A 72,089-nucleotide genomic window follows, 5' to 3' on the forward strand; every position below is an offset into this window, starting at 1 on the left:
GTATTGCTTCTGTGTCCACGAAGGCCGACAGCTGTGGAATCCTGGCCAACAATGATATGTCTTTAAACATTTCTTTATTTGTTCGTTTGTAAATTCAGTGTTTTATGCCTACATTATGTCTAAGTGCTCCTATTCCCTCTGAGTATAAAGGAATTTACAAAGAAATAAAATAAAACTTTAAGTAAATGCATCTTATAAAATAATAAGAAGAAATAGATAACAATAATAATAATAATAAGAAGAAGAAGAATGATGATAATAATGAAGATTAGCATTACGTAATTAACCCTTAAACTGGCTGACATAAGTTGTTTTCGAAACATGTATTTCCCTGCCTTCGCTTTCAAAATTCTGTGCAAAAGAATGTTTTGTCTGGTATGTTTTTGGTTTTTTTTGGGGGGGGTTGTTGTTGTTTTTTAACCCCCCGAACACACTATTGGAAAAACTGAAAAGCAAGATTTTCGGATCTGATAACACTGATACAGAAAGACACTTTTTTTTTTTTTCATTTGTAGTTGTTGATAACGGTGAATGTGCCGAAAATATTTTTCACCACAAAATTCTGGATATAAAACCAAAAAAAAAACAAAAAATGTATAGATAAAATAAAACAGACAAAAAATGAATGACAAATTATTTCGCTTGTCATCCACTAAAAAAACACACACAAAACAAAAACAACGACAAAAAAAACACACACACAAAAAAAAGAAAAAGAAAAAAAAAGCACATGTGGTTCTTCTGTCATATCAACCAACCAAAGTCACCACAGCAGAGTGTCTGTTTTTCACTTGGGTCGCACTGTCGGAGGGGGAAGCAGCTTTAATTCACATCCGTGTCCATGCAGTGTGCTGGTTTATATAAAAACCTCGTAGTAGCGCCATTGATTGATTATCGATCGACGTCCGTCCACTTTGTCCTTCACAGACGCTGGTAAACATGGCGGTAAATGTACCCGGGGTGTGTGTGGTGGGGGAGGGGGCCGGGGGGGGGGGGGGGGAGGCAGGGGGGAGAAGGGGGAAGCGCTGGGGCAAGGGGAGATGATCTGAATGAATGTTGATGAATGACATGGATAACGCCTATCCTCGTTTCGAAGGCCAAGCTCTTATAGGCGCTTCACAAACGCAGAGTCATTTTGTACATCAGGATGCCTGCCTGGGCAGAGCCGTGTGATCCTGAGCTGCCATTGGGCACTCATCATTTCGGTTTCCTGTGTCGTTCAATCAGGTTTCAGTCATACACACACATATACATATTCATATAGACATGTAACATTTTACGTGCATGACTATTTTTGTTTATTTACCCCCCCCCCTCACCCCCCCCTCCCCCGCCATGCAGGCAGGCAGCATGCTCCTTTTTGGGTATGTTCTTGTTTCCATAACCCACCGAACGCTGACATGGATGTTTAAGGTGCGTGTTTGATCCTGCGCGTGCGTATACACACGAAGGGAGTTCAGGCAATAGCAGGTCTGCACATAGTTGTGTTGATCAGGGAGATCGGAAAAAAATATCCACCCCTTTAGTCACCAGGCACCGTTACTGAGATTCGAACCCGGGGCCCTCAAATTGAAGGTCCAACGCTTTAACCACTCAGCTATTGCGTCCATTGGGGGTGTGGATGGAGGGGTTGAGTGGGACAAACAGACACATACAAGAAAAAAAGAACAGCACACACCAGAGCAATTAACATATTTTTAAAAATTGGAAAAAAAAAAAAGAAAAAAAAAGAACGAATACAACACGCACAAAACATAAAGTGACGCAAAGAAATTGTCCATGAAAATGAAATAATTCAGACATAGCACTGTACATGGTTGTGGGTTTGTGTGCGTGCGCGTGTGTGTGTCGGGCGCACGCGTGTGTGCGTGCGTGCGTGCGTGTGTGTGTGTGTGTGCGTGTGTGTGTGTCCTTCGGACAATGGACCAGATGGACTGTCACACGGACACACGGACACACACGGACACACACACACACACACACACACACACACACACACACACACACCTATTGGCAGCCAGGTAAAGCAGTTATCAACAACTAACGTGTCGACTGGCTGTTGCGAAATGCACTCGACCCTACCCCCCCCACCACCACGCCCACTCCGCCTCCCCACCCCCGCCTCTTACATGACCCTATCAATGACCCCTCCCCCCCTCTCCACCACCTCCCCTCACCCCAACCCCCACGCTCTCTGTTACGGAAGCTTCATCAACTGCCAGGTAAACAGATGAAGGAACCGGCAATGAACCAGTCCAACACAAGCGTAATTAAATGACTGAGGCTCAGAAAGAGGGTGGGAGAGTAGGCACGTGTTTGCTCAATCAGTCATGGTAGTATAGGCACTGGGCCGGGCCTTGCATGTCACGACAACAAGAATGTCTGCTCGGTGGCGGTGGAATGGATGATCGTCATCAAGTCCTCAAATTACAAATTTGGACAATCAAAAAGATTCAAGTATTAAAAGATTCACAATGAAATATTCTCTGCAGTTATAGTGAACAGTTATTTCGACGAATGGCCCTGGTTTCACTCTGTAATCTCTCTCTCTCTCTCTCCCTCCCCCCATTACATTACTCCTTAGGTGCTGTTCACTTTCCAGTGTGTTATGATTGTTGCTACTATGTTAGTATTAGTATTATCATTAATATTTTCATTGTTGTTGTTGTTGTCAGTGGTAGTTGCGGTAATAGTAGTTTGGTTTTTTTTGTGTGTTTTTGTTGTTGTTGTTTTTCTTGTTTAGGTTAGTTTTGTCTTGCACTTCAACCTTCTTTTCATTGTCAAATAATGTGTGTATTTTCGCCATTGCGTTTGTGTATTGCTTGTTACATATGAACGAGCACGATATAAGCTCATGCTTGTTGTTGCTCAAGTCTTCTTAATTGAACGCTGTATTGTACCTTGTTTCTTGATATTAAACATGTTTAAACCAAATTACGGTCCCACTACTTCTGACAGTGACAGGACGGGTGCAATAGCCGAGTTGTCAAAGCGTCGGACTTTCAATCTGAGGGTCCCGTGTTTGAATCTCGGTAACGGCGCCTGGTGGGTAAAGGGTGGAGTTTTTTTTTTCCAACCTCCCACGGCAGGTCAACATAATTATGTGCAGACCTGCTTGTGCCTGAACTCCCTTCGTGTGTATACGCAAGAAGAAAATCAAATACGCACGTTAAAGATCCTGTTATCCATGTCAGCGTTTGGTGGGTTACGGAAACAAGAACATACCCAGCATGCACACCCCCGAAAACGGAGTATGGCTGCCTACGTGGCGGGGGTAAAAACGGTCATACACGTAAAAGCCCACTCATGTATATATACGAGTGAACGTGGGAGTTGCAGCCCACTAACGAAGAAGAAGACAGTAACACGACTCCACCACCGCGGTGGACCGGTGGCCCAGTCAGTGGTGATACGCTCGGTGTGTCCACGGGTTCCAGTCCCCATAAACGGACCGGGATTTTGCTCCCCCCCCCCCCCCCCCCCCCCCCCCCCCAACACCCCAAACTCCGCGCTATCCCCACGCGGGAACTTTTTTCACTGGATCTTTTTTCTTTTCTCTTTCTTTCTTTCTTTTTTTTCCCCCACTGGACCTTGATTTAGTTGTCTGGTTTCTAGATATTCGGATGAGACCATAAATCGAGGTCCCCCCGCGCCGCGCTAAGCACACGTGAAAGAACCCACGGCAACAAAGGGCATGTGGAAAAAAAAAATCGTCTGGATATTAGAAAAAGAAATAATATGATTATCTGCAGACTGAAAAAAAGGACGGAGAAATAGATGAATAATGGTGGGGTAGTGATGCCGTACTGTGTGTCGACGTGCTCTTCCTGGGCAGAGCACCGAGTCCAAATTTCACACAAAAAGTAGTAGAGTGGAATACAATGCGACGGGCGCGATAGCCGAATGGTTAAAGCGTGGGACTTTCAATCTGAGGGTCCTGGGTTCGAATCACGGTGACGGCGCCTGGTGGGGAAAGGGTGGAGATTTCTACGATCTCCCAGGTCAACATATGTGCAGACCTGCTAGTGCTTGAACCCCCTTCGTGTGTATACGCAAGCAGAAGATCAAATACGCTCGTTAAAGATCTTGTAATCCATGTCAGCGTTCGGTCGGTTATATTATTAAGGAAAAAAGAACATACCCAGCATTCACACCCCCGAAAGCGGAGTATGGCTGCCTACATGGCGGGTTAATAATGGTCAAACACGTAAAAGCCCACTCGCGTATGTACGAGTGAACGTGGGAGTTGCAGCCCAAGAACGCAGAAGAAGAATACAATGCAATACAATGCAATACAATTCAAAGTGTTTCTCTCACAAGTGACCGCGAACGTTGATGTTTTTTTTACTTTTTTCATTCGTTACCAGTTGTTTCGCTTGTTAGTTTAGCGACTTCTCTTTTATGAAGTTAATTAAAGTAACTTTCTGTTACTGTACTTCAAACATTCATTTAAATGGCTCAGTGGATTCTTCTTCTTCTTCCTCGTTCGCCTCCCGTTAGATGAGCAGCCCGGTGTCCTCGATGAAGGCTGCCGTCCGTTGCAGCTCCTCCAGGGTGCCGTACAGCTTGGCTTCCACTGCTGTCGGTGTTGGCCAGTACTTCCTCCTGGATGCTGCATGCGTCGTACAGTCTTGAAGGATGTGGTCGGTTGTCATTGGTCCCTCACCACAAGGGCACTCTCCACTCTGTCCAATGCCAAATTTTGTGTGCATGCGGTGGAGCAGGCGGTTGTGTCCAGTCCTCAGGCGGAAGATCTTGACCTGTTCCCGTCGTTCCAGCAAATGGTATCTGTCTTCTGGGTTATATTTGGGGTGCTGGAGGCGCCACTTTATTCCTTGCTGTGCCTTGATGATTGTCTTGATTTCATCGTATGACACCAGTTTGTTGGCCTGCTCCTTCTGTGCACCGTCTTTTGCCAGAATGTCCGCTTTTTCGTTGCCTCTGATGCCACAGTGTAGCTCAGTGGATAAAACGTCTGCCATGAAAGGTGACTCAGTCCTGAAGTGGCGACCACACTGGAGGCGCGGGTTCGAACCTGCTGAGGACCAGGGGGGAAAAAAAGGCGGGAATACAAAGGCATCAAGGAGTCATGACCTGGGTGCGGCCCGGCCCCCTTAGAGTGTAAGGAGTTGCTGTTATCACACTGTCCCTTTCTATATGTGTGTGTGTTGTGTGTACTTGTTTTGAAATGTGGAGTGTAGCTGTGTGTTGAGATGCACAACACCGCATTCCAGTTTTTAACCCAATGTTTAGTGTATGTAGTGTGGTGTAATGTGAGTTTGTTGTCTTGAAATGTTGCACACTGCATAGCACGGCATTAAAGAAATGTACCTTGTAATTTTATTCCTTCACTGTAACACATGGCACAAGTTTGGAGTATCTGCCATGGAGTATTGACATCAGTAATCTCAGTAAGTTTATCTATTATGTTGCTTTGTTACAAATTTTGCTTTCAGTGTTTGTCTTCCGGGACAGCATTCATTCAGGAAAATGGTTTTGTTCAATTTTCTTGTCCTCACCCAGTGTCCTTAGAGTTAGGTATGCGTGTGAATGGCTGGTGTGTAAGCACTTTGATTTGTCTCTGCACAAGATTCAGCACCATGAAATACTTTATTATCATCATGATTATTATTACTATCATTATTATTTCAGGATTATCATCCACTTACAAAGGAAGATGACACAAGTTGGGTGCAGCAGTCAAATGTCTGAAGTCTGAAGGTACTAGGTTCAATCATATTATCAACACCTGATGGAATAAGGGTGGAGATTTTTCTGCTCTCCAAATTCAACATTTGTGCAGACCTGCTTGCGCCTAGACCCCCCTCATGTGTACATACAAATGCACAAGAACAAATGCGAACGTTAAAGATCCCATGATCCATGTTGTTCGGTAATGCAAACATAAGCATGCACACCTCCAAGAACAATATTTGGCTGCCAAAGTAGCAGAAGCAAAAAGGTCATATCCATAAAGTTCATTCATAGATATAAGTGAGGATGTGAGTTGCAGGCTTTGAATGCATATAGTGGAATACAGTATGTTTTCTTTTTCTTTTTTTTTCACTTCCTCATTCTTGTCTCTTACCGAAATTCAATAAGATATACAACATAAAATCTAACACACACACACACACAAATGCTGATGAATAAAACACATCAACACACTTTCAGTTGTTGTTTTTTTGTTAATTCTTTTTTTTTTTTTTTACATCCATGCACAAATGCCCAGTTCTGAGCCAAAGCATTTCTACATGCAAAAAGAAATTTCTGCAAGACATCAGTTTCACCCATTCACAATCTTTCGGTGCTATTCAACATTTAATGATAAACCCTAACATAATGATGAGACATTTCTCCACAGTCAACATTCAGTTTCTCTTTCCCAAATTTGGTCTCAATGCAGTTCAAAGTATGTCAATGTTTGTAAGCTTCTATTGATCGATTTACATACCACATGCCACACCACATACGGCATCATTCTGAAAACTTGAATTTTGTAACAAACAGAATGAACTTGAAAAACACTACCAAAGGCCTCCAGAGCAGAATCGATAGATGAAGACAATTCTCTTCCAAAATAGCCTCTCATTCATCACCCCCTACACACACACACACACACACACACACATGCTCACTCACATACACAGACATCAAAGGAATGGACAAACTGATAAAGGAGAAACAGTAACTTTGAATCATGAGGGCAGCTGTCTTTAAAACAAACCAACCATGATCCAGCTACAGGCTTTCAGTTTCATGACCTATCTCTGTTTCAACACCCTGTCTTTCTGCTTCATCCATCACCTGTCCACAGACTTCATAAAAGTTAAGCACCACTTCAATATATATATATACCTACACCACTGATGAAAAGAGACTGGGCCGTATCCCAGTTTTGATGTCCAATTTTCATCACTTTTGTTTGGTTAGTTGTTTTTTGGGTTGTTTTTTTTTAATGCATTCAGCTCTTTGTTGAATGGTACTGGTCTAGGGTTTTATTAACCACTTGAATGCCCCAGGACGGACAAACCCTTTGGATGTGGGAAAAAGTGCCCCACAACAGAAATTCACATCCACGTCATTGTAGGAATTTTCCAATCGCTAAATCATTAAATTCTTGTGAAATTGTCAAAACTGGATAATGTTTCTCTTCGTTTCAGAAAAGTTTAAGTTATATAATATGTACTTTCTTTTAGAAGTTTGCATGCTATATAATTTTCCCCCCATCATTACCCTCTGTGACCAAAACATCCTTTGGCAAATAGTTGTCGCTGAGCGTAAAATAGGCAATGCACTGAAAGGATCAAAATCCAGACTTTCCCAACCCTGAAGGGCGAAACTGTTTTTTTTTTCTGTGACTTTTTCCAGCACTGTAATTGGTTCTCACATTTTCCCATTGTTTACCAGACCCTGAATGGGCAAAACATTTTGCTTATTCCATGACATTTTCCAGCCTGTAAATGATTCTCACGTTCCCCCCCCCCCCCAAAACTTTTCTAGACGTCCATGACTGTGCAAACCTTGCAGTCCATGAAGTAGTTCTGCTTGTAGCTATCAGGCTGAAGTAAAGGTCCACAGTGGGCTGGTGCTTTGTGTGTGTGTGTGTGTGTGTGTGTGCGTGCGCGCTTGGCTGTTTGTTTTTGAGAAAGGAGAAAATGCGCAAAAAAAATTGCAGGCAATAACAATGGTGCTCAATTCCATTTTCCAGTCTTACATCGTTACATCATGGGTTTGTTCCAGAACAATACATTTTTTATTAACACAATCCAAACTTAGAGAAAACTCCAGACTCAGTGATAGTCACCGTTTTCCTCTCCAATGTCTCAACATGGCAGTCATTTTTGTTTTGTTTCTGACTTTTCATAAATCAGTGGGTTTTAAAAGATTGAGTCCATATTTATAGTACTATGTACTGCAATGTCCCATGCACAAAAGCACATTCAAGTCAATAACACAACTAGCATCTGCACCCACTCTCTTTCACACATTCACAGACATACTTTTATCCTTATGCAGTAAATCTCTCCCCTTCCCTCCCTTGTATTCACACTATTCAGGCTTGTCTCAACATTGCACACACACACACACACACACACACGTATATACAGACACCAATTCACACACACATACACATTCACACACAGAGTTACAGAGACATATTTCTGCCTTCAATGCTGATGTTAACCGCTCGCCGTCCTTTGATGTACTTTTTCTTTTCCTTGAAGTTGCGCACATGCTGCTCATAACGTGTGACCTTCTTCTTGCTGCTGGGCTGCAAGCACACACAACATCCATGGTAAGCCCATACAACATCCATGGTAAGCACATACTGCTTGTGTTCCAGCTCTAATAATATATTTAAAACAGCAACAACAACAAAAAACCCACAACACACACACACACACACACACACAAAACACATAGATGAAGACGAAATACAACCGTCAAGCTGAAGATTTAACTGATGTGTTCAGTTCATGGGCGCCTCACATAAAAATTGGCATCTGTATTGTATTGCATTGTACTGCTGTTTGTATTGCAGTACAAAATTTGACAAAAAACAAGAACGCCAGAGAATCGACAGACAGACAGACAGAAAATACGAAAAAACTTAGCCGAATGGAGAGCACAGGAACAGGAGTCATAATGGCTGCCAGAAAAAGAGGGCGCTAGCCAGCGGGACAAAGGGGAGGTTACCTACTTCCGGGAGGTTATCGGCTGTAGTTTCGTTTTCTCCGCATAGGCGGATAGTAGTTTGCACAGGACAGGAATGTCAGACCCCTGCCGGAGTCTGCACTAGTTGGGTCACGGTTAAGTATGTGTAATTAAACTGTATTTTGTATTGTATTCTATTCTATTGTAATGTAATGTGTTGCATTGTATTGCACTGCACTGCGCTGCATTGCATTGCATTAGTTTTTGTCATGACCAGATTCCTCTGAGTGAAATTCAAGCTGATCTTCCTTGGGAAAACATGTCACTCATCTGAATGCAGTCTTGTTCCAGTAGTGGTACTGCTGTATTTTCTCTCCCCCTGACTCCTCTCATTGGCAACACTGATGGGTATTTCTAATGTATATGCATCCAACTTGCTCCAACACTGATGGGTCATTTCTAACGTATATGCATCCAACTTGCTCCAACATTGACGAGTCATTTCAAATGTGTAATCAGTATGCATCCAATTTGATGCAACATTGATGAGTCATTTCAAATGTGAAATCAGTATGCATCCAACTTGATGCAACACTGATGGGTCATTTCAAATGTGTATGCATCAATGATCGATGACTGACGCTAAACCGAAACCCTGCAAACACACACGCGCACGCGCACGCACGCATGCACACACACAACCCCCCACCCCCATCCCACCCCCCCACCCCCCAACTCTCTCCCTCCCTCTCTTACCTTGGTGGGTGGAGCTTCAATGCTGCTGGTGGGACGGACGACGTAGTCCCGGTTGGAAGGCATGGGGACTCTGGCTCTGTACACCCAGCCTGGGTCACCGGGCCTCAGTGCTCTGTGGACACGATGACCACAGCTGTTCTCACCCCTTTTCATTCCTTTCCTTTCTTTTTTCTTTTGGTCTTTCCTACCCTCATTTTTACCTTTGAAATTATCTTTCATTTCTACCACAGAATCTCTATCAGATCAGTCATACCTTCTTTATTATCATCATTATTATCATCATTGTTGTTGTTATCATTTTTCTCCTTTCTGCTTCTTCATTCTTGGGCTGGAACTCCCACGTTCACTTGTATATCACATGAGTGGGCTTTCACGTGTATGACTGTCTTTACCCCGCCATGTAAACAGCCATATTCAGTTTTTTGGGGGGTGCATGCTGGGTATGTTCTTGTTTCCATAACCCACCAAACTCCGACATGGATTACAGGATCTTTAACGTGCATAACTGATCTTCTGCTTGCATATACACACGAAGAGGGTTCAGGTACTAGCAGGTCTGCACATATGTTGACCTGGGAGATCAGAAAAATCTCCACCCTTTACACACTAGGTGCCGTTACCGAGATTCGAACCAGGGACCCTCAGATTAAATATCCAACGCTTTAACTACTCAGCTATTGCGCCCGTCTTATCATCATTATTATGATTATCACTATTATCATCACTATTATTATTATAATGTTTCTATTATTATGATTATTATTGTTGTTGTTGCGATTATAATCATCATCATCATTCTTCATCATTATTAAGCCTGTGTCCATAACAGACAGGTGATATAACCAGCACAAGACGCTCTCCAGCAACAATCAAATTCTAGCCCAGGAAGTCACAACAGCAGTTGCCTCCTCTGCTGTACTGATGGTCATTGTCGGACACGACTGTCTATCATACATGCTTTACACGCATCAGGAGTAGGAAGGCAGGCGGGCAGGAGAGAAGAAAACTGGATGATAGGGGGCAGAAGAACACAAAACACAAGTACTGGTAACCCCACCTCCCACCCCCTCTACCCCAACCACACCATTCCCCCCCCCCCCCCCCCCCTCTCAGACCCCTGGCCTTTTCTGCTCTGTTACTGTTGTTCAGCAGGAATCACATGCCAGCCACGAAGGCTTTGCCACTTGTTTCCTATCTTTATGCTAATTCTGGTGCCAACAGACAATGAATCTACACAGAAAATGATTGTGTTAAAGTTTACCATGGCCACAAACACACACTCACATACACATACAACAAAAAGACAGGGTTATCACTCTCACGCTGAGAATGAACACACAAAATACACCATAAAGAATTGGGCAGTTACTAAAAGATGAAACTTTTGGTAAATGCACCTTCATCCTTTTGATGTTGTAAAGGGTGAACAAAGGATCAAGAAAAGAGTTTTTCTCAGTATGGCACTTACAATCAAACAGCAACAAAACATGACATTTTGTGCTGATGACATTCAGCAGACGTTGGTTATGTTTTGAAATACATGATACAATTTTAACAATAGTAGTAAGTACATTTATACAGCGCTTTACAGACACAAAAGCACATACGCACACTCACACACACACTCCACAGAAATAGCGTACAGAAACTTACTTCTGCTCTCCTTCCATGGCGTTGTCAATGTTTTGACGAGGAGTCTGACTCCCTTCAACACTGTGAACAAAGCACAGACAACAATACAGCCATCATATGTGGAACACAGTATATGTGCATGTGTCTGTGTGAAAAAAGCATGTCTGTGGGTACAAAAGTGTGTGCATGCGTGTCTGTTGTACGCAAAGCATGTCTGCCTGCACAGGTATATATGCATGCATGTCTGTGTGTTAGCAAGTGATAGTGCCTGTATCTGTGTATGTACAAGTGCGTGTGCATTTATGTCTGTGTATGCACAAGCATATGTGCATTTATGTCCATGTATGCACAAGCATGTATGCGTTCATACTCTATGTATGCACAAGCATGTATGCGTTCATATCTGTATGCACAAGCATGATTTCACTCATGTCTGTGTGTGTGCTAGAATGTTTGTATGCATGTCTGTAGGTGAAAAAGCGTGTCTGCATACATGCCTATGTTAACGCAAACATGTGTTCATAGGTCTCTGTATTTGTAGAATAGCTTGCACATGCACGCACGTGTATGTATGTGTGTGTGCGCATATGAAGAAGCATGTGAATGTGCATGTGTGTCAGCCTGTCTGAGTGTGTGTGTGTGTATGTGTGTGTGTGTGTGTGCGCCAAAGCAGCAGCAGCAGCATCAAAGGAAGCGCAGGCCCCAGCAATGTCCCCTCACCTCACTCGGCGTCTCTTGGGCTCCTGCTCCAGGTCACGCTGCTGCCGCTCCTCTCGGGACATGTTCTTGAAGTCTGACGTCAGGCTGAAGATTGGGCGAGACCACTCATCTGCACACACACACATATGATAATGATGATATGGATACTTCTATAGCACCTATTCTTGGTCGGAGACCAAGCTCTAAGCGCTTTACAAACACAGGGTCATTTGCACAACAGGCTGCCATCATTCACTTCCTGTGTCATTCGATCAGGTATCAGGTTTCAGTCATGCACACATACACACTCTGACAGACATATACCATTTTAATCATATGACCGTTTTGTTTCTTTACCCTGCCATGCACGATGCAGGCAGCCATACTCTGTTTTCGGGGATGTGCATGCTGGGTATGTTCTTGTTTCCATAAACAACCAAATGCTGACATGGATTGCACAGAATCTTTAGCATGCGTATTGGATCTTCTGCGTGCATATACATACAAAGGGGGTTCAGGCACTAGCAAGTCTGCTTATATGCTGACCTGAGAGATTTGAAAAATCTCCACCCTTTTAGTTTACCCACCAAGCGCCGTCACAGAGATTCAAACGTATGACACTACAACTAACAATACATGTTCTTGAAGTCTGAGATCAGGCTCGGGATTGGACGAGACCACTCGTCTGCACACACACACACACACACACACACACACACACACAGCACCATAACTAACATCTTCTTAAAGACTAACAGAGGGGAAGTTAGGTCAGTTTCCTGCAACACCCTTCCAGCAGGACTTCCTTAGAATCAGTGTGTGGCTGAGAGAGGAAAGCTTAGAGGGGTTCATGTAACACAATTATGGCAACGTCAGTGTATATTCTTCTTCTTGTTTTTTCCTTTTCTTTTTTTTTACATGGAAGGAAGGTTGCAGGTTTCTGGAATTCTACACCTCTCACCTCATTTGGTTTACACACAGGAGCTAAAAAATATATAAAAAAAAAAAAAAGGAGAGAGAGCAAGACCAAGAACTGGACGTACTGATCAGTTTCCCGGCTCTCTCCCGGTTCTCTCTCAGCTCCCGGGGGTGTTTGTACAGGTACATGACCGCCTTCCCAATGCCGCTGCTCTTCAGGCTCTCACTGCTGATCACTGGGAACTGAAACAACACCAACAATACAGACAGTTAGTTCACTGGAAAGGAAAAAAAATCTTCACAGGTAAGGACAAGTATGAGTTTACTGCTTTAACTAAGGTTCAAGGTTCCATAGCCTTTTACCACCATACGGGTAGTGAATTCATATCAAATGTGCCTAGGGATCTGTATAGGAAGGTGGGGCCCAGTTCTCTCCTCCTGCTGTTTGAACCTTCCCCAGCCAATGTCAGGTACCCATTCACACCCATGGACAATACACTGGTAAGGATAACATTCAGTTCATGAGTAAGAACAGTTAACTAACTGACAAATACATCACTTAGCTCATTAGAACGGACAACAGTTCACAAGTAAGGGTTACACTTAAATCTAATGTAAGGGTAACACTTGGATTACAAAGGACAAAAGTGTTTTCACTGGTATTAAGACAACAGTGAGTTCACTTGTACAGTATGCCATCACTAACATAGATTAAAGGATCTTTGATATACGCATTTAATCTTCTGCATGAAAGAAGGGGGTTCAGCCACTAGCTGGTCTGCACATATGCTGAACTGGGAAATCAGAAAAACCTCAACCCACCAGGCTCTGTGACCAGGTTCCAAACCAAGGATCCTGAGAATGAAAGTGCAATGTTCCAACCACCCAGCCACTGCCCCATCAGATGATTTAGTAAGTTTTACAACTGCAGCTTCCACAGTTTGCAGCAATTTGAACACCCTAGACCTTTACAACTGTAAAAGGAAATTTTCTATCTAAAATTACGTTTAAATAACATACTTACCGTGACCCAACTAGTGCAGACTCTGGCAGGGGTCTGACATTCCTGTCCTGTGCAAACTACTATCCGCCTATGCGGAGAAAAAGAGAGCAACTACGGCCGATAACCTCCTGAAAGTAGGTAACCTCCCCTTTGTCCCGCTAGCTAGCGCCCTCTTTTTCCGGCAGCCATCTCAACACCTGTTCCTGTGCTCCGCATACGGCTAAGTTTTTTCGTATTTCTTTCTGTCTGTCGACTCCTTGGCGTCCTTGTTGTTTATCTAATTATGCCTTCCAACAGGTCGCATGATTATGTAGCTCGATGTTAAATATCTCCTTTAAAGTAGTGTTTAACATCTTTATATTTGAGTCTCTCTGAAATACACATACAGACACAAACACATCACACCTGTGAACACAAGTGAGTGCCATAACAAGCACACCCACACCTACACTCACCTGCGTGAGAACGCGGAGAAGTGCTTCCCTGATCATCAGGTGTGGAAGACTCTTGTCCGGCAGGGGTGCCAACCAGTCCTGTCCATGGATACAAAAACCCACTGTATCATCTCACAACAATACCGCCGTTAATCTCTGCAGGGTCAAAGACAAGAAAAAGGACCAATATCAGCGGGAGGCTGTGCTCTTTGTAAAGTAAAGAAACACTTGTCCAAGGGTGTCACATCATTACGCTGAAGCATTCACACTTTCTTCAGAACAGAATATTCTTGCTAATTTAGCAAACAATCCTTAATTTCAATATTTCTTGGTGACTCATAAACCCACTTCTAAGCAACACTGGCAGTAAAAAAAAACAATAAAAAATTCACATGGTGTAATTTTCATGTCATCAATTAAGTAAGTAGTTTGCTCAGGCAGACAGGAAGAAATCAAGTATGAAGGTCCTCCTTGGAGGATTTTTCAGTGATAACTACCAATGGCATAAAGACTTTTCTAAGAACTTTGATTTCAAAATAAGCTCTTGTTGTGCCTTCTCCAGGAATACTGCAACATCATGACATGTAAGACCCATGTAAAGCCTTCGCCATTCTAACTTGTGCATGAATAACTTCTGAACCAACTGATGGATGTCATATTGCCATTGTTGCTTTACTCTGTGTAAATGTGTTATTTGTGCAAAAGTCTTTCTTTGTTGTTGTCTATTTCAATGTGTTATTTGTCTTCAAGACTTTATAGCTGTGTGAATGTGTTATTTGTTCAAAAGGTTTTAAATGTTTTATGTGTGTACAAGGTTTTATACCTGTGTTAATGCATTATTTCTACACAAGGTTTTATAAATTTGTGAATGAGTTATTTGTGCCCATGTTTTTCTACCTGTGTGAATGTGTCGTTTTTCTTAAAGGTTTTATGTCAGTGCGAATGTGTTGTTTGTGTACAAGGCTTTGCACTGGTGTGAATACATTGTAAATGAATGTTTCCTTTGTGCGCGTGAATGAGTTATCTGTGTGAAGCATTTTGTTTTACTTCTGAGCAGCTGTTTCCTTTCAGTGTGACACTTACCGTCAGCGCTGACAGGATGCCTGATTCCAGGAAGATCAGATGCAGGTCAGATCTGAAAACCACACAACAGTCACTGTCTTATCCATGGTTCTTGTTCCAACAGATATTCTCTTCCCCAGCAAGGTACATGTATAAGGCTGCCATTATGGAGTAATACTGACCTGTCCCTCTAGCCCCTCATTTCTGGCTCCCCCCCCTTACTGAATCTCCATTCCACTCACTGTCTGCCTGTCCCTGCCTTCCTGGGTGTGAACTATAGCACAACATGCCAACTGCTGGCTCCTCTCTTTCGGTCCATCTCTGTCCATCGCTTCATCATATCCGCAAGCTTTTCAGTACATTTTCTGTATATGACCATTTATTCTTTCAACTTTTGACATTTTGGCAGCCTTACTCCATTTTCAGGGTATATGTCAGTTCGTTCAAAATTTCCCTAACTCTGACAAGAGCTTACAGGATCTTTAACAAGCATATTAACTGCTATCCGATAAACATTTATGTCCAAAATTTGCGAGCTCCTTTAATTGTTTTCTGCAGGCAAACCAGTATCATTTAGACCCAGCAAACTCATTCTTTCTTTTAAAAAAAGAAGAAAAAGACAAGTGTCTCACTTTTTCAGCTGGGACTGGACAAAAGGGAGCAACTTCAGTTTGCGAGTCGCTGGCTGGCGTTTCTGGTTCAGCACTCGGTCCTCCTGACCAAACAAACAGCACATCATTGGCTGACAAATGCAAACCAATCAGATTATTGATTGATAGGGGCAAACCAATCAGATCATTGTTTGATATATACAACCCCATCAGATTACTGATTGTGTGTACAAACCAATCTGATCATGGCTGACAAGTACAAACCAATCAATGACTGACATGTTCAAACCAATCAATCAATGGGTGACACATACAAACCAATCAGATCACTGGTTCATACAAAGTAATCAGATCATTGGTTGAAATGTACAAACTAATCAATTCATTGCTGTGTACAAAAAACAACAATAATGAGATCAATGGCTGACATTACAAGCCAGCCAGATCATTTCCTGACAAACCAAACAGGAATCAATCAATCAATTATACCAAGTAAAAGCAACTGGAAAACCTCCTCAGCCAATTCTCACCTCTGCAGCTTCCTTCATCTTGGTGATCATGTCCGCAATGAGATCATCATTGTCGTTGATCATGTCCATATCTTTTCTCTTGCGCCGATGGCGGCGAGACTCTTCCTTTTTGCGTTCCATCATCAAGTCAAAGTCGGACACAAATTCTTTGCTGAAATTCACAGGAAAGACCGCATTTACCCCAAGCTTAAAATGCTATAAAGTGTATCTTAATGTTCCATAACTGAAAATTTACTGAGCAATGTATATCGCACACATACACAGTGTCTCCAAGAACCAGAAGTATTCTGCTATGTCTTTGTGCCTTCTGTCCCTTTCTTCCAACACTCTACCACAAAAATACATTTGCATAAGGATGTAAATAATCATAATAAAAGAAATTAGAGCAATTTGTTAGTCTTAAAAATGATACAGACTTCTCTGACACAAAAACAAATTTTAGTAATCATGCACTGAAACATGTACTTAAAAAATGTGTTACAAATTTATACTTAGTCTACAGTCATATTGGTACTTCAATACAGCATTAATAATCAAATTGCCTAGTTTTTTTAAATTCCTCATTACTTTTTTCAAAGCACAGAAATACATTTTTCCTTTGACTGTCAAATAATAAATTATTCATCAAGTAAATTACATTCATCTTCTACTTCTTTACAGAGTGTATTCTCAAGAGGTATGTTTTGGTATCTCACTTTTTTGTTACCAGAACTCATGCAGAATTTTATTGGAAGTTGTATATTCAAGCACAGGCATGTTTGTGCACACTGGTGTGTGAGAATGTGGTGTGCATGTGTCTAGTGTGTGGTGTGTTTATGTGTCTGTGTACATATCTGCTTCAGCATTTGGTGCATGTATGCCTGCACATATCCCTCCTAAGCAGCCCCCCCCCACCCCCTCCACCCCCCAATGCCTACTTTTATGTCCCCGCCTCCCACTTCACCCACTCACTTTCCTTCGCCGTCTCTGCGCACGGCGTCTTCATTCTCATCCTCAGACAACTCCGGCAACACTTGTGCCCCCTCCCCCTCCTGACTTGGCAACCCCTCCGCCAGATCTGCATCGTCGTCATCCTCATCCGACTTGATGGCCGCTGTGAGTGACAGATGGTCATACTGATAAATCAGCGTTATCCCATGTATCTGTTTACCCCCTCAGAGATCAAAGTGACACATGGCAAACTGAACAGTGTAATCTGAGGGTGAAAAGGGTAATATCACACAGCAAAACATCCTTTCACACAACAAAACAAGTGCAGGACCACCAAGCTTGCAGCTAAAATCACTCTTGCGAACAGTGCAGTGAACGTAGCTAGTGCCTTTTCTTGATGGGACAAAGCAGCTGTATTTTTCATGGTAGACAGAGCGATGTTTCTGGAGAAGATATCTCTTTTTGCCTCATGAGTTTTGGTCTTTCGATTTCTTGTTCAGGACCAAATTCTGATTAATTCATGCGACCTGCTCGACGAAAGCCCGTCAAAGTCAGTAATGGGTTATCATTCTTCCCTCATTGCCCAAAACCACAGATGCAGCTCTTTCGAAAAGCATATAATTTTGGCATCGCTTTCAAGCTAAATTCAATGCAGGAAAGTGTAATTACAGAATGAGGCCTTCAAAAGGGTAATTTATTATGCCCAAAGCATAAGGTAAATAGATCTGTTATCACGGAATGGAGTAACTGACTTTTGTAATACTTATAAGTTTTCAGTTGCTTCCTATCTCACACTCTATGTTACTACGTCCATGTTTGTTTGTTTTTAATTGAACACTGGACTTTTCTTTTTTTATCAAATAATAAAATCAAAAAGTTTGCAGCTGGTCCAGGGGCCACTTAACTGAAAGTACACTGAATGCATAGCTTAATATCAAAACAAAGTAAAAGGATTTTTTATTTCCCTAAAATTACGTTTAGTATGTGTAGTAAAATAAAGAAGAAGAAAAAAACATTAAAGAACAAATAACATCTAAACAACCAACAGGGAATTCTGTATAATACAGAAATAATCCCACCCATGCATTATGAGGACAACACAATAATGGCAGAGAGAGAGGGAAGGAAAAAAATGACAGACAGAAAGAAGAAAGGAAAGAAACCAATTTTCATATAATGATAATAATAATAATAATAATAATAATAATACAGAAAGAAGGAAAGAAACCAATTTTCATCTCTTGATTTTGATAATAATAGCAGTAATAACAATACTTTTTAGAAAATTATTATATACATTTTTTTTTAAAAAAAACAATAACAATATTTTGAAAGAAAACAAAAAGACGATCCTGTCATTTGTGAATAAAACCATGCATGACAAACTCACACATATGAAACATACTTGTCACACAGCACACACACACAGACTGTAAAAAAAGTATGTAGCAAATGCACATAAAATGTGTACAGTCACAGCCACATACATACTCAAACTTAACACACATATCCACACACACATATACACACAAAAACCCCCCTTACCCCCTGCTCCCCGCCCCCCTCCACACACACACACAAATACCAGCCTCTATTCCTGTTTCACCATCTCACACACATGTGTACAATATAACTTTTTGTGTGATAAGGCATCAAACTGACAGATCAAAACACGCTGCACAGAGAGAACGAGATAACAGTCAAAAAGAAAAAGCTTCTTACAAGACTTCTTTTTCTCCTTCTTTGAGCGCACATCATCAGCCGTGAAACCCTGCAAAACACATCATGTAAATCAGATGAAATAACAACTGATTATTGCTGATGTAGTCTAGCACCTATATCACGATCTAACCATAATAATAACAATAACAATCAAAACATTGTAAATTTATATAGCACTTTCCCTGCAGCTCTAAGCACATTTAACAATACATCAGTTATGAATAAGACACAGGCATATAATAATAAAAATGTTTACATACAAACTCCCTAAAAGACTCACAAACGTTTCCGACTTCACCCCCATAATAAAAATGTTAAAATACAAACTCGCTAAAAATACTATTTTAAAAACACTGTAACATCTCTCACAACTCACACACATTACAAGCCTCACCCCCAGCCCCTCCATACAAACATATTAACAACACACACGCACAGTCTGGGGAGAGAATGATCTATAGTTTTAAATACTGTTTGATCAAGTATGTTTTAAGATTAGACTTGAAAGATTTAATAGTGGAGCAGTGTCTGATGTCATGTGGTAGAGACTTCCAAAACCAAGATCCATAGTGTGTAATGTTCGGAAATCATGGTATTTCCGTTCGTAATACAGGACTTCAAACATGCATATGTCAGACAAAGAGCACAGGCCATGGTGGGATGGACTGTAATCTTTACTCGGTCAGAAAGGCATGATGGCACAGAACTATTCAATGAACTGATACATATACAAGCTACTTTAAACTTAATTCTTTCAGATATTGAAGCCCAGTGTAACTTATACTGAAGAGAAGTACATGGTTGTCTGCGAGAGGCTTTCCAGATCAGACGAGCAGCTAAATTTTGAACTTTCTGTGGAAGTTCTATGACAGAAGAAGGCAAACCCAGGAACTGCATTAACGTAATCTGGTAAGAACACATAGAGTGACTCAGTGTTTTTGTTACATCATCAGCGTATCCAGTAATAAAAATAATGAAAGATGATACCTTCACTGTGCCTTGAAGCTGTATTTCACATGACAGAATGCACAAAAGACATCTGAAATCCATAAGCTAGCAGTACCCATACCATATCTGCCAGCATGATATGGCTAAAAAGAGATGCATGAGATTTCTGTTGGTTATTTCATAACACCTTTCATAACTGTTCCATCCTAATCATTCCATGATCATTCATCTGGTGGTAGCATTTCGTATCCAGATACAATCCTATCATGATTAATCAAATCCTACCAATGCAAAAAGCATCAATGCAAAACATTACTTTTTAATCCACCACCCCCCTCCACCTCCCTCCAACCCTCACCCCACCCTACCCTCTCCTCCACATACACACCCTCCAATATTTAAGAAAGATAAAGAACTAAAAAGCTTACAGCAAATTCTTCTTCTTCATCGCTGGAGCCGAAGATGTCATTAATCAACCCCTCTGCAACAGACCTGGCAACACAAACAAGTCAGGTAAATTAGTACATACAGGTGAAATACATTCAATGAAATATACTGTTGCATCAGGTAAATCAGTACATACAGATGAAATACATTACATGAAATATTTTTGTATCAGGTAAATCTCATGCAAATGAAATAGATTTTACCAGGTCAATTAGTACATACAGATGAAATGCATTAAAATCTAAATGAAATATATTTTTGTGTATGATAAAATTAGTAAATATACAAATGAAATACATTAAATAAAATATGCCAATGTAGCAGGTAAATTAGTACACAGAGATGAAATAAATAAAGCAAAATATATTTCTGTGTGAGTTGAAATTAGTACACAAAGATGAAATACACAAAATTAAATGTATTTTTGTATCATGCAAATTAGCGTATACAGATGAATACATAAAATGAAGTGGATTTCCACCAGATTAATTAATACATACCAATGGAATAAAGTATATTCAACAAAATGGATCAAAGTGGGGAAATAAGAAAAGCGTTTCCAGGAAAATCCCAACTGTGACATAACATGAAACTTCAAACCAGCCACTCATGAAAATCGTCTACTGTCAGTTGCAAATTGCTAGCTGAGAAGACAACCGTTACATACTTATTTAAGATGTCTGTCTGTCAGTACAAGGCTTTGTACAGGACTTTTTTGTCCTGTTTTTCCCTAACATTGGTAAATAGTGTCATGTTCCAAAACAGAAATACAATTTAAACCAAACCACTTACTCTTTGTCGCTGTCATCGTCATCACTGCCTTTTCCTGCAACAAACCAGGGGACTCATTAATTAATAAACATTCCAAAAAACAAACTATGGCTGCCTTTTCGATGAGCTGAAAACAGCCATACCCATAAAGACTCACTCAGACATGTTAATGAATGTGGGAATTGGTGCCTACAAACACAGAAAATATATATTTTATAAAAATAAATGCTTAAGACAACCAGCATTAGGAATCTGCAGCATAAGAATAAGCCAGGTTTAAAAAAAAAAAAATCAAATAAAATTTCAACAGATGAAAAATTGTTTGCAAACCTTTGCATACTTGTTCATAAAGCCATCAACGCCTTAACAAATTAAACACTGCAGTCTACCACTCACTGATTGAAATTCATTGAGTACATTCTCATACCCTAGCCTAATCTAATGTATATGTGTCATTTGAAAAATTTGTTGGCGAATTAACATTTACATGAGACCACTATTTTAACAACAAAAATACAAGTCTGAGTTCTTTAACTTTACCCTCACCCACACACCCACACGCAGGCAGTGAACTCACTTGCTTTTTTGCCGCTCGGTTTTCCAACGTCAACATCTGAGTCTTTGTCTCTGTAATCATAAGAATATCCATTAAACTAGTTTCCTTCACATCATGCCTCAAGCACTGGGAAAGAAACAGAACACAGAATGACACGACTGCCATGAGAACAGGAACTGGACATTTTCTATTCTTTACATAACCCACCACACTGTGTCATTTAACTTTTACAGGGCCAACAAATTACTACTCTAATCATAAATCAATTTGTACTAGTTTTACAATTATGGAATAGTCAAAGAACTGCAACAAGTTTGAAATAACTTCACGGCTTGATGAACAGCACCATTCCCTGAACCTGATAATGTCACATGTAACTACAATATGACATGTAACAGAACAGCTACATATTAACCATATCAAGTTATATATCAAAAAAATATGTATATTTATGTGAGCAAACAAATGGTTTCTTTAGATATACAAACTCATATAATTAACTAAATAGTGAAAAGGTGGTTTTCTGACAAAATAGAAAAGTGACCAAACAAAAGTTTCCATAGAAATACTAACTCCATTATGCATCAAAATGGTTAAAAGGTGGTTTTGCAATTCAAGTTTTGTATACCAAATTTAACATGCACTTTTTACCGGTAGTACTGCATGCTGTCTTAAGACTTACAACTGTAACCAGTCATCGTTTGAAGTGATCGCAGTGACTATGTTTACCAAGGCCACAAATCACACACACACACACACACACATCTAAGATTTTTTTTTTTTTTTCAAAATTTACTTCACCAGCAAATAATATACAAACATCAACCAAAGAAAAAAAAACACTCACTCATCATCACTTCCAGCATGCACGGACTTGTCATCATCATCATTCTCTTTGTCTGAATCATCGTCATCAATGACACGTCGTCGTTTCCTTTTGACAGCTGGACCACCACCACTGGCAGAAGAAGCTACACAGACAACAGTCAACACAGCAGTGTTAGATAAACAACAGCACATTAACACCTGTGATGGAGTCTCCCGTCGGTCCGACGGATGAGTAGGCATGCAGGCTTACATGTCGGTGTGTGTCCTCATATGGGAGAAGAGGACGATTTTGGGAAAACGTCTCCAGAAGTTGAGCCCTGCTTCCTTCGCTCACGCTTCTCCTTGATGGCCAGCATTCTCTTATTTTCAAACGTCTTTATGCCACTAGAGCACAGCATCCTCTAGCGAGAGCGGTCAAGGGCATCAGTTTCCAAGGAAGCGATGTCTATGTCACAGGCTTTGCCTGACCAGCACAAGTGACTTTTTTTTTTAGTGAGGAGGAGTTAGAAAATAACACCTGTGGTACTAGCACAATGAACATAAACACTGACTAAATACATTATTCATGAAAGAACGAATGAATGAACAAACCAAAGAAAAAAGATAAACAAACAGCACACACAAAATAAAGAACAAAGTAAAAAAAAAACAAAAAAACAATTAATCTTAAATAATGAACTGACCTCTCGAAGCTGGGGAACCAGATCTGGATCTAGATCTGGATCTGGAACCTGATTTTGAGCGTGACCTTGACCTTGATCTTGAAGCTGACCTTCCAGAGGCAGGAGAAGCTGAACCTCGACGAGATCCTTCAAAAAGCAAGAAAAACATGGTCGCAGTTTGCTCTTTCATAAAACACAGTTGATGCATGTATTTTTTTTGTTTATTCCAGTTCGCTGACAGAATTATCAACATTCCTCATGATTCAAAAGCAAGCAAAACATGGCCATAGTTTGCTTTTTTTTTTTTTCAGATTTATCACAATAAAATTCCACACAACTGCACTGATCAGTTGAATGTATACAACATAATATAAATCATGAAATAGAGTTCATGCATGTATTTTTTGTTTATTCCAGTTCCCTGACAGAACTATCAACATACCTTTTGATGCTGGTGTTCCTGACCTTGACCTGGATCTTGACCGTGACATTGACCTTGACCTTGACCTGGATCTGGAATGTGCAGGGGATGCAGATCCATGTCTGGAGCCTACTCACCAAACAGAAAGAAAGAAAATATCAGCATGAAAATTGAAGGCATAAGTCAAACATGACTGAAATCAATGTGAAACAAAATAGTCAAGAAAACAATCATTAGATTTGAAAAAAATTAGTGATACTGTTCATAGACTTATTCATCAGTCAGGCTGTATTGAGCCTACATAACAATTTAACCTGCCAAGATTATTGTAAATCAGCAAATCACTAAATATATTGTAATACTAAATATATCAAGCCAAGAACATTTTATATTTTTACTAATTGTTTACCACTCCAAATACTGTTTCAATGCAATAAAAAATTAATGCTGTGATGTAATAATACATGCTGTATAAAAGGGAAAAAGAAATACCGAGTTAAAATCAATTACAAATAAGAACAAGAACAAAAGCTCAGCCATTTACAATCCGTCAAGCCCCGGCTGAAGAACACTGTAAGTAAACATCTCTGAATAATCAAAACAACAAAACTATTATCAAGTTCAAAATCACATTCAAAATGAGGCGGTTTTTTTTAAATCAATTTCTTTCATTCAGAGATCTGAGGAACTAAGAAAAAAACAAAATGTCTGAAGGACAGCGCAGGAAGAAAAACAAATGAATGAAGGAGAAGAAAAACGACAGAAGATATGCCTGGAAGCTGAAAGCTGACAGTGAACAAAGCCTCTGGAGTGTCTGCATACCTGCACCAGACCCTGGGGAACCAGGCCGACTGCCTGCAGGGGAATGTGAACCGCTCCTCACGCTGTGAGCCGGTGAGCCGGATCGACTCCGTGCCGGGGACCGCGAACCGCTTCTGGCAGGAGAGGGGGAGCCGCTTCTGGCTGGAGAACCGGAGGCACTTCTTGCTGGAGAGCGAGACCCACTCCTGGCCGGAGACTGGGATGCGCTCCGGGCTGGGGACCGTGACACGCTCCTCGCTGGAGAGCCGGAGGCGCTCCTCGCCGGTGAACGGGAACCGCTTCGTGCCGGAGACCGAGAACCGCTTCTGACGCTCCCTGCTGGGGATGCTGGGGCGCTGCCCACGGGTGATGCAGGTCCGCTGCGTGGAGAACCTCCCCCACTCCCCACAGGAGATGCTGGGGCACTGGCAGCACTTCCTGTTGGGGAAGGGGAGCGACTCCTGGCCTGTGAGCCGGGGCTGGCAGGGCCACTGCCAGCAGGAGAGGCTGGTGCGCTGCCCATGGGGGAAGGGGAGCGACTCCGGGCTGGAGAGGCGGGGCTGGCGGGGGTGCTGCCCACGGGGGACTGGTGCCCTTCCCACCCAGGAGACGCCCCCCCAGGGGAAGGACGGGGGCTGTTCAGGGGGGAGGCAACAGGGCTGGGGATAGAGGAGGGGGAGGCAGGGGCATCTTCATCATTGTTCATGCTAATATTGTCATCATCTGGTTCCTGAGAAGGGGTGCGGGCACCATCCTCCACATCTCTCTCCACCTGCACACGGATTGCTTTCACTTGACATGAGGGTTGGAGGGGAAGGGAGGAAACCTCTGGAAAAATATGCATGTATTTCTGTTTTCAAATTAAATTAAGGTGCATGCATGTCTGATTTAGTAAGTTTGAAAAAACTTCTTTTTTATTTTGTTGCTTTCTTCTTCTCATATCAATGTTCTTTGCCTTCTTACTGTATCTCAGTATTGTCACTACATATATTCTCATTTAAGCTGCCTTCAAAGCAACACCCAAGCTTGCTCTAGACGAATCAAAGAGCCATCAAAACACAAGGATTTCAGATTGCCCTCTTCTTTATGAGATCCTGCACAATCACTGAGTCAGCTAAACAGTGTACAGTTATAACTACGAAGATTCAACATACATAGACCACTTTGACTGCCTAACACTGTAAAAAAAAGGTGTAACAGCAATGTGTTCAGTACCGACAAAGAGCTTTGTGAGGCTAGTCATGGAGACAAGACTGAACAACTATCCTCTTTCAAAGTCAAACACCTTCACACTATGCTGTCAAGAACAGCCTTACCCATCCCTTGCACTACATCACACTGAATTCATAAATGGGTAACGAACTGGACAGGGAAGAAAAAAATGACCAAATAATCCCAAATGTGGGCAAAGTGATTCACATCATTTCAAAGGAAACAAGTCACTGGAAACAGGTTCCTACCGATTCCAGATTACACAAACTGCCATCCCCTCCTTCCCCACCTCTGACCCAACACCCTCCTGTACTTTCTAGTTCTAACCTCTGTCATAGTCCTCTTCTAGGCATGCCCCTTATCGTACCTCTTCATGTACTTATCTTCTAGTTATGCCTTTTGTTTTACCCCTTCATGTAATTATCTTCTAATTATGCCCCTTGTTTTATCCTTTCATGTAATTCTCTTCTTGTCCCCTTATCATACCTCTTCTCGCTCCACATCTTCGGCGTCCAGTTCATCATCCACCACTTCCTGTTCACCCATCTCACGTTCCACCTCTCCCCCGTCACTGACATAGTCATCCTCTTCAGTGACCTTGCAGGGGCTGCCCGGGGTGACAGGGGGAGGAGACTCATCACGCACAGGTGTGCCTTGACCACTGGCATCTTCATCCTGCACAGGGGTGCTGCCTCCACTCCCTGAAAGAAAGGAAGTGCAGTGTATCACTTCAATCATTCATTGTGATTGTGTAAATGGGGCAAGAAAGGGTGACTTTCATTAGGAATGTCTTTCTTTTGAATAATAAGTAATATCAGAAACATGCAGTTACAGTGTTCAAGTTTGGTTCAGCACACTGTGGGTGATATATCAATGGGTCAGGACAAATATCCTTTTCTTCCCCTCTCATTGGCAATCCTTCAAACCCCTCCCCACCATACAGTATGTATCTTCATTTGTACAATATCTACACAACTCTTCTGCACACACACACACACACACACACACACACACACACTGTGCGTGCGTTTTTCTTGTTACTGTTGTTGTTCTGTTGTTAACATTTACCCCGTTCACTTCAAGTTTACATGTAGGCATTTACACACTAATCTGGATCAGGGAAAATCTCCCTGCAATAGTCAACACACACACACAGACACACGCACCCATTCCTAAAATCCCCTCTTCCCACCTGCACACAAATATACACACAACCATCACAGGATATGTGAGATACAGGCTGATCTGAACTGCAAGTAATGTTCAGACAGATATGATGAAATAGATTCCATGTTAACATTGAGTGGGCAATAACTTGAATAAAGTTCTGGGGAAATTTGTCATGGTAGACAATTGCGTGAGGCTGCATGTTTCCTAAGATGTGGAACTGGAAGCCACCAGGGATGGTTTTCCAAGTTTACTTAGTAGATTTGCTGAATATGCCACTTCCTTGTGTGTGTCAAGTGGCAATAAACTGTGTGTGTGTGTGTGTGTGTGTGTGTGTGTGTATGTGTGCTGTATATAATACACAGAACTTCATCACTTCATGTGAGATGGAACAAGAGGAAGATAGAGTGAAACTGAAACTGTGAAAGACAAAGTGACAAAGAGAAATGAACTTAAGAAGTGGTGGGACAATAATAGCAAAAGATAAATACTAAATAGAAAGGCATTATCATTATGTCTGATGTTTAATGGAAACACCTGTTTTTTCTGTTTTACACACTTACACATGTACATATTTGTATTTGCATTTCTTTTTATCACAACAGATTTCTCTGTATGAAATTCGGGCTGCTCTCCCCAGGGAGAGCACGTCGCTACACTACAGCACCACTTTTTTTTCTTTTTCTTTTTCCTGCGAGCAGTTTCATTTGTTTTTTCCTGTCAAAGTGGATTTTCCTACAGAATTTTGCCAGGAACAACCTTTTTGTTGCCGTGGGTTCTTTTAAGTGCGCTAAGTGCATGCTGCACACAGGACCTTGGTTTAACGTCTCATCCGAATGACTAGCGTCCAGACCACCAATCAAGGTCTAGTGGAGGGGGAGAAAATATCGGCAGCTGAGCCATGATTTGAACCAGTGCACTCAGATTCTCTCGCTTCTTAGGCGGAGGCATTACCTATAGCCAGTATAGGCCATCACTCCACTTTATTTGCACAATCACACAAAACTGTGCAACATGCAAACACTAAAGCCAAGCAGATCTGTTACATATGAACTGCAAGATAAAACAATTCTTGATTATCATTTTTAACTAGACCCCCAACACACACACACACACATGTGCATACACATCCTCATTCTCTTTCTTTTTGACAGATCTATCTATACTCGCACTACCATGATATAGGGTTTAAAAGCTTTATGTGATCTCTTGATTATTTAAATGAATACATGTCTTAAATACAACATACATATTTTGTTTGTATTCTGACTCTGAGCATGAGCAACATGATCACATATATACTGATATAGTTAATTTCTTTTGGGAGATAATAAAGTTGACATAATTTGTTGTTGTTGTTTGGTGTGTTTTTGTTTTTTTTAAACAACAACACATCATATATGGATATATATTTCAATTAAATGAGTGAACCTACCATAGGAAGCAAAATTTTGGCCCGACACATAGTCATTGTTGTCAAAAAACTTACTTTGGCAATTCAGAGGTAAACAGATGTTGTGACCGATTTCAGTGGTTTTCGTCTCTAATTAATGGATGATTATACTTAAATTGTGATAGATTCGGTTTCTGTGTTAGGTCAAACCATTTTTCCAGTGCTCTTTCCGCTTTGCTTGGGCCACATTGGCCACAACAAAGCAATCGAAGCAATGGAAAACAATAAACATGGCGTCTGTCGGTTCCTATACACGTGTGTCGGTTCGTGTTCGTGCGCATCTCTTCTGGCTTTACTGTTTATACTACAATTAGAAAGGTACATTACTCGTTGCATTTGTACATCATACATGCTTTTGGGGGAGATAAACTCATTCCGTAAACAACTGTTTTAGGTGCTCTTAGCGTCACATGATCAACTAAGACTGTTTTACAGATGGTACTTCTGTTTGTTTGTTTTTTAAATAAAGCCGTGGCTTCATATTTGAGCAAATACACTTTAAAATACTGGTTTCATACTGACCTGGAAATTCTTCGTCAACATCCATATTTGATTTTCTATTATTTCAAAACGTTTTGACGCGTTTCCAATCGACTTGACCACACAATTCTGAACATACGCCCGACCACAGTAAGTTTTCCCCCGGAAATACACACAACTGCGCATGTTGCGAAGGGACACCACTCTTGTCATATTAATCGATCCACGATAACTCACGCATTGTTCTAGTTTCAGTTTCAAGGAGGTGTTAAAGCGTGCGCATCGATTCGTCCAGTACAGGCTTAACCACGTCTGCAAATATAATATTAAAATAAATAGATACATAAATAAATAAGTAAATAGCTAAAAACTATATGAGGATAAGGATATTTTTCTCCGACTTATAAAGCTCTTGTAAGACCTCTCTTGGAGTATGGTCTCCCTGCCTGGTGTCCTGGACTAATACGTCAATCAATTACTATTGAAAGAGTGCAAAGACGTGCTACCAAACTGGTGCATGAAATTAAGGATTTGTCTTAGGAAGAAAGACTGAAATTCCTAAAATTACCCTCAATGAAAGCAAGACGAAAAAGAGGAGATTTGATTCAAGCCTATAAGATCTGTAATGGTATAGACGATATTAAAAAAGATCACTTCTTTGATTCACCGCCAGAGGGGTCAGCCCGATACTCCCCCGTGCCGATACTCCCGCGAGTCGATACTCCCCCGTGCCGATACTCCCCCGAGTCGATACTCCCCCGTGCCGATACTCCCCCGGCTCGTTAATCCCTCTCGAAAAGATCCAAAAATAAGCAATTGTAATTATACAGTTGTGACTGATAATATGTTTTCTGCTTGATCAAAGATGTGTTGTGGAATGATCAATGTGTTATGTGTTCTCCGCTTCTTACAACCGTCCGCCTTCAGAGTTGAGCAGCAGTGCGCGACGTGTGTTGGGGCCCGCTATGTGTGGGCTCGCTACTGCTGTCGTCATGATTCAGTGCATATATGGGTGAACGCTCGCTCTCTCTCTCTCTCTCTCTCTCTCTCTCTCTCTCTCAATAGATGGTTTGAGACAGGTGGATTAACATCTCCTTGTCCAATGTGTGGCGAGAGTAAAGAAGATGAGATACATTTCATGTTCAGTTGCAAAGGATACGAGGAGGTTCGGGAAAACTGTAGGCCTACACTCTTTAAAACAGCTGCAACAAAGAGGAAAGACCTGGTCAGTGTCTTAACATCAAATGACGAAAATATTATCCTCTCAAAATACGTCTCAGAGGCAGAAGATATACGGAAAAAGAAAATAAATGATCAAAATGCCCGTTAATTCAAAATATATACAAACATTAATGGTTTCAAAAATGATTTCTTTGAGGGTCAAAATAGAAGCAGATAGAATTAGTATTTGGATGGTCAATCTGATGATGATGATGTTGTTGTTATTTTTTGTGTGCAATTTGTTGGCTGTTGTTTATTGATATAACCTTTGTAACATTAGGTGCGTTAGTTTTTGTTTTTGTTTTGTTTTGTTTTACTTTTTCAAATGAATGGATAAAACGACACTGTAACTTCCCCTGTACCCCCCTGTCACATGGGCTGTTAAGCTAATGACAGTAAAGAGTCAAAGTGTCAAAGTGTCTCTCTCTCTCAACAGAAACATCCTGTAGAGTAAGAGCGGGGTACATGGGAAGTTTCACATGGCTGTGAAAAGTATCTATGATTCTGTACTTGTATGTGTTCGTGACAAAGGTACTCATTCAGACTTTTCTCAGTGTGCTAGAGGGGTTAAGCCCACAGCTGTTTTCCTTTTTCATCAATGAATTGGCAGTGGAGTTATCCGGCAAAGAAGGGTAGACATCAGTGGAATACAAATGATACCTGGCGCAACAGAATTGTTCTGAATGCTATTTGCAGATGATGTTGTTCTCTTGTCTGACACACCCATAGGGTTACAAAATCAATTAAATGCCCTTAAGCAAGAAACAGACTACAACTAACAGTAAATCTCGATAAGACCGCAATGGAAGTCATCTTTCGACTAGTAAAAATGGTGCTATGGTGATAGGGAAATAAAAGTAACCAAAACATATAAATATTTGGGAATGTTATTCACAACAAAATTGAGTTTGACGTCTGCGTGGGATGAAGCAAATAGAAAAGGGGAAAAAGGTGTAATCCAAATTATAAAATCACTCAAGAGACTGCCTTCGACTGACGCACAGCTTTTTTGGAAACTTTTCGACACACAAATTGAACCAGCCTTGAGCTATGGAGCGGAAATATGGGGACTCATGCCAAATAACCAAATGGAAAAGGTACATACATTTGCAACGAAGCGTTTTTTTGGTGTCCCATTACACTCATCAAACACTATAATGAATGGCGAAACCGGCAGGTACCCATTGCATATTAGATCAATTGTAAAATGCATAAAATATTGGCTCAAACTAACAAGACTGCCAATATCACGATTGTGTAGACAAGCATACGAGATGCTGCTACTGCAAGAGGAGAAGGGCAAACAGAACTGGGTATTCCACATTAAGAAAACACTAACGGAACATGGATTCAGTCTTGTTTGGATGAGCCAAGGAGTAGGTCACGAGAGCGGCTTTGTATCGGAATTTAAAGACAGACTTATAGCATGTTACAAACAAAATTGGCACGGAGAAATAGAGAGCAATGATAGGTATAAATGGTTTTATTCTTTTAAATCAATATTTCAAACAGAGAAGTATGTTAAGATTATAACAAATAAATGGCATAAAATCTGCTTTGCGAAGCTCAGATTGAAAACACTTGGACTGAATGCCAACAGAAGATGGTTCGATTCAGACGTAGCAACATCTCGTTGCCCAATGTGTGGCGAAAGCCCAGAAGATGAAAATCATTTCATACTTAACTGCAAAACATACGATGAATTACGAAAAAACTGCACCATTTTCAATACAGCTCCAGCGCAGAGAAAAGATTTGTTCGGCATTCTAATGACAGAAAATGAAGATATGATACTTTCACTGGCAAAATATGTATCTGAGGCAATAAATATACGGAAAACGTCCATCATCGGTCCAAATACTCATTAGTCAATTAACAATTAGTATAGATTCTATGAGAAAAAAGCATAGGCAAAAAAAGGAAGGACTACATTTGGATGGTCAATGTCGACATTGTAATTATTTGATGTGTTCGTATTGATATGATGTGTATCGATGTTACATGCTTTTTATATGATTTATCTGTACTTTGTTTTATGTGTACTGTCCAAACCTTGGAGACGAACGACTGAAAAAAAAAAAGCAAATTACTTCCTGTCACATTTACGTTTAAGCTAATGACAATGAGCCAAAGTGTCGCAAATCTCTTATTAGTTTATGTTGTTTTTATTCTGGTTTTGTTTTTTGGGGTGTTTTTTTCTGTTCCATTTCATCTGTTTGCACTATTTTGTTCTTATTTGTACCTACTATGTCACCAGAGCTTTTCAGCTAATGACATTATACATTTCAGTGTTCAGTGTTCAGTGTTCTCTCTCTCTCTCTCACGCACGCACACACACACACACACACACACACACACACACACACACACACACACACACACACACACACACACACACACACACACACACACACACACACACATTTACTCATTTGTTGGGGTCTTCTTCATACCTTTTCTTTAGACATGTTTCCCTTTCGAGGGCTGGAGAAAGCAATTGTTTGCTTACTCTAATGCTATCGGAAATAAAATTCCTTCCTTTCTTCATTCATTCATTTATTCCATCCTTCCTTCCTTCTCTCTCTCTCTCTCTCTCTCTCTCTCTCTCTCTCTCTCTCTCTTTCTCTCTATCTATCTATCTATCTATCTCTCACTCACTCATTCACTCTTCCTCTCTCTCATTACTTTATTCACATACATTATTGTCATGAATGCAGGTATCATGATTATGTACTTGTAAATGCTTACTGTGCAATTGAGTGTATTTGAATGTCACGTATGTTTTTCTATAACCTTTTGTTATCTTGTGAACAATTTGATTTCATTTCTCTTTGCCCTGAGGGCTGGATGTAAAAAAGCATATACATGCTTATTCCACTTCCCTCATTAAAAAGACTTGTTCGTTTGTTCTCTCTCTCTGTCTGTCTGTCTCTCTCTCTCAGATTCTCTCTCTCTGTCTCTCAGATTCTCTCTCTGTCCCTCTGTCTCTCAGATTCTCTCTCCCCGTCTCTCTCTCTCTCTCTCTGTCTCTCTCTCTCATAGTCTCTCTCGTTTTCCATTGTTTTGTTTTTTCCCCTATCCAGTTTTGTGTTTCATTGTTTTCACCATTATTGCTCTGATTTGTACCCCCATGTCATCTAGTACAGCCAATGATATTAGATATTTCAATATTCACCGACGGGCGCAATAGCCGAGTGGTTAAAGCGTTGGACTGTCAATCTGAGGGTCCCTGGTTCGAATCACGGTGACGGCGCCTGGTGGGTGAAGGGCGGAGATTTTTACGATCTCCCAGGTCAACATATGTGCAGACCTGCTAGTGCCTGAACCCCCTTCGTGTGTATATGCAAGCAGAAGATCAAATACGCACGTTAAAGATCCCGTAATCCATGTCAGCGTTCAGTGGGTTATGGATGCACACCCCCGAAAACGGAGTATGGCTGCCTACATGGCGGGGTAAAAACGGTCATACACGTACAAGCCCCCGTCCCCCCCTACTCCCCCCCCTACTCCACCGTCCCCCCCCCCCTACTCTCCCTTTCACCATCCCCCCCACTCTCCCTTCCCCCACCCCTCCACCATCCCCCCACCCTACTCTCCCTTCCACCATCCCCCCACCCTACTCTCCCTTCCACCATCTTCCCACAGCCCTACTCTTACCCTTTGTCCCCTCCTTCCCCACCCCTACTCTCCCTTCCCCCATCCCTCCACCATCCCCCCCCTTCCCCCACCCCCCAACCCTACTCTCCCTTCCACCATCTTCCCACTGTCCTACTCTTACCCTTTGTCCCCCCTTGTCCTATTTGACCTTCCACTATGTTTCCCACCCCTCCCCCCACGGCCCTGCATCTCCACCCCTAGGTGCTACTCCACCCCCCACCCTCCTTCTACTCTCCTGTCTGACCTAGCAGACACTTTTCACACACACACACAAAAAAAAAAACCGGAAGAAAGACCACACATTTTCCTCTAAAGAACAGAGGAGTAGAGTTATTGGGTGTGATCCCCGCAGAGATCGCCACCCTTGAAGTAGAAGATGGTCCTCGATTTTGCCGCTTTGTCTGCGAAGCTTCCTCACGTGGTTGAACTGGTTCCTCTGCTTTTCTTTTCAGGCTATTCAAAGTATGTTTCATAGTGAAGACAGTTCTGCAGTACCTATGGCATTTTATTTTTGGTACTTCCATACCAACTACCGTCTTGGCAGCATCCAGCACAGGTACATGATTCCTTATTTTAGCCGCTTCAAGCAAAGTTGCCCATGACTTGAATGAATTTGGAGAAATCAGAGACTCATTTTCATCCCATTTGTAAGTCTGTTGGTGGATGATACACTGGTCAGTGGAAGACTTTAATCCGGGTCTTCCTTCAGGCGGAGCTTCTGCCATTATGGTACTGGATCCTTATCAATCAGAAGTACTTCTGGTGGTCAGTACTGCCCTCTGACGCCGTCTGAAACAGACACAAACACAGGAAAAATATAGACTTTACTTTCTTTATGTTAATCCCTATATCATAAGAATATGTGATAATTTCACATATCAAATGATAAAAACAAAGGTTGCTGTCTGATTTACTTTTAACAGATTTAGTTCTTCAAGTATTGTCTCTAAACCTGCATGTTTTGTCCCTCCCCCAGTTTGCATGTGTGCCCATGGTCAAAATGCAATATCTTTTATTTTGACTTTCGTCTATTTCTGCTCAAATTTTCTTTAGCGTGTTATTCTTCATCTGGTTGTTTAGCAGTTACCTGTAAACATCTACAATCATTTAGGCAGAGCATTACACCGACTTGGACAAACTGAGCATTTTGGCGTGTTGCGTGATTTTTGATGAAACTCACAAAAGCCATGATTTTTCCGAAACGATTAACATTTTTATAGTTTTATGAGAATAAAAGTTGTTCACACGTCCCTTACGCTTCGTTTTGCTTCTAAATATGTCTTCCTATATCTTACTAGGTAGCCTTTACAAAAGACGAAGTGCCGCATTTTGTGTGAATTTTGTCATGAAATCCTCAAAACGGCACTACATTTCATGAACGAAATAATATTTTGATATATGTATAATGTATAAGAACAAATGTTGTTTTGCGTGCTATTCTACATCTTCTTGTTTAGTAGTACTTTTTTCTTTGCAACCATTTAGGCAGAGCAGGACACAAAGTGAAATTTTGTCGTGTTGCGTAATCCTTGATGACACTCACAAAAGTGATTACTTTTCCAAAACGATCAACATTTTGATAGTGTTATGAGAATAAAAGTTGTTCACAAGTCCCATGCACTTCCTTTTGCTTCATAAAGTGTCTTCCTATATCTAACGATTTACCTTTGACAAAAGACGACATGCCGAATTTTGTGTGAATATGACATGAAATCCTCAAAACGCCACTACATTTCACGAACAAATAATAATTTGATATACTTATAAGAACAAAAGTTGTTTAGCATGCTATTATACATCTTTTTTGTTCAATAATGGTTTTTCTATCTTCAATGGTTTAGGCTCTGGGAGAACAGAGCTTGATCACGGTGCGCGTTCTCGACGCGGTAGGGTGGGGTTAGAAATCACGTGATAACAGGCAGAAAGCTGCCACGTTCACAACATTATCATGATTTTCTGACATCTAGGGACATCGACGATTCCAAAAATATATGATAACACTTGCCACTATGAGTGGTACCGACACCCTTAATTTGAGGGGCTGGCTGAAGGACTACCTAACCTGAACCTGAACCTAAAAAAAAAAAAAAAAAAAAAGGTTGTTGTTAAGTCACTTCCTGTCTAATTGTTTTCCAACTTCCGATTCTGAGTTTCCTTTTCTGCACATGTTCGTCTGTGATCTGTAATTCTTCGCACACGTGTAGAAATGTGTCCTATCTTAGCATCTTGAATTACACCTACTTTACCGGCAATTTTTGTGCATGAATGAAACAACATTCTTGTGTCTGTCTACAAGGTGAGTGTAAAATCTCTTTACAAACTGAACATCTTGAACTCTCTTCTCAAAGTTCGAACTTCATTGTTAATCGTCGTAGTAGTAGTGAGATAGCGACAAAGCAAGTTTTGAAGCTTTTTAGCAGTCCCATCTTTGTTTCATAACATATTTTGTAGATATTTTGGTCAAGGTTCGACGCTTCATTTACAGGTTATTTATTCGCCAAAGTAAATAAATAGTTTTGTAGAATTGTCCACTTAATTCTTGAATGACCTAGATCTAGTAGATGGTGCTTGTTTTGAATGAGGTGGCAATTGATTCCGTACATAAGTAACTCAGTTACTGAAGAAAACTTTCTTGTATTAGTATTTGAACATTGAAAAAAAATTTCCATCAGTATTTCTTGTGGAACTGTACTGAGGTGCAGAGAACTGATCCCAAGATATATCAACATGGCCATTGATTGATTGATTGAAAAGTTTATATGTCTCAAGGAGATCCCTACGTTTCCATCTACCCTTAAGGGAAAATAATTTCAAACAAACTCTCTCAAAATCCTTCAGCATCCACGGGGACCTGAGGATTGCACCCAGCAGCGTACCACCTCTCCAACTGCAGGACGCTGTACAGACAAAAATCTTTCTTTCCCCGAACCAGAACAAACTGGGACAGGCTTCCTGCTGAGATTGCCCGCAGCCCAACCCTGGAAGGCTTCAAATCCCGAATCTGATCACCTGTTAACAAAATTATTCCAATCATTTGAATTACTTTTTTTTAAAGGACAATAGGAAGAACATAGACAAGCTTGATCTTGAGGCAAGATGTCCATACATCGATAAACCTAGCTTTGTGAATGGCTTCTACCAGAACGATTCACAGTTGAGAGTGATTCTGCCTGCGTGTGTCACTTTCGCTGTGTGTGTGTGTTTCTTCGTCGATTTTACACCTGTTCACTAAGACGGAAAAAAGTTTGCGTGCATGCACGTTCTGTTAGTGTGCTGTCAGTGTGTGTGCTAGTATGCACTGATCTAAACAAAATTTAGATCAGTGGCTTGTGAGTATGTGATTGTTTCTGAGTGGTGTGTCAGTGTGTTTAGTGTGTGTGTGTGAATGATTCACTGTGTGCTTTGTGTGTGTGCTGTGTCATTGTGTGTGTGTGAATTTGTGAATGTGTTCCACTATGAGTGTGTGTTGTGTTAGAAGGAAGGGGATATATAGAGAGAGAGTGTGTGTGTGTGCATGTTTGTGTGACTTATGTATGAGTTGGGTGGGGAGGTTGGTTTCAAGCTGTGTGAGCCAACAGCTCAAGCACACATATACACACCCACACTATCACAGCACAAAACAAACACACACACTGACACTGCACACACATACAGAGAGAGAGAGAGAGAACAGGGCAAATTTAACATAATTTCACCTCAGTATCTGATAGGGATAAGATGCTATCCCACCCCCACCCCCCCACACCCCTCCCACACACACACACCCACTCCAGGTTTCCATTTTACTCTTTTTGTATACATTCTAAAGTGGGCAAGTTTTCATGTATGTTTTATGTCTTTTGCAAGCATCTAACATTTGCCTTAGGTGAAGGATGGAATTTTCACTTTAGCACACATCATAGTCCCACTTTTTCTCCAATATTGAATCCTCAGTCAGCAAGAAAAGATCCCCAAGCAGAAAATTATTTTCAAAATCCACTTTCCTGTGTTATGTGCTTAAAAGTCACTTTTTTACCCTCCCCATCATTTTGAAATGAATGATGTAAAATCTTTTGTTATTATAGTTTATACCTACATATCACTGTATGATTGTGTTTGTAATGAGAATCTGTCATGTCTCTTGCATGAAGATGAGAATTTAGATGGTCTTTTCCTGAAAATTTCAAAGCAGTCAATTATTATTGCTACTTTTTACACCCAAAGGATTCCACAAATTGATGCCAGATACATGATTGTAGACACAATCTCATTTAAGTCATGATCAGCATCTGGCAACAAGAGGTGCCTCTTCCCTTGTGACAGAGAAGGCAGTAAAAACTGTAATACTGTCAGGAAAATCACAAAACTGAGGTGTCATGAGTAAAATTTTAACTTTTCAGTATTTCCTCTCTATTCTTCACTCTTTTGTTTTTGGTGTTTTCTGTTATTTTCACTCTGCTGTGCCCAAGGTGAAGGGATGGGGCCCAGCAGGGTGATACTTCAACATACCACAGGCAGGGTTACTTGAAAACATAAAGTGATAAACCTTTTATGTTGACCTTTGCAGTTAATCTCTCTCTCTCTCTTTCTCTCTCTCACATACACACACACGCACGCACGCACACTCTGACCCACGCTCTCTCTCTCTCACTCTTTCTCTCTCACTCTCTTTCTTCCCCCCCCAATCCCCCACCCCCACCTTTTCAGCTCAGTTCAATCAATTTTTTCACAGTTGAAATGTATCATTGTATGTTTGATTGTATGAATAGATAGATATGCCTGTCACTGTGTGTATTACTCTCTGTGTATGTCACTGTGTGTTTGTGTGTGTGTGAATGTGTGTGCACACATCAGTCAATCAGTGTGTGTGTGTGTTGTGTGTGTGTGAGTGTATGTGTGCACACATCAGTCAAATAGTGTGTGTGTGAGTGTGTGTGCACACATCAGTAAATCAGTGTGTGTGTGTGCACATCAGTGTGTGTGTGAGTGTCACTCTGTGTGTGTGTGTGTGTGTGTGTGTGTGTGTGTGTGTGTGCACACATCAGTCAAATAGTGTGTGAGTGTGTGTGTGTGCACACATCAGTAAATCAGTGTGTAGTAGTCTTCAGTTTAACATCTTCCACTTTAAGTGATATTAGAAATCAGTGTGTGTGTGTGTGCACATCAGTGTGTGTGTGAGTGTCACTCTGTGTGTGTGTGTGTGTGAGTGTGTGTGCACACATCAGTCAATCAGTGTGTGTGTGTGTGCACACATCAGTCAGTCAGTGTGTGTGTGTGTGTGAGAGAGAGAGAGAGAGTGTGTGTGTGTGTGTGAGTGCCACTCTGTGTGTGTGTGTGTGTGTGTGCCGACCCAGTTTAATGTTCACCTTATACACTGATCTGAAGACATGTCTTGTTTCAGTTTTCTGTGTTTTTCTTTGAAACAGTTATTAAGCAGTTGTGCTCCAGATTTCCTGAGCAAGATCTACAATGACACTGAAAAGCAACAACCAGGGCCCACATTAATTAGGTCTCCTTTGTTCATCAGAAGGGAACCGGGGTCGTGATTGATGAAACTAACAGTAATAGACACAGGTCGAGACTGATGAAACAGTAATGGTAACAGACACAGATAAATAAAATAAGTTATTGTTGGAGAAGAATTTATTTTTTTAGGCTAATTCCTGAAATGTGAAACCACATGATAAGCCAACAGATCATGGGCCTTCATCTGAACATGGGTCAGAATTCACCAGAAAAGCTAACCTCGTGTAAACCAAAGCTTCAACACGTGTAATGAAAACTAGCCTGTTTGGCGAGAACACTTGAGAATTCACATTATTTCGTAGCTGACAACATTGTGTTATCTCCACAGAAATGTCTTGGACAAACACAGAAGTGTTCACTGGTATTTGCAAATGTCACTGTCTGTAGTGCGCTGGATAGCAGCAACCCATGCCTGCCTGCTTTGTCTTGTCATTTCTTCAGCCTGCTTTCCTGCTTTAGTTTTCAACTTGGGAATAGTTCGATAAAAGCCAAACCCAGTGGGCCTGGTCCGGAATCAGTATGATATCCTCGGCTTGTACAGCCGAAAATGCAGCAAGTATCTGGCATCGCTCAGTATCCTAGTGGAGACGATCATAGTCAGCAAGGCAGAGCAAGGGAAGAAGTCGTGTGGGTTGACTGTGTTTACATTCATCGCGACCGACAAAGTGGCGCCTGGTCCCACAATGCACTGCACATGACGTCATCTTCTCATGCCCAATACTCCAGATGGGGCCATAAAAAAAATGCAATAAGCATCAGTCTTACTCTTAGTTGCCCAACTTTCAAACACTTATTTGTTTTGTTTTTTAATTCATATTGTTTCAGTAACCAATACAAAGAAAATTGTGTTTCAGCAACAGAGGTGAAAAAAAAGTAACTTTTGTATCATCGTGTTTGTACCACATATAATATATTACATTAAATTTTGTAGCTTGACATTGTGCTGCATAGAACAAACTTTTACCTGAAATAAAACATGCACAAACATACAGTGTATTTTAAATATGCACAGAACAATTTCTTACAAAAGAATAAGAATAAGGACAAAAATCTCAAGTATTTTGAAAACCCAGGCAGTTTTTGAGCATTTTATTTTTTAGAGCCTGTTATCTTATGTGACACAGATTAACAGAAGGGGCTGTTTGAACATTTTATACAATCATAGCTTGTTTTTGTCTCTGCACTGAGTTAAACTAACTTAAAGAAAAGACCTGATATATCACATTATCACTATATCAGACTTGAAGTTGAAACTGATTTAACATTATCCATTTAAAGAAGATTATAGTCATTATAATGATGTTTTTTATAATAATTATTGCGAAATAATGTCTCGAGCAACAAGCTCACAAAATATGATGATAGATCCAAAATTATAAATCATGCGCCTGCACAACCAGTCTATCCAAACATTTCCAGCATTTACATCCCCATGACCATATAAAATGATACACTCATATTGAATATTGACTGCAAGTGGACTTTTTTCTAATGTAAAGCTGATTAGATCTATGTATTGGATGTTCATATATATATATATATATATATATATATGTATATATATATATATATAGAGAGAGAGAGATATCCCAGTCATTTAAACCCTGTTAATCATTAATGCCCAGTAAATATTATTTATGAGTAATGATGTTTTATTCTTTTTCTTTTTTTTTCATTTTTCAAACTTTTTATACAGTGAAAAAATATTTATTAGTATGACTCAGTGACTGCTTTGGCAGTCCTATGCTTCACTAGTCACTGTGCTCTTTATATTTCTCAGAATTACAGGGATTGAGTGCTTTCCTTAGTTTTTTGGGTTTTTTTTTTTTTTTTTTTTGGGGGGGGGGGGGGGGTTGGGTTTTTTTTCTTAACTCAGTGTATGTTGTCTTTTCTCATCAGTTTTCAAAAGAGCAAAGCCAAGGAAGAACCGGAACAACAGCCTGGCCCTGTCAGAGAACACCCAGTCATCCTGATCCACACAAACAAATCACAATGGAGCGCCGTGGTAGAAAACGAAAATTAACTACCAAGAATCGGAAAAAAATGCGGCGAGCCTTCTCGTCACTGCCATATGATCATCCCTTTTGGGAGAACGTGCTGCCATATTTATCAACCAGGGACAAGATATCTCTGCGTGGTGTGAACAGAAACTGCCAGGACATTGTGGACTCATCCTTCAGCAAGGCGTTGTCCCTAACTGTACCCAGTGACATGCCTCCCAGGCTGGTTAGGATAATGGTGGGGAAGAACAAGTGTGTCAGAACCCTGAAAGCACAGCACTACAAGACAATGGATGATATTGCACCATGTTTCAAATATCAGGTCAGATTAGCGTCTGTGGACCTGTCACATTCTGTGTTTACCAATGTGAAATTGGCATTTGATACTCTGGTAAACCACTGTCGGCTATTGAAAAAGATTCGCCTACAGAATCTCTCTGAAAATGAGCACCCACTGGCAGCAAGATCAGAGTACTGGCCTTTTCGTCGATTGCTGAGGAAACCACTGCCTCACCTGCAACACCTTGACATCAGTGGAAATGGGTCACGCAAGCTGTCAACCGCCATGTTCATTTCATTGATGAAGAAACATCCAAAGTAATACTGACTAATAAGTGATGTAGCATACCATTTTGACTAGTCCATTTAAGTGAAAGTTATATATATATGTCTGTATGAAAGCCGCATTGACCGTGAGTGTAACGTATGTAGATCACATGAGTAGTTTGACTTTGACAGAGAATAAGGAATATGGGAGTACAAAATCTTGAACAATTAATGAGAAATATGAAAATGTAGTCTTGAGCATGTGGAATTTTGAAATGAAAATGTTTTCTTGCCTGATGTCTAGTCTGGAGTGGAGAGGAGAGTAAATTGGAATGGGAAAAGGTGTCTGATCCACTGTGCAGGATTTTATCAAAACAAGTGGACCTGTCTACAGTGGTTAGTATGTTTATTAATCCCTAAAATGGAACACTTTTTTTTCTGTTTGTTTTGCTTTGTCAGATCATGGTAAAACCACATGGCTAAAGCCGTAAAGGTTACATACCACTGCTGAATCATAAGTGTTCCCTGGGGTCAAGGTAATGCAGGATGTGGTTTTGTCAAGATCACATGTGGCAAAACCATGTGGCTAAAGATACATAGTGACATGCTCCTGCTGAATCATAACTGTTCCGTGGGTCAAGGCTTGGGTTGAGTATGTAGCAAGTAAACTTCAGCACACACAATGACACACTTCTTCCTTCCAAAACCATCTGCTGCGGCTGGGTGAGAGTTTTGAAAAAGTTGCTTTTGTTTCATATCAGTAGCATTCTCAGGTGCTTATCTATCTATCTATCTTTCTTTCTATATATGTGTGTGTGGCTGTTTGCAGAGAAAAAGTTTGTGTGTTATTTTCTGGTATCAATTTATTTTTCTCTCCCAGATCTCTTTATGACAGCATTTGGAAGGCTCCCAAGGCCTGACAGTGTACTGAATCTGTTTAGGTCAGGTGTCTGCCCAGCCTCTATTCTTTTTTTCTTTTTTCTTTTTTTCTTTTCTTTTTTTTTATTATTTTTTTTTTATTGGATGTATTGATGTAGTGTGCCTGGCTCATTCCACACAGTCCTCTTTGAAAGTGAAACTGGATGTGTGCACACTTTTAATGTTATATAATACAATGAGATAACATAGAATAATGATATTGGATAATGCCCTCTTAGTCTTTAGACTTGGTGCTAATAACTGTTTGATAGCAGGAGTACTTCTGGTATTATGAATTTGATTGTGTGTGTGTGTGTGTGTGTGTGTGTGTGTGATTTGTTGTTGTTGTTTTTTTGTCATTGCCATTGTGTTCTGTTTCCAGGCTTCATACACTGTCTGTGGACTCAGGGGTAATAGCTGGAGTGATTTCTGATGCCAGTCAAGACAGATCAGTACGTACGAGAATGAATCATGAAGGAGGATTGGAGAAAATGGATTTGATGTTTCGGCATGCAGTCGGTCATCTCCTCAGGAAACGAAAAAGTCTCGTCCGCATCTTGGAGACTTGGCTGGCATCACCTGGCTTGAAAAATCTCACCCTGTGTCTGGGTGGGCTCAACGCAGTGCAGGAACTTCTCTGGTTTCTGTCAGTGTCAAAGCGTAAACTACCTCAGCGGTACAGAAAACTTCCTTTAATTGACCCTTCACCACGAAGGAGAATTCAGTGCACAAAGTAAGTTTTTTTGGTTGTTGTTTGTTGATGTTTTGTTTTTTTTGCGCTGATTGCTTTGCATTGTCTAGTGTCTCTGCATGCAGTATGAATTACGTCGTATATATCCAGGTACACACAAATATATAATATGCAGTTATGGTTATATACTGGATTATAGTGTGTGTGTGTGTGTGTGTTATAGAACTTATACCTATCAGTATGTATAGATTCTGTATAGATATGTATATATATCTCGATAGAGAGATCTATATATACATATAGATATAGATAGATATAGATAGATAGATTATATATGTTTGATTTTCTTTTTTTTTCGTTTTTTTTTTTTTTTTAACATTCCACATTCTTGAACTCAGACACTGTAGTATCCGCTGATATGTTTTCCTATCTGTCACTTGTTGATCTTTTAAATTTTAACATTTTGGTCAGGGAACTTGAAAAACAATATTTTCAATTTTGAGTCAGCGTCATTGGTGGCACATGCGTCTAAGTTGGAAAGTCATAGTGATGGAAACAAGTTGAAGAGCTTTATGTTTGTAGAGCCTGTAAAGTTTGTTTTGCGGCTAAATGAAATAGTTAAATTCTGAACAAATATACACTGCCTGATAGTATCATACTATAACTGATAGTTACACAATGATCAGTTGAAAACACCCTGCACAGTCTCAACTTTGAAACAAAGTTGATTGAAAACACATGTTTATGACAGCAAGCTGTTGTAATTTGGAATAACTGATGCAGTTTGTTCTTTCTACTGTATGGGTGAGGAATAAAGTAAAATCCATTTTCAATCTTTGGGTCATGCATGGGATATGATGTATGACTTTTTAAGTAATTTAAGCATGCCATTTGGGCAGCTGTACTCCATTTTCGGGGTTGTGCTGCACATATGTTGGCATGGAATTTGTTTTTGTTTGTTGTTGTTGTTGTTTTTAACTTGTCTCAGCTCTTAACTAGTAGAGTGCCTATAAGATGCCAGCTGACATCCTACAAACAGTATTGCCATAGTGCCTGTAAGACATCCACTGACATCCTGCATATGTTCCGAATTTTCCTTCATTCGAGTTCGGTTCAATTCACACGAACAGACTCTGAACAGTTTGTTTGATGTGTCTGGATTATAAAAATACTATTTAAATGAACCAACGTCAGGTAGAAGACCCCTTTCTACTCGATAATAATTTGCTAACTGACCACATGATACGCGCATGGAAAAGACTTTACCCACATTTGTCATTGTTGGGACAGTGATTAACTTACATGTCTGCACAAGCTGTGATTTGTTTTCATAAACTTATAGTCTGTTTTAATTTCTTCTACAGGTATAATCTGACAATAGGCGTGCTGTTTCTAGCTGTATTTTGTTTCTTTTCTTTATGGATGTCATTATGTAGAGGTGGAAATAGACTTTTTTGGTGCACAAAAATTATCATCTTGACTTTACATGCCTGAACAGTTATCCACAATCAGCCTAATTGGGGGAAAAAGGCCAGAAGCAGAATCTGCACTCATTTTCCTTCACAAAAACATTTGCTTTCTTTCTGTATTGCCCATAGCTTTTGTGCTAGAATTTTTTGTGATTTTATTACCCCCAAATCCTAAAAATCCCCTCGCAAGGGGAGAGCACTTTTTTTTTCTTTTTTTTTTTTTCTTTTTTTTACAAAATTCTCCGACACTGAACTGGTTAATCACCACACATTGCTATCAGTGTCATGATTCAAACCCAAGACCCAGAGATGGAAAGTCCAATGTTCTGAGTCTGACCACTCAACTATTGCATCTGTACAAGCTGGTCAGGTGTCTCCGTTAATTTAAAATTACTAAGAGAGCTGAAATGTCTGAGGGTTACACTTCACTGTACTCTTCTGTAAATAATATACTTGCACGAAGATAGGGGAAAAAAAGATTTGAAAGGGTGAATGTGTGTGTGTGTTTTTCATTTAACTAAGTATGAATGAATTGTTGATGGTGATAAATGCATCAGTTGAAAGGGATACATTTTCATCGTTTTTTGTTCTCTGTTCTTTACTCTAATTCTCCCTTTCATCCTGTTGTTGTCAATTTTGGTGCTTCAGTTCCAGTCAGAAATATCTGTCCACTGACACAACATATAACCGTGTTATTTCTCTCATTCTTTTTCGCATCAACACTGGTGACTCTGTGTTGTCTGGTTTGCCTGCTTCATCCACTCAGTCTCTTGAGCACAAACACTCTCTGTTGTCTGGTTTGCCTGCTTCATCCACTCAGTCTCTTCAGCACAAACACTCTCTGTTGTCTGGTTTGCCTGCTTCGTCCACTGAGTCTCTTGAGCACAAACACTCTCTGTTGTCTGGTTTGCCTGCTTCGTCCACTCAGTCTCTTCAGCACAAACACTCTCTGTTGTCTGGTTTGCCTGCTTCGTCCACTCAGTCTCTTGAGCACAAACACTCTCTGTTGTCTGGTTTGCCTGCTTCATCCACTCAGTCTCTTGAGCACAAATACTCTCTGTTGTCTGGTTTGCCTGCTTCGTCCACTCAGTCTCTTCAGCACAAACACTCTCTGTTGTTTGGTTTGCCTGCTTCATCCACTCAGTCTCTTCAGCACAAACACTCTCTGTTGTCTGGTTTGCCTGCTTCGTCCACTGAGTCTCTTGAGCACAAACACTCTCTGTTGTCTGGTTTGCCTGCTTCATCCACTCAGTCTCTTCAGCACAAACACTCTCTGTTGTCTGGTTTGCCTGCTTCATCCACTCAGTCTCTTCAGCACAAACACTCTCTGTTGTCTGGTTTGCCTGCTTCGTCCACTCAGTCTCTTGAGCACAAACACTCTCTGTTGTCTGGTTTGCCTGCTTCATCCACTCAGTCTCTTGAGCACAAACACTCTCTGTTGTCTGGTTTGCCTGCTTCATCCACTCAGTCTCTTGAGCACAAACACTCTCTGTTGTCTGGTTTGCCTGCTTCATCCACTCAGTCTCTTGAGCACAAACACTCTCTGTTGTCTGGTTTGCCTGCTTCATCCACTCAGTCTCTTCACCACAAACACTCTCTGTTGTCTGGTTTGCCTGCTTCATCCACTCAGTCTCTTCAGCACAAACACTCTCTGTTGTCTGGTTTGCCTGCTTCGTCCACTCAGTCTCTTGAGCACAAACACTCTCTGTTGTCTGGTTTGCCTGCTTCATCCACTCAGTCTCTTGAGCACAAACACTCTCTGTTGTCTGGTTTGCCTGCTTCATCCACTCAGTCTCTTCAGCACAAACACACTCTGTTGTCTGGTTTGCCTGCTTCATCCACTCAGTCTCTTCACCACAAACACTCTCTGTTGTCTGGTTTGCCTGCTTCATCCACTCAGTCTCTTGAGCACAAACACTCTCTGTTGTCTGGTTTGCCTGCTTCATCCACTCAGTCTCTTCAGCACAAACACTCTCTGTTGTCTGGTTTGCCTGCTTCATCCACTCAGTCTCTTGAGCACAAACAAAACTCTACACACATGCTTTCACACAAAATGCACACACACACACACACACACACACACACACACACACACACACACACACACACACACACACACACACACACACACTATTCAATATATTATTAGCAGATCTGCCTAACAAGCTAGCTGAAGATACAGTCTTGGTTCAATTTGCTGATGACATTTGTTTATGGAGGAAGGTGACAATGAAAAATAAAACGCCTACTAGGACATTGAATTACATAAAGAAAATATACCAGTGGGAACTTGATAAAATCAGCAACTTTATGACAGAAAATGGCTTATCATTGTCCTTAGAAAAAACAAATATGATGCTATTTAATACAGGATCAGACCCAGAAAAGCTCCCTGTGTTTACAATAAATGGTGCTATCATCAGATATACACAATCTGTTAAATTTTTGGGAGTCTATCTTTCTTCAAAGCTTTTGTGGAATTATCATATTGACTATATACTAAACAAAGCAAGAAAAGGTCTAAATTTCCTTAAAATAATTTGTAAACAGCACTGGGGGCAAGATACCAAAGCGTTGATATCTCTCGCTATCTCCCTCGTACGTTCACGCATGACATACACTCAAGAGGTATTTTTCAGTGCTCCACCGCATTAGCGAAAGAAGCTGCAAAGCATTGATTGTAAGGCTTATAAACTCGCTCTAGGTGTGCCCATTCTTACATCAAATTTAGGGACTTACAGAGAAGCAGGTGTTTTATCTCTTGATGAACAAAGGAAAGCTTCAGCCATGAAATTCGTTATCAAATCTTTCGCATATTAAACATTTTCAGAAGAAGAAGCTAATTTGAGTTCACAGAAAGATTTTGTTAAAAGAGCTAAGATGATACAGTCTATGACATCCATTAAATTAATACATTTGCATCAGATATCATTAGTGCTACGGAATCAAAAGACAAGCAAATTGCAAAAGTACGTACTTTTTCACCAGTCCCTGAATGGGAGCAGTGTAAAGCTACCTTTGACATGGATTATACAGATTTATCCAAGAACCAGTCACCATTTTTGTTAAAACCTGAAGTGCTCTCACATATAGAAAATCAATATTCAAATTATCAAAAAAAATATACACAGACGGAGCTGTTCTAGAAGATGGTAATTCAGGAGCGGCTTTTGTAATTCCTTCATTTAGAATAGAAAAATTATGCTATATTGGTAGACAGTATTCCATTTTCACAGCTGAACTTATAGCCATACTTATGGCCTTAAATTATATTTCAGACATTCCGAAAACTGTAAGTGAAATTTTATTATGTGTAGACTCAAAGTCAGTATTACAAGCTATAGAATCTCCAAATTCAAAGAAGCGAAATGAGATGACAATGGAAATAAAACATATTATTCACCAACTGACAAAACAGGGCATTAAAATAACTTTCTGTTGGGTACCTTCGCACTGTGGAATATCTTCAGATGAGTGAGTAGACCAAGCAGCTAGAAGAGCAGCAGGTAATTTCAAAGGCAGGCGCAATGCAACTTGACATCCAGTTAGATCTACATGAATGCATTAGCTGTATAGAAAATGTATCTAGAAATCGATTTAAGAAATTACTTATAGATTCAAATAATCAATATTACCAATGTTGTGTAAACACAAAGAATGCAGCTAATCCCAAACATTTTCTAAATTCGACATCAGCAGCACATTCAAGTCTAATGTATAGACTTCGTTTAAATGCCTTTCCTACAAAATTATCTAAAAATATAAAATGTATATGCGGTAAGCAAATAACTGTAAGCCATCTACTCATTCATTTTCCGAGCATAAGACAGTTCCTTCCAAAAGATGTAGTTGATGACTTTTCTTCCAATATTTCATTAGCCACTGAAAAGATTTTGAATGATTATCCATTGCTTAGAATGTTTTCAGAAATTTTAAACTCCAGTCCAGTTGGTATCCTCCTTTGATGTATTATATTTAATACTGTTATTTATATTTACATTGTTGTAGGTTAATACTTGTTGATATGCATATACATATTCTCCTTCCCATGACAACTCATTCAATACACACCACAACCTCTTTAGACTTTCTTATAATATACTTTTCCTCTGATACATAACATGAACTTTTTTCCTTTTTTTTATCTTTTTTTTTAACACTAATATTCACATGCATTTCCATTCCTTTATACACTACTTTACTCCTTTCCGTCAAAAAATACTTATAGTGAATAGACATTAAACTGAAGAAAACACACACACACACACACACACACACACACACACTCACTCACTCACTCACTCACTCACTCACACACATGTGCACGCGCATATGCACACTCACACACACATACATGTGAACGCATACAGACTTCAAATATCACTCAGTTGGATGAACGTAATCAGAGAAAATTTTACTGTGGAAATATTTTGATATTTCATGCACAGTAGGTTGTGCATTATCTGCACACAAGTTTGATTTTTTTAATATTTTTTAAAGATTGTCTTTTTTGTTTTGTTTTGTCCACCAGAAAACCAGTGACGGAAGGTGATGTGTCATCACCACCTCAGCCAGAAATCAGCTACCAGTTTGCAGAAGGGTTTCGAACTGTATTGAGATCCTTCCGGGAAAGAGGTGTCATTGTGAAGGCAGCACGGAATTGGTAGAATTGTTCACATATTTCACTTTCAGTGTGGACACATGCATGCAAGCACACACACACACACACACACACACACACACACACACACACACACACATATATATATATATATATATATATATATATGTGTGTGTGTGTTGTGTGTGTGTGTGTGTGTGTGTGTGTGTGTGTAATTTTGGTGCTAGTGTTGAGGACTTTTCTTGACTTTTCTCGTAGATGCTATAGATTTGGACCATTTAACATTAGAGCTGATTGTCAAAGTCCATGAGGATAAGAGGGGTATCAATAGCAGTGGTAACAAGGCTGATCAATACTGACTTGTACTACAGAGTCATGCTCAGACTGCGTGTTGGACTGTGAGTGAAACACCCATGCTGTGTTAAAGTGTTGCCTTTTTATCAGCATCCCCTGTGGGGATGGTAGGAGTCTTTCAATATAAGTAGCATCCCCGCCTTCTGGAAATTCTGTGCTAGAAATTTCCTCTTTTCTGTCACTCTTTGTTTCTGCCTTTTTTTCTATCTTCACTGTTGTCTCCTTTTTCTGCCTTCTCAGTCCATTGCCCTTTCTTTTTTTCAAGCAAGCCTCAACACTTTTTTTTTTCTTTCTGCATACTTTGATGTACTATGTTTGCTGTTTAGCTCTGGCAATTAAGTAGTGAGATTGTAAACACTGGGGTGGGCACTAGCTGCCCATTCTGCAGTGTTATTTGCCTATATGGACTTTTTTTATGTAGTTTTTGTTTGGCTTTGAAGGATCTTTTTTTTTTTCCTTTTTTTTTACATTTCCCCGCCTTCTGGAAATTCTGTGCTGGAAATTTCCTCTTTTCTGTCACTCTTTGTTTCTGCCTTTTTTCTATCTTCACTGTTGTCTCCTTTTTTCTGCCTTCCCAGTCCATTGCCCTTTCTTTTTTCAAGCAAGCCTCAACACTTTTTTTTTCTTTTCTGCATACTTTGATGTACTATGTTTGCTGTTTAGCTCTGACAATTAAGTAGTGAGATTGTAAACACTGGGGTGGGCACTAGCTGCCCATTCTGCAGTGTTGTTTGCCTATATGGACTTTTTTTTATGTAGTTTTTGTTTGGCTTTGAAGGATCTTTTTTTTTTTTTCCTTTTTTTTTACATTTCCCCGCCTTCTGGAAATTCTGTGCTAGAAATTTCCTCTTTTCTGTCACTCTTTGTTTCTGCCTTTTTTCTATCTTCACTGTTGTCTCCTTTTTCTGCCTTCTCAGTCCATTGCCCTTTCTTTTTTCAAGCAAGCCTTAACACTTTTTTTTTTTCTTTTCTGCATACTTTGATGTACTATGTTTGCCAGTTTAGCTCTGACAATTAAGTAGTGAGATTGTAAACACTGGGGTGGGCACTAGCTGCCCATTTTGCAGTGTTATTTGCCTATATGGACTTTTTTTATGTAGTTTTTTGTTTGGCTTTGAAGGATCTTTTTTTTTTTCCTTTTTTTTTACATTTCCCCTTATTCTGGAAATTCTGTGCTAGAAATTTCCTCTTTTCTGTCACTCTTTGTTTCTGCCTTTTTTCTATCTTCACTGTTGTCTCCTTTTTCTGCCTTCTCAGTCCATTGCCCTTTCTTTTTTCAAGCAAGCCTCAACACTTTTTCTTTTCTTTTCTGCATACTTTGATGTACTATGTTTGCTGTTTAGCTCTGACAATTAAGTAGTGAGATTGTAAACACTGGGGTGGGCACTAGCTGCCCATTCTGCAGTGTTGTTTGCCTATATGGACTTTTTTATGTAGTTTTTGTTTGGCTTTGAAGGATCTTTTTTTTTTTTCCTTTTTTTTTTTTTACATTTCCCCGCCTTCTGGAAATTCTGTGCTAGAAATTTCCTCTTTTCTGTCACTCTTTGTTTCTGCCTTTTTTCTGTCTTCACTGTTGTCTCCTTTTTCTGCCTTCTCAGTCCATTGCCCTTTCTTTTTTTCAAGCAAGCCTCAACACTTTTTCTTTTCTTTTCTGCATACTTTGATGTACTATGTTTGCTGTTTAGCTCTGGCAATTAAGTAGTGAGATTGTAAACACTGGGGTGGGCACTAGCTGCCCATTCTGCAGTGTTATTTGCCTATATGGACTTTTTTTTATGTAGTTTTTGTTTGGCTTTGAAGGATCTTTTTTTTTTTTTTTTCCTTTTTTTTACATTTCCCCGCCTTCTGGAAATTCTGTGCTAGAAATTTCCTCTTTTCTGTCACTCTTTGTTTCTGCCTTTTTTCTATCTTCACTGTTGTCTCTTTTTTCTGCCTTCTCAGTCCATTGCCCTTTCTTTTTTCAAGCAAGCCTCAACACTTTTTTTTTCTTTTCTGCATACTTTGATGTACTATGTTTGCTGTTTAGCTCTGACAATTAAGTAGTGAGATTGTAAACACTGGGGTGGGCACTAGCTGCCCATTCTGCAGTGTTGTTTGCCTATATGGACTTTTTTTATGTAGTTTTTGTTTGGCTTTGAAGGATCTTTTTTTTTTTTTCCTTTTTTTTTACATTTCCCCGCCTTCTGGAAATTCTGTGCTAGAAATTTCCTCTTTTCTGTCACTCTTTGTTTCTGCCTTTTTTCTATCTTCACTGTTGTCTCCTTTTTCTGCCTTCTCAGTCCATTGCCCTTTCTTTTTTCAAGCAAGCCTCAACACTTTTTCATTTCTTTTCTGCATACTATGTTTGCTGTTTAGCTCTGACAATTAAGTAGTGAGATTGTAAACACTGGGGTGGGCACTAGCTGCCCATTTTGCAGTGTTATTTGCCTATATGGACTTTTTTTATGTAGTTTTTGTTTGGCTTTGAAGGATCATTTTTTTTCTTTTTTTTTTTACATTTCCCCGCCTTCTGGAAATTCTGTGCTAGAAATTTCCTCTTTTCTGTCACTCTTTGTTTCTGCCTTTTTTCTATCTTCACTGTTGTCTCCTTTTTCTGCCTTCTCAGTCCATTGCCCTTTCTTTTTTCAAGCAAGCCTCAACACTTTTTTTTTTCTTTTCTGCATACTTTGATGTACTATGTTTGCCGTTTAGCTCTGACAATTAAGTAGTGAGATTGTAAACACTGGGGTGGGCACTAGCTGCCCATTCTGCAGTGTTATTTGCCTATATGGACTTTTTTTATGTAGTTTTTGTTTGGCTTTGAAGGATCATTTTTTTTCCTCCTTTTTTTTACATTTTTTTTTGTAATTTGACAGTCCTGATTTTGCCCTGTGCGGTTAGCTAGAATAAGAATTTCATCAGCAACCATGTCAAAAATGTGTCTTACTTTTTGTTATAATAAAGTAGTCTTAATTCCAGAATGAATTATGGTTGATTCTGTTGTAAAACATTCAAATGTTATTTCATTTTTGAACCTCAGTTCTACTTAAGATTGTTTTTGTTTGTGCACCTGCGTGTTTGTATCAAAGTACTGATATATCTGCGTATAACTGTAAAAGGTCTGTTTGCTTTGCAAGTAAACTGAATGACAATGTTTCATGACTTTGTGCAAGTCATACACACTTTGTGCAAGGCAAGTAGGAGTGCTCTCTATCGCTCAAATACACACACACACACACACACACACACACACACACACACACATACTCAGAGTCAGTTACAAGATACAAGTTTAATTGTCCATAAAACATGGAAAAGCGTCTTTCAGCTGCATGTATAACATAAAAACATTTACACACATCAAAAAATTAAATATGCATAAGAATGCCAAATTCAGACAGCCCCAACCCTTTTTTTATTCCCCTTCCATCACTCAATAAACTTGCCCTCGATTCACAAACTGGACCATGAGAAAAGGAGACTGGTCAGTAGCTGATGAGTTACAGTTTCAAAGAGGTGTCAAAGTGTGCAGACTGATCCTTATACACTACACCACATCTGCCTAAAACAATAGAAATATTAAAAAAAAAAAAAAAGAAAAAAAAAGCAGATGCCTAATTCACATAGACGAATCACTATGAATTTTGAAGATGTTAGAATGGTGTCACTTACTCTCTCCCTGTCTCCTTGTCTTGTTCCAAGGCGTGTTAGGGTTGTGGTTGCTAATGGTCTAAGAAGAATTTCTCCCCCCATTTCTTCAGTTGTGAGTCCTTGTGGGTTGGTGTTCAGTCAGTCTTTTTACTTTGATCTTGCATTAATGATTGAAGTCTCCCTAGATGACAACCAAATCTCCTAATTCATTGTCTATTTCCTCTAAAATTAAAAAAGGCCCAGGCAGTCTATAGTGGTGCAGGGTCTTGGGTGTACATAGGCATTGATGGTAGATAAACAGGGTGCCGTCCTAAGAAGGTCACCATACTTAGCAATCTGCTTGTGACTTTAGTCCCTCTGAACTCAGTTATCAAGGCCAGGGATGGAGAGGGTAAGAGGAGGGGGAGGGGATCGAGAAGGGAGGAAGGGGTTGGACTTGACAGAGAAAGGAGCATAAAGAACACAGCGATGGTGAAGAAGACAGGGAATGTCAAGAAGTGATGTTTTTAGAAATTTGTTATTTTTATGTGTGGCTTTCACTTCTTGCCTCTGTCAATGCAGCAACCAAGTTGCAAGCTGCATGAGAATTTGTTAGTTTGTAGAGTGAGTTTGGTTCAAAAAGTTGGTCTCTCTCTTTTGGAAATGCTAGAGCACAAGTGTGTTGAGATCATCCGTTGACGGAAGTCATTGTCTCCACCTGTCAAGGTTGTGAATTGCCAGCTGATTCAGTAAGTGAACTTAGAACATTTTTGGTGCCATGGATTGCATAAGAAAACTTTTTGTTTTCTAAACCAGTTCAGTGATTCACTGATTGTATTCAAAGTTTATTATTTCTACTTTCGGTTGTTTTTATTTCAAAATTCATGCAGTCAGAATTTGAAAAATGTGCAGTGAATCAAAATCGTTAAATTCTTATTGAGATTTTGGTTTTGAACCCCGCCAGTACTAATGAAGTTTGATCAGGACAGGGACATCCTTTGATGTTTCTCTTTGTCTCAGGTCAACTTCTTCCCCTTCTCCCTGTCCCCTCTTTTTTTCCTCTGAATGTGGCTTTAGTCCCTCTGGCTGTGGTACATCAGTTGGCCACGTTACAGAGGACGACCTTCACTCCAGCTGGCATAATCTGCGCGTCTAGAGAGGGCACAAGGTCTACAAGTTGAGATGGATGGTGGTGTTCACTTGGCAGACGTCATTTTGATGAGAGGGATTATTTAGTCTTTTTGTTGTTTTTTTTATGTGGAAACACTTTCCCTAGTCTAAGGAAGGACAAGGAACAGGACTCCGTGTACTGAGTCTGAAGTTATTAGGCCATGTGTGGCTTGGACAATTGATTGTGGTGCTCCAAGTGAGCTTGGACAGAAAGGAACATTGTAATATTTGTTAACACTCATATGTTGTTTGGATGTGCTACCAGAATATCTTATTCATAAAATTTATTCAGGAGATTCTTGTGTTGGAAATCCCTATAAGCCATGCCTGTTATGAAATTTTGAGATGCTGGAGATACTATAACTGTGATGACAGTGCGGGAGATTTGTGCAACGTACAACGATTTGTTTGTTTTAAAGTAAATGTCTTAGTGAGTGTGAGGCCCAAAGGCTGAGTGGTGTGAGTAGGCCTTTAGGCAGGAAAAGAGACAGACAGACAGAAAGACAGAGTATGCACACTGAACAAGAAAAAAGAAAAAACTCCCACTCACCGAATGCAATGTGTCACATTTATTTTTTGTTATCCTCTACATTTCTCTTTCACAGGACTATCGTCTGGCAGAGAAGTTTTGCACAAAATAATGCAAACACATATACACATTCTCTCTCTCTCTTCTTTCACTCAACACACACAAACACACACACACAAATGCCCTAATGAGGGAGTTCTAGTTCTACTACAACAGAAAATATCAAAAACCAAATGGAAAAAAAGAAAAGAAAAAGAAGCATGCACAGAATAATTCATCCCAACACAACTTTAACGCACTGAGCCACAACACCCTTTTTGCATTGAACAGCAACACAAAGACTGAAATGAAATCACTGGCACAAATCAAGCAACCAAATCATGGCAGAAAGGCACAAAACCCCAGTTGTGAATACAGGAATTCTTCTTGTAAGCATCTTTGATCAAAGCATATAGGCAGGCAAGCTGACAGAACAAATGCTGTCCACAGACTGCTCTGAAAAAAAGAGTGGGTGGATCAAGACATCCCTGTGTCAAATTCAATGATCAGGTCATCTCCACAGCCTGATCCACATCCAGATTAGTTCTCGAAATATTTCACTGTCACATGCAGGTAATTCATTATTACACGCAAGTATTTTATTGTCACACACATACAATCTTTCCACAGAACAGATTAAAAATTTGTAGCTTTCCTGGGTGTCTTGTTTACAGAACACATGGTTAAGGCTCAAGTGCATTAAAAAAAGAAATACATGAATTGTTAACAAAGAAAATCAGAAGGTCATTTCAGACAGAATGCAAAGGAAACCTGCTACACTATATGGAAGGCAGCTTAAAAACTAAAAATCAGTGTCCTTTGGGTATGTCTCATCTTTCCATGTGGCTTATACAAAGCAAATGAAAGAAAACCTAGAAGGAAAACTAAAATGCACACGTAAACATGCGAGAACATTAACAGGTAAAATACTTCTCTGCACAGTCAAGTTACAAGGTAGTCAACAGATTTATCACAGACAGAATGATGTCAGAATGAGTTGAGAAAAGGAAAAGTTAAATCACCACACATGAGAAATGTCATGAACAGGGCATATTCTCAATCATATAACCGACATATATCAGTTTTAGGTTTCAAGTATATGGTCATTGTATACACATACAAACGCACAAAAATATAAAAAGTTTGCAAAACATATACACACAGTTGTACAAAAATGGCTGGTGTGCATATAAGTGTGCGCAAATATGTACCAAAATATTCTTTCAAGACGTCAGTCCATACATCTGAAGTTGCTGGAAAAGTTAATGTATGTGATAGACATGAGTCCACTCTCAACATCCTTGAAGAAATCATCTTGACATACCCTGACTCTGGTCTCGACTGCAGCCATCTACATGTTTTATGCAACACTGAAAATTATTACTGAAATGTTCAATATCATCTCCTTAACATAATTATTGTAGTACAAAAAGCTACTTTTGTTAATAAGTTCATATTCTGATGTTTTTCCCTTCTGTTGGTTTCATTCAGTGTTCAATGTTTGTCGTAGAAAAACAGTGTGTGTGTGTCTTGTTCAGGACAACTGTGCTCAATACATGACAATGCTTTCAAATAGTTAACATATAAATAAATAAAGGTGCAAGTGATTCTCTACAGATGTGCATACATATGGGTAATCTCATAAGTAGTAAGCCACAGTAATTACTTTCATGAAAGGGTGGATAAATAATCAATTCCATCGGGATCACATTCCTCAGTTTTACAAAGTCCATGTGTACAATTTGATACTGAACAAGATATTGATAATAAGTTAAAATGGGTAAGGACAAGACTGTCAACTATACTTGTGTAAAAACTCACACAAAACATGCCTCCACATAGCCATAATGAGGTGCAGAATCTTTTCATTTAACAAATATACTTGTTTTTAGTGTGGTGTGGTGAAATGGAGGAAGAGGGGCTTGGGGGCAATTTCACATGCACTGTACTTTGTCATATCATTAATGTCTTAGTGGTCTGTATGTGTGTTCATTTGTTCTTTAGTTTAGCGTATTTTCACTATCAGTGTGTATGTGTGTGTCTGAATGTACATGTGTATGCATTGTGCATAATTATGAACATAAATTATACTTGCATGCATATACACACATACATATTATCATTTGTTATGCTTGTAATTCCGTTCTTCTTTTTTCTCTCTCCATCTGAATACATGAATGAATGTGTATGTTTCTGACAAAAACAAGAGATCAGTTTTCTGCATAATTTACTGTACACAATAAAAGTAAGACACGAACAGAATTTTCTTTGTACACAAATCTGGAGGAAAATGCAAAGTTCAGAAACAACCAAAAATAAAATAATACAAAAAAAAAAGAAAGAAAAAAAAAAAGAAATCGACTAATTCTGGATATACTCACACCTACATATCTAAATACCACATCTACAGACCAGGCAGATTCAGTTAGTCTAGTGATTTGTCTAAAATGACTGAAGACCAACATCAAGGCAGCTCCAAAACTGATTCATAAACCCTATCTACAATGAATGCTCACCACCACTCCTGTTAGCACCATACTTGATCTGTTAGTAGTTACAGTGTGAGCAACATGCAAACCGCTCACAGTAAAAGAAATCAACATATGAACAAGAAAATGCACTGATCAGCAGTTACAGACCAGCATCCAAATGCCTCTGATCAAAAAACATGCACTCATGCTGTCCCAGTGAACAAGTAAAATCTCAAATTAAAAAAAAAAAAAAAAAAAGGTACAGACAATAAAATCTCAAATTAAAAAAATAATATGGTACAGCCGTATATTATTTTCTCCAATCTATAATACGGTAAAAGCATGTGACAAATGGTAATGTGGAAATGATACACTTGAGAAGTGCTACTGGTTAACTATAGCCACTCAAGTCTCTCTTTTAAGGTCCACTGGAGTTAAAAAAAAAAAAAAATGAGTGAGTTAAAAACAAACAAAAACCCCCACCAGTCCAGCCATGTGGTGTCTGGTGATGTCCCATTTCATCAACAGAATCTCACTGGTGATCTACAGTTCACTCTTAGTCGTCAAAATGAGTGACATTATCATGATGTTTTGTTATAAGAAAATAAGTTTAGGAAGATAATTTTTCACTGGATGATAAGGGAAAGTAGGGAAAATTGGTTTTTGTTTTTAGGGACAGTCTTAAACCTACACTGATCATATTTAGGCAGTCTACATTTTACACAGATCATACCATTTTCATTGTGACAAGGGATTCACACAAAGAAAGAAAATCAACAAATGAAAACGTAACATACATTTCTATTTGTTTATGGTCTCAATACAACTTGTGGCTGTATTCAGAGATACTGACCATTCAAAATTCTAACACAGATCTGGCCACTGAAACTTCGGAAAATTAATACAAGGTTAGTCAGTTAATTTACTTATTGCTTGCTCACAAACATTTTTGATTTTAGACTCTCACATTTATCATTATGATTTAAACAGATAAAGGAAAATCTAGACTAAAAAAAAGTGGGTGGTTCGAGGCTAAAACAAAATACTTTACTGAAAATCACTTAGAAAAAAGCTGAACATTGCTTTTATTCATGAAAGCTTATGTAAATCTTATTTCCTTCACACAGTTCTCTACATGGAAATACAGAACAAAAATAAAAACACCCTTTTACAAGTTCTGTCTAGGTCATTTACTTTCTCTGCCACATTGAAATCAATAAACATACTGAATACAACATTTATAAATCTGTTAAACTACAACATTAACCCTGGGGGTATGTTGCATATTTTTTTTTGACAGCTTCGGTCTTTTTTTTTTTTTTTTAAGATTCATTTCAATCATGTACACTATATGAAACTGACTTTAAACAAACTAATCCAAGTATCAGAACATGCAACTGTATAAAAAAAAAAAAAAATTTTTTTTTAAAGCATTACAATTTTTTTGAATTTTTCGACTCAAAAACACAAATGAATCTGAACCGTAACACCTGCTGCTGATCAACCACCACACACACTGCTTTTTCTTCTACCCCTCCCCCTAAACCTCCCTCCCAGCCCCTCTAAAAACAAACTCAGACCCTAGCAGAAACAGTGAGTGCATTACATTAAAATGGCACCACAAAGATGTACACTCATTATTTTTCCTCATGGCTGGAAGCAGCTAAAAAAAAAAAAAAAAAAGCATTAAAAAAACCCAATCGCATGACACGGATTTAACACCTTGACTATTTCTGACAAGCATGCTGGTCAATGAAGGACAGTCACCTGAGACAGACTTGAGCTTACAGGTCAGGGTGTCAGTCATTCCTTATAAGGACTTCTTCCCCTTGTGACAGCATTGCTTTTGTTCAGCAATCTTAACACTAACAGAGGAGACAAGTAGTAGTAATCACACTAATCATTCATGTCGCACTGATCTCTTTGCATCAAGGCTTAGAATGAACTGAGAAACTAAGCTGAAAAGAACCTCCTCTGTATGCCAGCTGCTGGGGAACTCAGTGGTCATGAGCAGGCTTGTGTGTTGCAGGAACATTACTCTTCCCACACATGCTCAGCAACAACACCAAACTCTGAGGAGGTTCAGGATGACTTACTGCATAACACTGGATAATGGTCACAACGAGGTGTCAGTTTCAAACATGTAAGAAGAGAGAGAGAGAGAAAGAATGTGCGTGCGTGTGTGTGTGTGTGTGTGCATGCATGTGTGTGTGTGCATGCATGTGTGTGTGTGTGTGTGTGTGTGGTGTGTGTGTGTGGTGTATGTGCGATTCGATAAGCATCACTGTCCAAGCTCTATCTGAGATCATTGCTTTACTGACAGGACACACACCTATTTTCTATCCCCTGATTTATTTTGATCCTCACCTAATTGTAAATATCTGGTCTTTCAAAATCACCACCTTTCAGAAACAACCCTTTCTGATGCCAGCAAACCCTGGGAATGCAGTGAAGCATATTGTTAAAATCAACAAGATATACACAACAAGAAGAAAAGATGAGGGTTACGCACAATACCTGAAGCTCATATTGTGAATGATTTCTGTTGAAGCTGAGAAAGGGGGAGGGAGAGGGGGAGGGAGTGAGAGAGAGAGAGACTGAGAGAAAGAGAAAATGTTGAAAATGTTTTGCTGACCAAAAATAAAAGAAAATATTGAAAATATTTTGTTGACAGAAAATAATCATTCTACCCTAATTATTGCTTTAAAACCCAGCTGACTGCCAGGGCCATGTCAGGGCAATTAATAGAAGACAACAACTACACAGCTGGTATCCTTTTTAAAGAACACACTAATAAATTCAACATATGTTCCCCCAAATCACACCTGAAACAGAATGTGTACACTTCAACCATCAAGACATCCAACTACATCGCTAAACTCACACAAGACAATAAACTGTGCTGTGAAGTCGCACCACACTATTTTAGCCCAACACATCACCTCAAGATTGCCAAACAAACAAACAAAAAAAAAAGGGGGAAAACAAAAGTCATAAAAATGTACTCCACTTTAAGCAAGACATACAAAGGCCATAGTGGTCAAAAACACAGCAGTGCCCAGTCCAGTGTGTACAAATTACAATCTCACTCACTACCTGTCTGAGAAGGGACGTTCATTCAAAAATTCTTAAAAAGTTCGCAGAGGATTTGTGAACAACAGGCTTCTCACAGATATCACCAAACAAAATTCCATAATTTTTCCAGACCAAACTGAAATTTTTTCCAAACCAAAATGATTGAAAATTAAAAAATGTATGTACCTGCACTGCTGATGAAAGACGTCAGTGAATATCCTGGAGCTGACGTTCAATTTTAATTAGATTTTGTTATTCATTCATCTATTCATTTAATTCATAATTTTTTTTAAATGCATTAAGCTTGTTGTTGAATAGTAACTGGTCAATGGGTTTTATTCAAAATTTCAAGACTTTTCCAGACACTCATGGGCAAAATGTAATTTTTTTCAATACTTTTCCAACACCGAAAATGGTTCTCTCATTTTTCCAAGACTTTTCCAGACTTCCAAGACAGGAACAAGTACAGCTGAATGGGTCAGTAAAGCAAAAAGGTTGACGTGACATAAAGACAGGGTGAAAAAAAACAACTGACATAGAACAAAGAGAGTGACAGTAAAGAGGAAATTTCCAGCACATATCTTTTAGGTGAAAGAACTAAAACAAACTTCCTTATCATCAAGGGAGGTTGGGGGGACAGGTGAGGGAAAGGGGGAGAAGGGGGTGGCGAAAATACTTTTTATTCTCAGATATTTAAATCTGTGACTGACTCATCACTTCAAAGTTTGTCGGCACCAAAAGAATAGGTTAAAAAAAAAAGAAAAAAAAAAGGATCTAGAGCAAGTAAATCTCCACAATTCAATGCACACATAAACTGATCGCATGAAAAGAGACAAACAACTTCATGCACAAAAGCATTCACAATGTTAGCACCTTTCTTAACCTAACAATCCGCATAATGAAAATGCAAACACATATTTCATGTGAAATATGAACAATCTGGTCATCTACCTTCAAATAAAAAAATAATTAAAAAAAGGAGGGGGAAAAACTTCCAATTCTTTTACTCCCCAAAAGAAAAGAGAAACATACTGCTTCAACATGGAATCAATAAAAAAAAATAATTTAAAAAAAAAACCCAAAAAAACCCAACACTGATGCATTTTCACAAATCAAGACAGGAGACATTGCATCCCATGTATTTAGCCAATCTTGAACTTCTTGGCCCAGAAATGCATATCATGGGGCTTCTGTACAGTTCTCCAAACACAGATCACATGCCACAGGACATTTTTCCCTCCCTCAAATAACATGCATAAAACTGAAATTAAAAAGGACGCGGTTTTTTTCCTCCCTCCAATCACATGCTCAATGGACGTTTGTCTATTTCATCCCTCGAATCACACCCTCAATGGACGTCTCTCTGCCCAACACAGTTTGCTTCACCTTCTCACGCAAGAGATCTGTCTCTCTTGCATCCGCTCGACTAAAAAAGAATCATTTAAAAATATGACTAAGCATCCGGTCTGACACCAGCATGTGCAGCAAACAGCCGTGCCCAAGTAGAAGTCACTGTGAGAGGCCTGTACAATCCACCCCAGCTGACAACCCACTGGGGCAGTTGGACTTGTCCAAGCCACCACTTACTGCACACACCACCTGCACCAGTTGATGCCCTTTTACTTCACACAGTTTCTTCTCACACCGGTTCATTCCTGTCCCCACTCCTACCCCCCCCCCACTACTTCCTCCCCATAGCACACAAGACTTTCCTCACTGGAACGCCCACGACTAGTGCTGAGAACTCGACTAATGTAGTCCTCTGATCTGAAAGACTCCAACCTCACCAATCCAGTTTTCCCCAGGCCCAAACACAAGCACCAAGGGGCAGGGTCTCAGTCCTTGCCACCCAGACTGTTGGCGGCCACTCCCAATGGCTCTGTCTCTCTCCCTCAGCATCAGCTTTTGGGGCGGTTGGTGATGACCTTGATGGCACCCGTGAAGTCAGCGGAGACGATGATTTCTCTGTCCTCTGTGTCGTCATCAAAGTTCATGCTGGCGGTGGTGGCATTTTCGGCCATGGCCATGCGGAAGATGAAAGAAGGGTTGGGGGCGAATATGGCTGCCGTCACCACAGCGTTGTGTACTGCACATGTCATGTCACACCATGTCACTATTAAGTTCTGATGGGCATTACAAAGTAATCTATCTTCACAAAGATCGTGTACACTCATATCACCTACAACACACATGTGCACACACATATCCAAGACAAGAACACACACACACACACACACACACACACACACATACACAAGCACCTCTTTTCTCCATCTTTACCTTTGATTGCTTCCCAGTAATCATTACGATCTCGACGAGCTGAGGTGAACTTGACAAACTCATAGTTGGTCTTCCACACAAACAGAAAGTGGTCTTCAGATCCACAGATGATATATTTGCCAGTGGGACTGAAAAAAAAAAACCACAAAAAACCCACATAAATTCATAAAGTTAAATTTCACATTCAACATTTAGCAGTAAGAGTAGCCAATGAGGAACAGGGCAGGCTCAATTTTCTGAATGATACCAGTGATGTCACAAACTTTGTACACAGTGATGATCAAAATGCAGAAAAGAAACAGGTTAACAGACCTTCTCACACTTCAATCAGATTACATGTTATCATCACGTGAAAAACATGAGAAATAAATTATGAGTCTGAGAAGAGAAGGTAACAAGCCTCTTCCGACAAGCTGCCATTCAAGGTGAAGGTCACAGCACTAGTTTTCAGTTCAGCTGAAGGTGAACAGAAAGTATCCAGTGCTGTGTCGTCTGCCATACTCAATAATGCCCGTTGTACCCCCCTGAAAATGACAGTACCCATGGCAGTGGTTGTATCCCCCTGAAAATGACAGTACCCATGGCAGTGGCTGTACCCCCCTGAAAATGACAGTGTACCCATGGCAGTGGCTGTACCTCCCTGAAAATGACAGTGTACCCATGGCTGTGGCTGTACCCCCTGAAAATGACGTGTACCCATGGCAGTGGCTGTACCTCCCTGAACATGACACAGTACCCATGGCAGTGGCTGTACCTCCCTGAAAATGACAGTGTACCCATGGCAGTGGTTGTACCCCCCTGAAAATGACAGTGTACCCATGGCAGTGGTTGTATCCCCCTGAAAATGACAGTGTACCCATGGCAGTGGTTGTATCCCCCTGAAAATGACAGTGTACCCATGGCAGTGGTTGTATCCCCCTGAAAATGACAGTGTGCCCATGGCAGTGGTTGTATCCCCCTGAAAATGACAGTGTATCCAGGACAGTGGCTGTACCCATGGCAGTGGCTGTACCCCACTAAAAATGACAGTGTACCCTCAACAGTGGCTGTACCCCTTCGAAAATGACTGTGTACCCTTGGCAGTGGCTGTACCCTTGGCAGTGGCTGTACCCCAACTCACCTGAAGCTGGCCTTGATCTGACTGCTGTTGTTGGTGCACCCTTTGTATTTACACGTCAGTGTCAGGTCCTTCAAGCTGTACAGGCGCACGCGTGAGTCGTTGGACGTCACAAGGATCTGACAGACAAGGAAAAGTCATCAATGGTTAAAATACAGGTAGGTGACAGGTGCAATGGTTGAATGGTTTAAGCAGAACTTTCGTATAACTTTCAATCTGAGGTTCCTCACTTCCATTCTGATAATGGCACCTGGTGGGTTAAGGGCTTTTGATCTCGATCTTGTGTTTGTTTATTAAAAGTTATTTGTTGAATGGTACTGGTCAAGGGTTTTATTAGAATTCAAAGACTTTTCCAGACCCTAAAAGGCAAAAGGAGCAGTTCAAGTTACACTCCCTGTTAGGAGATACATATTTACCATATCAAACTGATGGAAACAAGGCCTGTCAGTTTACTCTGTTTGGCCAAATTTCAAGGCAACACAGTGAAAAGACGCCCAGACAAATTTTTTCTCCCAAGCTCAGGACTTCTGCAGACTTCCACGACTCTGTATGTACCCTGTATTTTACTTCTGTTTGGTTTGTGTATACATATCTGTGTATGTTTCTATGTGTCCATTATGAAAAAAAAAATCATCAAACAACAACAAAGGAAATACTACCCTCCACACCCCCATGCATTGCTCAACTCATTCTACATGCCTACATCCCTGCTAAAACTCCCCTGGACCAGCACTAAATGAGACCACTGCAGTAAAAAAAACAACAAAAAAACAAAACAAGGCTGTTCACTAAAATGGCGAAAATCAATGGAGAACTGTTGATTTAATCGGTAAAAACAAAGCTTTGTTTTCATGCTTTCAAAACCCATTAACTCTTTCCATACAAACGGCGAAAGAGACGACGTTAACAGCGCTTCACCCCAACTACCATTATCAAAATATTGCAAGCGGAAGGCTCTGACACTGAAGACGTGAATGTTGACAAAGAATACCACAATTCTGACGACGGAAGCTAAAGGTTGGGTCATTCAGACACCCACTGGACATCCGAGGGGTCTGTGTAGAGGAGAAGAGAGGACTGGCCGTACTGAGTGAGCTAACGGCTCAGTTTAGAACACCAACTACACCAAGCAAGAATAAACAAAAACAGAACAGTTTATTGGTACTAGATTAGACGGGCGCAATAGCCGAGTGGTTAAAGCGTTGGACTGTCAATCTGGGGGTCCCGGGTTCGAATCACGGTGACAGCGCCTGGTGGGTAAAGGGTGGAGATTTTTACGATCTCCCAGGTCAACATATGTGCAGACCTGCTAGTGCCTGAACCCCCTTCGTGTGTATATGCAAGCAGAAGATCAAATACGCACGTTAAAGATCCTGTAATCCATGTCAGCGTTCGGTGGGTTATGGAAACAAGAACATACCCAGCATGCACACCCCCGAAAACGGAGTATGGCTGCCTACATGGCGGGGTAAAAACGGTCATACACGTAAGAGCCCACTCGTGTGCATACGAGTGAACGCAGAAGAAGAAGGAGGTACTAGATTACTTGTACCATGTCCACAGGGAAAGCAACCTGGGGTAGGATGAGTCAAGCGTACCTTTTCCTCCCCGGGCATGGCCTCGATGCCGGTGATCTTCCTGCCCCGCGCGTTCTTCCCACGGGTGGACCGCACGTTCAGCATGGTGTAGTACTTCAGTTGCTGTGGCATGACACACAAAGCATTGTACTATGTATGTCTGTGGGTGGATGTGTGTGTGTGCGCGGGCGTGCGCGCGCGCGCGAGAGTGTGTGTGTGCGTGTGTAGGGTTGTTGTTGTTTGTGTGTGTGTGTGTTTGTGTGTCTGTGTGTCTGTGTGTGTGTGTGTGTGTGTGTGTGTGTGTGTGTGCGTGTGTGATTGTTCATACCTGACAATTTGTAGCATTGTCTTATTGTATAGATGCACCTACATATGTCTTGTTTTTTCATGTACAGAGGTATGTTATTATGCACTATTGCATATGTGTTGTTTCATGTACAGTGCTCAGAGCACATTACATGGGGAATTTGCAACATATAAGTACTATCTATTATTATTATCATCATTATCATTTTTATCATTATCTTTATAATTATTGCTTTATACATCATGGCGCTGATGGCAAGAGTCGGCCAGGGACACAGACAGGGACAATGGGGCAGGAGAGAAACATTGAGACTGAGAGAGACACACATACAAAAAGAGAAAGAGACAGGAAGAGACAGCAAGGGAGAGAGAGAGAGACAGACAAAGAAACTAAGACAGACAGAGACAAAGAGAAATAAAAAGAGAGAATAGAGAGACAGAGACAGACGAGCTGAAACACAGAAAGAGACAGAGAAGAGGGGACAAGAGACCGAGACAGATAGAGACACAGGCAAAGTCAGAAAAAAAAAACCCTGAGAAAAAGAGGTTGTGACAAGCATTCTGTGAGACAGATACGAAAAGAGGGAAGAAAGGATGAAGACAGAAACACAGAAAAAGAGAAGAAAAAACAACACAGACAAACTGTCACTTTGATGCTTTAAAATCATTGAAAGACAAACTGAGAAAAACAGAAATAGACAGAAAAAGAGGGAAAAAAGAGACAGACATTCAGTAAAAGGGAGAATAAGGATAGAGAGATATGGTGAGAGACACAGAAAAGAGAAAGAAAGAGAGACAAGAGACAAATAAAAACGAAACCGACGATGACCGTCTTTCACACAACCTGAAAAGAAAAAAACAAAACAAAAACAAAAAAAAACACCCACAAAACGTCCAGCTTTTTCACAACCACTCCATTTTCTCCAAGTCATGTCTCTAGGTGTAAAAAAAAAATTTCAGCACACACAACCTTCCCATTTTCACTCACATCTGTGGTGTAAAAAATGCAACGGCCATCATAGGTTCCCACAACGGCCAGGCGGCCATTGTGACAGAAGCTGGCGGTGGTGATGAGGTTCGATGACCCTGATAGCTCGTTCCACATGGTCACCTTCTTGTCTGGAATGTTCCACAAGCGGATCTTGCCGTCCAATGAGCCACTCAGGAAATAGCGATCATCCTGAAAAGGGGAAAAAGGAAAAAGAAATTAATGTTGTATGTTTTTTCCTTTCCATCTACGAAAGTGATGCTACTTTATGTGCATGTGTGCATGCGTGTGTGCGTGCGTGTGCCTCTGTGTGCTTGCATGGAAACATGCAACAACATTTTGCCAGTTCACTGACTTCTCATGCAATATCAGTAAGTATCATTTAGAGGAAATTTTCTATCTAAAATTACGTTTAAATAACATACTTACCGTGACCCTACTAGTGCAGACTCCGGCAGGGGTCTGACATTCCTGTCCTGTGCAAACTACTATCCGCCTATGCAGAGAAAACGAAAGTACTACGGCCGATAACCTCCCAGAAGTAGGTAACCTCCCCTTTGTCACCCTGGCTAGCGCCCACTTTTTCCGGCAGCCATCATGACTCCTGTTCCTGTGCTCTTCATACGGCTAAGTTTTTTCGTATTTTCTGCCTGTCTGTCAATTCTCTGGCGTTCTTGTTTTTTGTCAAATTATGGCTCCAACCAGGTCACATAATTATGTAGCTCGATTGAGCAATCGCACTAAAATTAAGGCACGATCGCAATCGATTCGCTGACACTCTGGGCCATCTACTCCTGGCCCTCTCAACAACGCCAACCCGCCGCCTCCTCCACTTCCTCCGCTCCCTCCGGTCGACTCCAGACCTCCACCACCTCCTATGGTGACTTCTAGAGGTTTGCTGCACACACTCAGGTCAGTGTTGCCTTTAATGTCATTTTTATCGATCCACGAACGCACTCAACTACACAAACATAAAAAACCCAATAAAAACAAACAAATGAAAGATCTGTAAAACTACATATTTCTGCATCTCTTTATTTACTGAAGTCCAATTCTCTTGAAACACTTCACCCACTGAACTGAATAATCCAACACAGGAATGGCAGTCTGTGTGTTTCACACATACCAGCCATAAATTTATTTAAAAAAAAAAAAAAAAAAAAAAAAGAAAGAAAGACAGAAAAAAGTTGCAGAGAAATATGATAATACCAACTCATGATTCATAACTAAGAATCCAAAAGCAAGAGAACTGAACAAAACGATCTCAGAACAGGTGGTGATCATGCAATATTTCTTGTTACAAAACAAAATGAAGCACAAAACCAAGCTTCGAACAGACATCAGGACTTACTTTAGGATGAAAGACAATGGCGGTGACAAAGTCTATATGCTGGAACGTACAGAGGCACTCTCGGCGAGATATGTGCCACAGTCGCACAGTCTTGTCCATGGAAGAAGATAAGATGAAATAATTCTGTGGAACAGAAACAAACACAACTGGAATGCATAATTTTTTTTTTTTTATTTTTTTTTTTAACAATGGACTGAGAGCTCATGAAATAGACTGTGTTGTTTGTTCTTTGGCTTGACATTTATCAGATAAAAGTCTGATTTCAAATAAAAGTCCCACCTCCTTCTTCACCTCTTCACTCTAACCCCACACACACCCCTCAATTTTAAAAAGAAATGAAAAACAAAACACCTAACAATCAACTGAACCTGAATAGTAAAATTACAACTGAGAGCTAATGGGGATCATAAAAAACAACAAAACTTTAAAACATAAAGGGGATTATCATATAAAACATTGTTGAACAGCTTATGGGGATCATAATTTTAAAAATGAACTATTTCAAACTTAAAGCAGATCATCATATAAAACACTGCCGACTGAAACCGATGGAAAAGCATTTTTAGTCAATAAATGAAATAGAAAAAAAATATAAATGTGATTTCATCATGACACCATTTAAGATGATGTGCTCAGGAGGAATTTCATTACCAAAAATGCTTGACACAGTAAACTTTGTTTGCATACCATCCAATCAGCATCTGTTTATCAGACTTGCAAGTTTCCTATTACTGTAATGTTCTTCTGTTTTTGGACTATAGCACAAGATCAATATTGCATGAACTACAGTGTGAGTGTGCATGTGTGCGTGCATGTCTGTGCGAGCGTGCATACGTGCGTGTATGAGTGTGTGTGCGAGTGTGCATGTGTGCGTGTGTGTGTGTTCGAGTATGCATGCATGCGTGTGCGTGCATGCATGCATGTGTGTGAATGCGTGCGTGTGTGTGCATGTGCATGTGCATGTTTAAGTGTGTGTGTGTGAGTTTGCACACTTATGTGGGCATGAGGTGTTTGACACACAGACACTTGACTCACAAACATTTAAAGGGAACATCAACCCACCACCTCACCTCCCCCTGATCACACCACCCCACAGACACACACAGGTCTTGCTGACCTTGGACCAGGAGATGTCGAGGAGGTCAGCGGCGTGACCTTTGTAGGTGCAGAACGGTTTCCGCATGAAGGGGGCCATGCTGTCTTCCTCCTGCTCCTGGTTCAGCTCTTTCTGATAACACAACACACACACACACACTGCTACACATATGTACATGATGACACTTACAGGTACAGACACATACACAACAGTTAAACAAACGACACATACACATGTACATGATACATGCGGGTGAACAGACATGTCCATAGACACATACAGATGATACATACACAGACACACACTTTCCAGACACATAGATGATAAGTACAGATCCACAGACACATGCACACACGGTACATACACAAACACACATTGACACACATTCATGATAGAATACAGGTCCAAAGACACACACACACACACACACACATGATCCATACACAGACACACATACAAAACAAACACAAAGGTACACACACATGACATACAGGTGCACAGACATGGTACAAAGTCTCTTTCTGTATATGAACACTTTCATGTCAATGAAAACATTCTTCAGAAGAGAAGTGTGAGAATAAAAATCTATTAAACAACACTACCACACACAACACAAACATACTTCAAATCCCCATTACACATCTTTTTTCCGGTCTTTTAGTTCTCGATGACATTGAAGAGAAAATAATTGTACGATTCATATTTGTCAAGCGAACACACATCCATTTGCAAGGACAAAAGCTGCACAATTTTTTCAGTGTGTACACAGAGTTTCAAACCAATGACCACCAACCCAACCCAAGCGTACCCACACAGCTACCCGACTACCTCAGAACTCCCCACTAACCAGAGGATCCAGGGTGGCCTGACCAGCGGCAGCAGCAGCCCCCTCACCTGACGATGTGTTCAGGCTTTCTTCTGACTGGGTGGGGGAGATACGGACTGAAACACGTACACATGCATAAATGTACATCCATACTGATATACGTTCCGCACACACGACCATGTATAAATAAACACAGTCAGGACACAGACACACACAGGCGGACAAATTTGCGCCGAGTCAATCACGACACAAAACACACAGAGACAAACAGCTTTACATTCAGGACAGTCTCACACAAGCAGATTTAGCGAAAGACAGTCACAAACACAGACACAAATGGGCAAACAAATTAACTGAAAGACAGTAAGTACACAAAGAAACAGATTTACAGAAAGACAGACAGGGCACAGACCCAACAGATTTACAGAAAGACAGGAACAGGACACACACTCACACAGATGATCAGACTTAAGAAAGACAGGACACAGACTAACACAGACATACAGATTTACAGAAAGACAGTCGAGACAGACTTACACAAACAGATTTACAGAAAGACAGTCAAGACACAGACAGGACACAGACTAACACAGACATACAGATTTACAGAAAGACAGTCGAGACAGACTTACACAAACAGATTTACAGAAAGACAGTCAAGACACAGACTAACAGATTTACAGAAAGACAGGAACAGGACAGACACTCACACAGATGATCAGACTTAAGAAAGACAGGACACAGACTAACACAGACATACAGATTTACAGAAAGACAGTCAAGACAAACTTACACAAACAGATTTACAGAAAGACAGTCAAGACACAGACTAACAGATTTACAGAAAGACAGGAACAGGACAGACGCTCACACAGATGATCAGACTTACAGAAAGACAGGACACACACTCACACAGACATACAGATTTACAGAAAGACAGGCAAGACAGACTTACATAGACGGACAGATTTACAGAAAGACAGTCAGGACAAAAAACTCACACAGATGAACAGATTTACAGAAACACAGACAGGACACACACTCCCACAGACATACAGATTTACAGAAAGACATAAAACATAGATGATCAGATTTACAGAAAGACAGAACACACACTCACACATACACAGGAAATTTTCTTCCTAAATATTAAAATTACGTTTATCTAACATACTTACCGTGACCCACTAGTGCAGACTCCGGCAGGGGTCTGACATTCCTGTCCTGTGCAAACTACTATCCACTTATGCAGAGAAAACGAAAGTAGCTACGGCCGATAACCTCCTGGAAGTAGGTAACCTCCCCTTTGCCACCCTGACTAGCGCCCTCTTTTGTCACACATACATACAGATTTACAGAAAGACAGGCAGAACACAGACAAACAGATTTACAGAAAGACAGACAGGATATAGCTTAAACAAATGAACAGACTTACACTAAGACAGAACACAGACACATACAGATGAACATATTTACAGAAAGGCAGACAGAACACGGACACAGACACAGACAAACACACTGACAATTGCTATACAGACTGACCATCTTCATATTTTCGCCGGATGTCCTCAAAGTAGCCAAAGCAGCTCTTGAGAACCCAGATCCTCAGGATGCTGTCCTGCCCCCCTGTGGCCTGTGGGTATCAACAGCTCCACTGTTATTCCATGCTTGTGTATGTATGTGCATGCATGCATGCTCATGTGTGTGTGTGTGTGTGTGTGTGTGTGTGTGTGCACGCGCGCGCATGCGTGAATGCTTGTGTGTGTGTGTGTGTGTGTGTGTGTGTGTGTGTGTGTGTGTGAGATAGAAAGCATTATACTGTGAGAGTCATAAAATAGGATGCTGACATAATCTCTCTCTCTCTCTCTCTCTCACACACACACACACACACACTTAAAGAAGAATACAACTCTCAAGTATGTCACACCAATTCTGAATCTTTTACACACTAAATGATAGGAATCATAAGACA

At 40.3% G+C, this 72,089-nt stretch overlaps 3 protein-coding genes across 5 annotated transcripts in view; 1 reads left to right on the plus strand and 2 right to left on the minus strand.

The window, feature by feature from the left end:
* Window positions 1-6,168: 6,168 nt before the first annotated feature.
* Window positions 6,169-28,873, minus strand: LOC143289103 (uncharacterized). The gene is made up of 20 exons (XM_076597955.1): window positions 28,744-28,873; window positions 26,088-26,302; window positions 24,411-25,161; window positions 23,610-23,717; window positions 23,189-23,314; window positions 22,525-22,648; window positions 21,699-21,748; window positions 21,143-21,176; window positions 20,332-20,395; window positions 18,956-19,004; window positions 17,255-17,396; window positions 16,304-16,454; window positions 15,795-15,877; window positions 15,184-15,235; window positions 14,122-14,199; window positions 12,789-12,906; window positions 11,767-11,875; window positions 11,068-11,127; window positions 9,415-9,526; window positions 6,169-8,275 (listed from the first exon to the last, which is right to left on the minus strand). Exons 1-20 carry the CDS (start codon window positions 28,766-28,768, stop codon window positions 8,150-8,152), a joined length of 2,577 nt encoding a protein of 858 aa, XP_076454070.1. The 5' UTR covers window positions 28,769-28,873; the 3' UTR covers window positions 6,169-8,149.
* A 6,866-nt stretch (window positions 28,874-35,739) lies between these two features.
* On the plus strand, window positions 35,740-49,418 carry LOC143288856 (uncharacterized). Its single transcript, XM_076597507.1, has 4 exons — window positions 35,740-35,875; window positions 40,984-41,681; window positions 42,931-43,281; window positions 49,240-49,418. The coding sequence occupies exons 2-4, from the start codon at window positions 41,077-41,079 to the stop codon at window positions 49,373-49,375; spliced, it is 1,092 nt and encodes a 363-aa protein (XP_076453622.1). The 5' UTR covers window positions 35,740-35,875; window positions 40,984-41,076; the 3' UTR covers window positions 49,376-49,418.
* Window positions 49,419-52,271: 2,853 nt separating this feature from the next.
* The window catches only part of LOC143289104 (WD repeat-containing protein 44-like), a 49,676-nt gene continuing 29,858 nt past the window's right edge, over window positions 52,272-72,089 (minus strand). For all 3 annotated transcript variants that reach the window (XM_076597959.1, XM_076597958.1, XM_076597957.1), the window contains 9 exons: window positions 71,660-71,750; window positions 70,139-70,233; window positions 69,313-69,423; window positions 68,196-68,318; window positions 66,845-67,036; window positions 65,572-65,673; window positions 63,977-64,092; window positions 62,857-62,984; window positions 52,272-62,662 (listed from right to left, as the gene is read on the minus strand). In XM_076597959.1, the coding sequence (XP_076454074.1) occupies window positions 62,475-62,662; window positions 62,857-62,984; window positions 63,977-64,092; window positions 65,572-65,673; window positions 66,845-67,036; window positions 68,196-68,318; window positions 69,313-69,423; window positions 70,139-70,233; window positions 71,660-71,750 (1,146 nt within the window). In that variant the 3' untranslated portion in view covers window positions 52,272-62,474. The remainder of the gene's footprint in view (window positions 62,663-62,856; window positions 62,985-63,976; window positions 64,093-65,571; window positions 65,674-66,844; window positions 67,037-68,195; window positions 68,319-69,312; window positions 69,424-70,138; window positions 70,234-71,659; window positions 71,751-72,089) is intronic.

This window comes from Babylonia areolata, chromosome 13 (genome assembly GCF_041734735.1).
Source record: "Babylonia areolata isolate BAREFJ2019XMU chromosome 13, ASM4173473v1, whole genome shotgun sequence".
In the NCBI taxonomy this organism is placed as follows: Eukaryota; Metazoa; Mollusca; class Gastropoda; order Neogastropoda; family Buccinidae; genus Babylonia; species Babylonia areolata.

What these genes read in the sequence shown, in the direction of transcription:
- LOC143289103 (XM_076597955.1), bottom strand. Translation starts at nt 28,768, where the DNA reads ATGGATGTTGACGAAGAATTTCCAG. An exon ending in GCCATGGAAGGAGAGCAGAA is followed by an intron (nt 9,527 to 11,067) that starts GTAAGTTTCTGT and finishes TCGTGTCCACAG; the next exon opens with AGCACTGAGGCCCGGTGACC. An exon ending in TTGAAGCTCCACCCACCAAG is followed by an intron (nt 8,276 to 9,414) that starts GTAAGAGAGGGA and finishes GTGTGCTTGCAG; the next exon opens with CCCAGCAGCAAGAAGAAGGT.
- LOC143288856 (XM_076597507.1), top strand. Translation starts at nt 41,077, where the DNA reads ATGGAGCGCCGTGGTAGAAAACGAAAATTAACTACCAAGAATCGGAAA. An exon ending in TTGATGAAGAAACATCCAAA is followed by an intron (nt 41,682 to 42,930) that starts GTAATACTGACT and finishes TTCTGTTTCCAG; the next exon opens with GCTTCATACACTGTCTGTGG. An exon ending in AGGAGAATTCAGTGCACAAA is followed by an intron (nt 43,282 to 49,239) that starts GTAAGTTTTTTT and finishes TTTGTCCACCAG; the next exon opens with AAAACCAGTGACGGAAGGTG.